This window comes from Dermochelys coriacea, chromosome 24 (assembly GCF_009764565.3).
Source record: "Dermochelys coriacea isolate rDerCor1 chromosome 24, rDerCor1.pri.v4, whole genome shotgun sequence".
In the NCBI taxonomy this organism is placed as follows: domain Eukaryota; kingdom Metazoa; phylum Chordata; order Testudines; family Dermochelyidae; genus Dermochelys; species Dermochelys coriacea.
In genome coordinates this window covers 9,292,474-9,351,245 of record NC_050091.1, presented here as the reverse complement: position 1 = coordinate 9,351,245, position 58,772 = coordinate 9,292,474, and the positions used below count along the sequence as shown (strand labels likewise).

The window sequence follows — 58,772 nt, the reverse complement described above, 5'->3', positions numbered from 1 at the left end:
CCCTAAGCCTGTAGACACGGCCTCGTTCAGCACTGGGGGTTATTACGGGGAGGGGGATCTCCCAGCATTGCTCCAGCACCTGCGGCTTTGTCTCGACAAGGGGAAAAGGTTTAAAAAAAAAAAAAAAGTATGGTGGTAGCTTAGCTCATTTGAAACCCCACCCAGTGTGGATGCAGCTTACCACCTCCACAGTCACATCAGCAGGTCGTGCTGTAGTGTAGACCTTGTCCAGCCAAGGGGCTCTGTCTACACACACAAGTTGTCCCAGTTTAACGATGTCAGTCCAGGAAAGGGAATAAGTCACCCCAGTATGAGGCACCCTCACACCAGTATAACTGTACCCACAACTGGGATTGTGCCAGTATGACTATCTGTAAAAATAAAAATCACACCCCCACTCCCGCACCACCTTACAGCAATTATATCAGGATGTACACAGCATAGATAGGGGAAAAAACCACAGTTTTCCCTATTGAGTTTAACCCAACAGAAAACCCCATTTAGCACCAATGCAGACACAGTCTAAAGCCTTCAGCTCAGTTTGAATAGGTCAAGTTACAGAGCGTTACGCTGAGGCTGTATCTCGGGGGGACATCCTATACCCCCATGTTCATCTTTATAAAATGATTGTGTGGTATCCAATGCAAAGTTTGTCACATTGAGTGTCTTTGAAAGGCTCATGATGCACTGAGCATGGTTGTTATAGTGATGTTATAGTAATTGTTACAGCAATGTTATAGTGATGTTATAGGTTATGATTTCATGTATATAGTTATGAGGCTGAAAATGTATCCTCATGGCTTAAAGCAAGCAAAAAGGCAAAAACTTTCCACGAACAGAAAGGCAGTTCACACCTCATCAGGGCATGTATCGGACAAACCCAGCCCAGCCTCACAGGAACAAAGGACGCTGGCCTAAGCAACAACAAAAGAATCTATTAGACTCTCCAGTGAGTCACCCCTTCTTCCTTTGGTCAGTTTGGGACTGCAATGAAGTAATGCTCACCTGACTCTGGGGCGGGGGGGAAGCAAAGCCAAGAGAGAAGAAAGAACATGATAAAAGGGAGACACATTTGCTATGCTCTCGCTCTTCCACCTACGGACATCACACCAAGCAACTGAAGCACTGATCAAAGGGGAGAGCCTGGCTGAAGAGCAACCAGCCAGCCTGTGGTGAGAAGCATCCAAGTTTGTAAGGGCACTGAAAGTGTTCAGATCAGCTTAGAATGCATTTTGCTTTTATTTAATGTGACCAAATCTGAGTTGTTATTCTTTGATTTATAATCACTTAAATTTTATCTTTGTAGTTAATAAATCTGTTTGTTTATTTTATCTGAAGCAGTGCGTTTGGTTTGCAGCATGTCAGAGACTCCCCTTGGGATAACAAGCCTGGTACATATCAATTTCTTTATTAAATTGACAAACTCATATAAGCTTGCAGCATAAGTGGGCATAACTGGACACTGCAAAATGGAGGTTTCTGGGGTTGTGTCTGGGACCACAGATATTGTCTAGTGTCATTCAGCTGCACAATCCAAGGAGCAGCTTGCATGCCAGAGGCCATGTGTGAACAGTGCAGGAGTGGGGGTTCTCACAGCAGAGCAGGATAAGGCTGGCTCCCAGAGTCAAGAATTGGAGCGACCTAGCAGATCACCAGTCCACATAACACCAGAGGGGATCGTCACACTCAGCTTTAACCCAACCAGTTCAGCATGTGCTACAGGTCAATTGCTTTGGCCTGACTAGACTGTTAGATGAGTTAGTTCAACTGAGCCAGGTAACTCTATCCAACATCCCACCTTTAAATGCTGATCTGGACACGGCCATAGGGGGATATGCCACCGAAAGCAGCCCTGCAGTCACACCCTACGCACGGTTGTGATAAGCTTTGTACAAAATGCCGTGCAAGGTCTCATTTGAAAACTGATAATTTGCTGGTTAATGACATGATGAAATGTGTGTGGCAACATTGTCATGAAATCCCCACAAGGAGATTATTAGCACACCTTCAAAACTATCCCGCCCTGCCTAGGCAATAGTTATTGAACAGATCTGTCCTCAAAGGAATGAGTGTTTACATAGAAATAATAAACAGGGTCCTTGAGACAGAAGTGTGGGAAAGGGCAGGAGGCAAAGCAAATTTAAATCTCAGCAGATGAGTAGAAAGGGCACAGAGCTTCCTTCGCCCCCAAGCTCCCGGTTGCCACCTTTACTGTTTGAATAAACTTTGCTTGGAGGAGTAATCATCAGAAGATTGATGGGACTATAAAAGAAAGGGGCAGAGAACCCCAAGTTCTCTCTCTCTCTTTCCACTAAGACAAAGGCACCAGCACCTTCTGGCCTGGGGGAGAGATCCTGACCAAGGAAAGGACCATCTGGCTGGAAGACTGGGGGTGAGAAAGGCCACCTTAACAAAGCCTTGAACCAAAACTTAATGTAGTAAGCTTTAGAGGGACAAGGTGAGTGTGGTATTGGACCAACAAGACCTGAAGAAGAGCCCTGTGTAAGCTCGGAAGCTTGCCTCTCTCACCAATAGAAGTTGGTTCAATAAAAGCTGTTAACTCCCCCACCTTTTCTTTCTAATATCCAGGGACCGACCCATCTCCAACACTGCTGCATACACCAATGGAAGATGAAGTTTTAGACTCGGATGTGCGTTTTCACTTTTATTTGCTTGTAGCCACCTCCAGCTTTATCGCTTGTCCTTGAATTCACTTAAAATCCCATCTTCTTTTGTGACCAAACTGGTTTTATTTTTTAATCTCAACCAGCCCAGTTGGTTTAGTTTAAATTGAACTGTTCGGCACGTGCGGTGAAAGTAGCAAACTGTTGAATATCGACTATACAGGAACAACGCAGCATCAATATCTGAACTGTCCAGGAGAGGGCTTTGCAGTGCAGAAGACAGGCTTTTGGGGAAAATTCAGGACTAGGAGTATGCTGGCGTACTAAACCAAGGCTGATGGAAGCCAGTGTGATGGGCGTGTTGCTGGCAGGCTGTTGGATCAGGGCTGCAACTATAAACACACTCAAGGTGTGACTTGTAGGCTGATCGGGAGCAGCCCAGGCAGGGAGCTGTAACAGCAAAATATTGTGAGGCAACCCCAGCTTGCACAGAAGGTGGGTGACACAACCCCTGACTGGTCTGGATTGGATCCTGGGATCATAGGGACATTAGGGGCAAAACTGCATCTACACTGGTGTTGGATGGTGTTTCAGATTGAGCTTGTTACCCAAGGCAGCCAGCCCCATTTATAAAAGTGCCTTTTCCCCTAGTCTGGACAGGTGCAGGTATACCCTCACAGGTATTTTACAAATGGGTTATGAAGCCTGGCTTTGCAAAGGATTAGATAAGGTGTCCGTCTACACTCGTGCCACCCCTCCCACTCCCCAATGCCCATGGCAACTTCTCCTTATCCCTGGAAAGCACCCAAGGAATGTTATTGTTTCATTTAAAAAAGCCAAATAATTCAGAGCTAATTACTAGTTACAGCAGAAAACAGCAATTCCTAGCCATGGGTGACGCAAGCGACCGCTCAGTGCCTCTGATTCTCCACGGTCATTACTTACTGGCAGGATCTCCCAGCTGGAACATACAGCACACTTGTGTGTGTTTGGGTCCCAAGTTAACGAGCCCGCTCCAGCCACATGCCTGCCATGAGTGCACTCACCAGCAGAGCCTTGCAACTGGACCCAAACCTGACGGAACCTGACTACCAGTGTCAGGGTTGGGTCTGAAAACAATCTGACCCCCTGGGGCTCAGATCAGGCAGTCTATGATCATCTCCTCCCACCTGTGGGGTCGGCACGGTGGTGCCTGCATGCCCACTCCTGCCAGCCTCTGCCACTTGGCTGTGCTACGTGTGTGCCGACAAGTCACAGAGTCTCACTCCGTCACACCCACAGTGCAGCAAGGCAAGGTGGCCAGCAGCAGCAAGGGACACAGCCACATTTGTGCTAAAGCCACAGGCAGGAGACCGGAGACAGATCACAGACATGGGAAGCAGGAAGCCCCCACCAGACCAACCTGCAAGGACGAGGTGGTCATGGTGCTGGCAGAGGTTTGGGGAGAAGCATCAGGTTCAGGTTAGGTGGAGTCTGAAAATGACTCAAGATAGGTTCAGGTCAGCTGAGCTTTGAAGCTATACCCTTACCGGAGCTAGGATCTGAAGGGGTGATGTTAGCACATTAACTATCAAGTTCTAGAAGTCTAGTCTAGACCAGGCAATGTACTGGCTTTAACACATGTTAGGCTGATTGCATTAAAGTTTAGGAGGGAGGCTAGGGTTAACCTCAACCAGCTAACACATGTTGAAACTACAGTTTGCATTGTCTACACTAACATGCGTTAGCTGGCCAATATGTCTTAACACACTTTCTTTCCTAGTGAAGACAAGGCCTAACTCGGCCAGTTTCACACACACACACTGCTCTGTCTAGAAAAGACATTTTAAATGTGTTAGTGAATATCATGCCTGTCGACTCTAGTCTAGACAACACCAGTGTTGCATTAAAAAAAGAGCAGGAAGTTTACACTCAAAATGTAATTAAATTGTTTACAAAGCTTCATTTTAACAGAAGAGTTTAAAAAAAAATGTTTGTCTATGAAAGTGGGGAGGAAAGTGTGTGTTTGGAGAGAGCAGAGAATACGAACAAAGGACTAGCTTCTGAGTGAGCCCCACGTCAGAGAGTTCCAGGGTTCAGGCACCCACCTAAGAAGTTTAAATCCCTTCTCCCCCTCAGGTGGAGGGGGGACTTGAACCACGGGTCTCCCACATCCCAGGTGGGTACTCTAACCGCCAGGTCAAAAGTCACGAGGGAAGTCATTCTCCTCCTTCTCCAGCCCTTCTGCCTGAGCTCACCTAGAGGGGCCTGATCCGGCACACAAGGTCTCAGCACATTTATGGGATTGGGCCCTGCAGATGAGTTAGGTGGAAGAACCCCCTTGTGCATCACTGGGGGGTGGAGGCATCCTGACACCTAGCATGGGGCTGCAGCACACGTGCCTAAAGGCAGAAATTTAGGCACCTAGGGAACATTTACTGCACAAATTTCTGTGCTAAGGAAGTCTAGGCAGAGACCTCTGAGTGGGGGTTTTGTGACCCAGCCTGGCCTGACTGAGAATTAGGCCCCTGAAATGGCAGTTTGGTGCCTAAGTACTTCGGTTAATCTAGCCCCACCGCTATAAGGAATGAAAAAGGCCCTGAGCTCAGGGGGGGTGAAACGGATGGAAATTTACAGATTCTCCTCCCCCACAAAGCCTCGGGCTGGCCCCCCTGCAAATAACACAACCGACCCCGAGTGAGCGGCTGAGCAGGAGTCTGCAAGGTCGTTACAGACTGTCCTATCCACCCCATCCGGGGGGGCCGGGGTGAATCAAGGGACCGGGGTCCCAGCCAGCCAGGATCGTGCACACGCTACCATGGGGCAGCTGCCCCCAGGGCTCTGCCCCGCTCCGGGCCCAGCTCCGGGAGGCCCCCTCTGGCAGTCAATGGGGGGGGGTCCATTACCTCTGTCCATGCCGCCCAGCGCCGGGGTGCTGCTGACTCGCGCCAGTCCCAGGGATCTGCCCGCCTGTCCCAGGAGCGTCTGCAGCGGAAACGCCGGGCTGCTCCGCTTCATTGCTCCATTCACCGGGCGGGCAGGCGGGGCGGGGCGGGGGCGGGGGCGCGGGGCGGCAGGCACCGTCCACAAACTCATCTGCCACCCCGGCAGCGTTGGTGACTGGCCAGGTTCGGTGCCCCGCCAGGGACAAACCACCCCCCCAGAGGGGACCCGATCCTGCTCCCCCCACGGGACGGGAGGCCGTGGTCATTTTGCTGTTGGTTTGGCTGGCAGCCAGGCTGGGCCCCTCTGGGAGGCTCTCGGTGCCTTGGGCCAGGAAGAGACCAGAGCGTCATGGGGCAGAGCCTAATAATGAGACAACAGGGACTGATTCCTTCCCCCCCCACCCACCCACCCACATACATACACACACACACGCTGCCCGCCCCCCGGGTTCTCCCCCAACCATGCAAGGCAGAATGATGGGCACCATCATTTACACGAGCATAAACCCAGTGTAACCTGCTGCAGTCCTGCTTCCGATGTGCTGAGCCAGGGAATGGGGACTCTGGCCCTGAGTCAAGGTGGAAATCCTGACTGGGATTTTCAACCGACACAAAGGGAGTTAGGCACTTAAGCCCCTTTGAATCGGGGATCTTTACTGTCCAGGGGATGGTTCGTTGTTTAGATTGTAAACTTTTTGGTGCAGAGATTGTCTGCTGTCCTCTGGTAAGATGGTGATTGGCACAATGGGGGCCCGGTTCTCAGTCGGGATCTTCATGGAGTCCGGGACAGCGGGGGCCCAGTTCTCGGTCGGGGTCTGCATGGCCACCGGCACTATGGGGGCCCAGTTCTCGGTCGGGGTCTGCATGGCCACCGGCACTATGGGGGCCCAGTTCTCGGTCGGGGTCTGCATGGCCACCGGCACTATGGGGGCCCAGTTCTCGGTCGGGGTCTGCATGGCCACCGGCACTATGGGGGCCCAGTTCTCGGTCGGGGTCTGCATGGCCACCGGCACTATGGGGGCCCAGTTCTCGGTCGGGGTCTATGTGGCGACCGGCACAGCGGGGGCCCGATCTCCCCATGGCTCCGCTGGAGTAATATTAATGAATGCTGAACAATTAGACTTTAGAAAATCCCAATTTAGACCCACCCCTCGGCACCGTTACCGGGGGTGTAAAGTGCGTGACCCGGGCCGGGTGACTACCGGCCGCCCAGCCCTGCAGGGGAGGGGGAAGCCGTGTCAACCCCTCCCCGCGGGGGCTGGATCGTCCAAAGTCGCCTTCGCCGTCTACGTTTGCAGAAGGGGTTTGGAATTTTACCCCTGTCCCTGAGGGATCCTCCCCCTGGCCCTCCCGGGCGGCCCCAGCTGCGCGAGGCGGGAGAAAGCCGAGCGGCTGGTTCCTCCCGGGCGCAGCCGGGCCGCTCGGCCCCTAGCTCTGGCGGCCCGCGGGCTGCTCTGCCCACCCGCCCTGGGGTCTGCCCAAGTCTAACGCAGCAGGGGCCTGGTATTACCCGAGCCGCGGGGAGCTTCGCACGGAAGAGCTTGTCGCGGGATACGAGCCAGCTCCTGCTAACCGCTTCCTGCATCGTTTTAACTGAGCCGCTGCCAGCAATAGCTAGATAAGGAGCGTGGGCTGGTCCTCGGCTGTCCTGGGTTCTAGTCCCAGCTCTGCTGCGTAACCGGGATAAGGCCATTATCCTCTTTGTGCCTCAGTTTACCGTCTCACCCTTCATCTATTTCGATTGACTTCTTTAGGGGCAGGGACTGTCTCTGTGCAGCGCCAAGTACCAGGGGTCCCCCTCTCTGCTGGAGCCCAGACCTGCTCATGTTATACAAATAATAATCCCTGGCTCTTATCAGTAGATCTCAAAGTGCTTTACAAAGGCTGTAAGTGGCCTTGTCCCCATTTCCCAGATGGGGAAACGGAGGCACAGAGCAGCGCAGCAACTCACTGAAGGTCACCCAGGCAGGCAGTGGCAGGGTGGGGAATAGAACTCAGGTGTCCTGCTTCCCTGTGCTTTAGTTATGGTCAGTGCAGGGAAATATGAAAACCCCAGCTGAGCCCTAACTCCCTTGTAGAAACTGAGAGAGCCAGGTAAAAAAATGAACATATTAGCCTTCGCATCAAAGCCAGGCATGTTAGGGAAGGGCTGGCCCTTTAAACGGGCAACAAGAAGGTTGGCAAGTGGTAGAATAGAGGACTGGATGGCTAATGGGTTCCAAATACACATCTATCTATCTATCCCTGTGCACCCTGTCTATCTATCTATCTATCCATCCATCTCTCTCCATACACCCCCTCTATCTATCTATCTATCTATCCCTCCCCTTACCCCCATCTCTCTCTCTCTCGCTCCCTCTCTCAGTGGTTTTCAACCAGGGGTACACGTAGCCTTGGGGTATGCAGAGATCTTCCAGGGGGTATATCAACTCATTGAGATATTTGCATAGTTTTACAACACACTACATAAAGAGCACCAGCAAAGTCGGTACAAACTACGATTTCATAGACAATGACTTGTTTATACTGCTCGATATACACTGAAATGGAAGTTAATATTTATATTCCAATTGATTTATAATTATATGGTAAAAATGAGAAAGTCAGCAATATTTCAGTAATAGTGGCTGTGACACTTTTGTATTTCTGAGTGGTAACTATGTTAGTCTGTATCAGCAAAAAGAACGAGGAGTACTTGTGGCACCTTAGAGATTAAATAATAATAATAAATAAATTTGTTAGTTTCTAAGGTGCCACAAGTACTCCTCGTTCTTTTGGTATTTCTATGTCTGATTTTGTAAGCAAGTAGTTTTTAAGTGAGGTGAAACTTGGGAGTATGCGAGACAAATCAGACTCCTGAAAGGGGTACAGTAGTCTGGAAAGATTGAGAGGCACTTATTAATCAATCAATCTATCTATCTATCTATCTATCTATCTATCTATTTACCTTCCTATGTAAAGCATTCATAAGGGCTGAGGTTTTCTAATTGGTCTTTCATTACAATTACTGTGTAATTACCTACCATGCACAACAGAGCAGGGTAAATGAGACTCGGGCTCCAATGTTACCAGCTTTGCCCATTACTTTGGGGTATGCTCATTTATTAGGGTTACTCTTCTGGCGGGGGCGGGGGGTTTCTGTAATTCTATCAGTGTACTGCTTGTGTCACTTGTGTTCTCATATGGAGCTCTACTTCTCCCTATTGTAAGTCTCTCCCAATGGAGCCTGCAGGACCTAGGTTCCGCAGGGCTGGGTTCTTCCAGCCCCAGAATCTCTCTCTCACACACACACACACACACACACACACACCCCTTTCTGAGAGGACCGGGTTAATCAGCACTCCCAAGCTGATCCCTTATGTCCCTGGATTCAGCAGGCTGTGTCGAGCAGCATTTCCAAGCTGTTACCCTCATATGTCCCAGGTTCAGCACGTCCCAATCCCCACTTTCACATTACAATTGTTCTGGTAGTAACCCACTTGATGAGCAAACCCCACAGGATTTTTGGTCGCTGCAGGGATCTTTTCGCTTAGGTACGAGGAGCGTTGCTGCAGAGTGAATGAGGAAACCAAAAAACACCCATGAGAGGGAGAGAGAGAAGCAACCAGCTTAATAATGAAAGTTGTTTATTGCCAGGTAATAACCATAGAAGGTGAGCCAAACAAAACAAAACAGTTATAATATTAAATCTAACTTACATTTGATTATAAAAGTCAGGTTTAGAAAACTATAACTGATCACACACGTCAGGGTCAGAAGGCTACACCTAGAGAGAGAGAGTGAGAGAGAGCTGGGTTCTGACCACTCCATGAAGCTTGAATCGATTGGGGGTCCCAGATGGTGGTGGTAGCTGAGGGTCCGGAGTGCTGGAGACAGGCAGAGCCCCCAGCACGATCAGTCAGGAGAGGATGAAGTCCCAGTGTAACTGATGCAGATTTTGGATCCAGGCATCAGAACACTTACTTGAGCATGGGTCGGGGTTTTTGTAGGGAAAGAACAATGGTTCAAGGGAGAACACTAGATTTGTTTATGGGTAAACTGATGGCTCAAGAGAGTATGCCAAAGTTGTTTTATTCAGGGTAGACAATAGGAACTGCTCATTCCTGGTTATGGGCAGTATTCCTTCCAGGGTGCTCACAATGCAATTAGGGAGCTTCAGTATTTTGGATACTAATAAAGGATTCATTACTAGAATTGGTCTGATAAACGCTGAGCTGGATGTGTGGGTTCATTAACACCTGGAGCAGAGATTCCCCATCATGCAGTGCTTCCCTTCTTTTCTGGTCCCAGAGTTCAGTGTGGTTCTTGCCTTGGAATTTCTGTTCTCCATTCTGTATGCTAATAGGGATGCCTCCCTGTCCCATCTTCAATGCAAAGGGAGTAGCCTTAATCCTGTCACCCTTGTCCCAGGGGTTTAGATGTGTCTCCCACGGCCTTTTCAGTCTTTCTTCTGATTGGTTTTGGTTCAAGCAGAGGCTGGGCATGGGGGTGTCCTTCATGAGTCAGACAGGCTGGATACTGCACCCTGGTTCTCCAAGAGCACAGAGCTGACAGGTAACACTAAAGTTAGGAAAAAGAAAAGGAGGACTTGTGGCACCTACAGCTCACTATAGCTCACGAAAGCTTATGCTCAAATAAATTTGTTAGTCTCTAAGGTGCAACAAGTACTCCTTTTCTTTTTGCGAATACAGACTAACACGGTTGCTACTCTGAAACTAAAGTTAGGTATACACTAGAATTTTTACTCCAGTGTTCACTAAATGCTAATCCAGACACTGATAAATGTTGGGCCAAGTCACAGTTAGGGCTTGTCTGTACCCAAACATTGAACTGCTTTAACTGTAGCAGGCATAGGCGCCGACTCCATGGGTGCTCCGGGGCTGGAGCACTCATGGGGAAAAAATGGGGCAGCCCCCCATCAAAACCTCCCCCTTCCCCCAGCTCCTCCTTCCCACCAGTGGGCCCTGCCAATCAGCACTTCACCGAGCCTCCCACCCACCACAATCATTGGTTTTGTGGTGTGCAGGAGGCTCTGAGGGGGGATGGGGAGGAGTGAGGACACAGTATGCTCAGGGGAGGGATGGAACAGGGTGGGAAGAGGCGGGGGCAGGGCAGGGGTGGGAAGAGGTGGGTGGGGTCTGGGGGGAAGACATTGAGTGGGGGCAGGGCGTGGGGCAGAGCCAGGGGTCCAATACTTCCCAGAACATTGGAAAGTCGGTACCTATGGTAGCAGGGTAGTTAAAGCGCTTCTCTGCTGTGGGTGGTGGAACGCACACCTATGAAGCATGTGTCATGTCCCCCTCTAGTGGCTGTTCCATATGCAGGATAACAACTTACTACTGCTGCCAGCAAAAAACTCAAGTGGGAGAGGCTGAAGGGTGCAGGGGTTCAAACGCTGCTGCTGACCCTTCCTCTTCCTCAGCAAGTTTACAGGTGACACTAAACTGGGAGAAGAGGTAGATACGCTGTAGAGTAGGGATAGGATACAGAGGGACCAAGACAAATTAGAGGATTGGGCTAAAAGAAATCTGATGAGGTTCAACAAGGACAAGTGCAGAGTCCTGCACTTAGGATGGAAGAATCCCACGCACCGCTACAGACTAGGGCCTGAGTGGCTAGGCAGCAGTTCTGCAGAAAAGGACCTAGGGGTTACAGTGGACGAGAAGCTGGATATGAGTCAATGGTGTGCCCTTGTTGCCAAGAAGGCCAATGGCATTTTGGGCTGTATAAGTAGGGGCATGCCAGCAGATGGAGGGTTGTGATCGTTTCCCTCTATTTGACATTGGTGTGGCCTCATCTGGAGTACTGTGTCCAGTTTTGGGCCCCACACTACAAGAAGGAAGTGGAAAAATTGGAAAGCATCCAGCGGAGGGCAACAAAAATTATTAGGAGTCTGGAACACATGACTTATGAGGAGAGGCTGGGGGAACTGGGGTTGTTTAGTGTGCGGAAGAGAAGAATGAGGGGGGCTTTGATAGCTACTTTCAACTACCTGAAAGGGGGTTTCAAAGAGGATGGATCTAGACTGTTCTCAGTGGTAGCAGATGACAGAACAAGGAGCAATGGTTTCAAGTTGCAGTGGGGGAGGTTTTGGTTGGATATTAGGAAAATCTTTTTCACTAGGAGGGTGGTGAAGCACTGGAATGGGTTACCTAGGGAGGTGGTGGAATCTCCTTCCTTAGAAGTTTTTAAGGTCAGGCTTGACAAAGCCCTGGCTGGGATGATTTAGTTGGGGTTGGTCCTGCTTTGAGCAGGGGGTTGGACTAGATGACCTCCTGAGGTCCCTTCCAACCCTGATATTCTATGATTCTATGGCCCCTGGCAAGTTATCGAACACATACGCCAGGGTGCGGCCTGGAGAATTGGGAATGGGATGCCGAGCATTTCACCTCCATGTCTGAGGAGCTCCCCTGACAAAAACCACTCTTGCAGCTGGCACTGAGTGTCCCCCACACTGGCAACCTCAGCGGGGAGGTCAGGAATGGCCTGATTGAAGGAAAGTCATCCCTAGGGGGGTTCCCTGGGGTCCAGGGGGACGGTGGGATGCCCTGAAGCACCCTGGTGCTGGCACCTTAAATCCACATTGACAGGGCCCTGGGTCCTATAGGGAGGGACTCGTGAGATGGCTGTTACAGGGGCGGGTCAGGAGGAAACTTCCCTTGTGGTCTATCCTGGGGTCTCTTCAATGCTGGCGCTGGCCTGGAGGCAGGATACCGGGCTAGATGGGCCCCTGCTGTGCTCCACTCTGGCAGTAATTGTCCCTGTTCTCTTTCTGCAAGGTGTTAGTGACTCCCATTAAAATGCAGGGGAGGGGGAACTGGGCCTTGGCAGCTTGCCTGAGAAGTGGGGGGGGGCACCGTCGCCTGTGCTCATTTCCATTGAGCTATGCCTTGGATTCGGGAGAGGGAGGGGACTAAAGGCGAGTTCAGAAGGGAACGGACAGAACGAGGCAGCTGGCAGGGAACCGAGCGCAGCATGGGATGGACTCGCTGAGCTAAATACCACAGCCATGGCCCCGAGGGAGAGGATCAGACCCTGCAGCCACCCCATCGCCCCCGCCAGCCTGTGGGTTCTCCACTGCTACCTGTCAGGTACCCTGGGGGGGCCAGGCTGGGGGCACAAGGGGAGTCACCCAGAGGGAGTGAGAGAACATGGAAAAGAACAAAAGGGGAACCAGATGGGACAAGGGAGAGGGGACAATTCCTCCCCTGGCCTGGATGGTGACTCCACACATTCACCTCCTGCCCCTTCTGGGCCCAATCACTACTCAGGTCAAAGCCCCTGCAGACTGCGATCAGCGGGGTGAGCAGGGCAACCGGGGGGGCTGGACAGAAGAGGTTTTGCCCAGCGGTTGGCGGTGGGGGGGGTCCGTCTCGGGGGCTGGGCGCCGGGAAAAGAAATGGAATGGAAGTCCTAGAGCTAGGTGCCAATCCCAGATCTTTCAAACCCCCTCCCCCTTGCCCACAGCCAGGGATCCCTGCAGCACCATGCAAAGAGCTCTGTCTCTTCCCCTCGGCCCCCTGGTGCGAGAGAGCTCTGGGTTAATGCTTTCAAGGGGCATGAGCAAAGGTGTTGCAGGTGAGCAGTGGGTGGCACAGGGTGCCCCGGTGAGGGCAGAGAGGTGAGACCTCTGGGAACTGCTGCCTGACACGCAATGGCATCCTGGATGCCAGTGCCAAGTGGAAATAATACATGGTGAGGGGTTGGTTATGCCCAGCTGGCCCAGAGATTAGGGCACCAGGCTAGAGCCTAGGAGACCTGGGTGCTAGTCCCTGCTTTGCCACAGACTCTTTGTGTGACCTGGGGTAAGTTGCTTAGCTTCCCTTGCCTCAGTTTTCCCTGTGTGCAATGGGGATAGTAGCCCTGCCACATGGAGGCATGGGAAGATAAATACATTACAGAAGGTGCGGTGCTCAGACATTGCGGTGATAGGGGCCAGATAAGGTCCATAGATAAAAGTGCCACTGGGTGCGTCTACACTGCTAAGAAACCCCCTGTCGCTGCGTTTCAGAGCCAGGGTCAATGGACTCGGGCTTGCAGGGCTCCGGCTGTGGGGATGAAAACAGCAGTGGGGACAGACATTCCCACTCGGCCTGGAGCCGAGGCTTCCAGACTCTCCCCACTCACTGGGTTCCAAAGCCCAGGATGCAGCCCGAAGGGGATTGTCTGTGCTGCTGATTTTCACCCTGCAAGCCCAAGTCCATTGACCCAGCCTCGGAGGCTCGGCACCATGGGATTTTCTTTGCAGCGTAGACGAACTCCCAGTGTCTGATTTTCTGGGGAATCATTCTCTGGGGGAGCAAAGATCTCGATTGTCCTCAGTTTTCCTGCCTCATTCTCATAATCTGGGCAGTGTGGCACTGTGTCATTTGCACTGTCATTGCACATCCAGGGCCCTCTAATACTTCTCAGAGAGTGCAGCATGTCTATTGATTAGAGCAGCCGCGGGGGAGGGGCTGGGAGTCAGGATTCCTGTGTTCTATTCCCAGATCTGGGAGGGGAGTTACCTAGTGGTTAGAGCTGAGGGGGGGGCTCAGCACCTGGACTCCTGGGTTCTATTTCCAGCACTAGGAGGGGAGTGGATGCTGAGAGCAGGGCAGACTACAAATCTGGACTCCTGGGTTGTATTCTCACCTCTTTCTTACCCCCTTGTGTTAGCGTGGGCAATTCACGTAATCACCATGTGCCTCAGTTTCCCACATATCAGTTACCCCTTCAGCCCTCCAAGTGGCAGATCTGCCATCACTGCCTTGTGTTACCAGGCTAAATCACGGTCCGTCCATCATGCCTGCCTGGCACCTTAGAGCTTCCGCCGTGCAATGGCCTTTTCTAGGCTGAGAGGCTTCTTTGTTCAGGGTTGCTGGCATGGGGAGGGAGAGGGGGTGTTGATGACACCCCCACGGGTGTGTGGCCAGCCACAAACCCATCTCCCAGCAACACGCCAAGGAGCACCAGGGGGCTGGAGACGACCAATGGGCTGGGGAGGGGCGGGAGCCCAGCTGACTGGAAGCCCAGCGGAGTGGTCTTTATGGACACTGGTGGGGAGGGAAGTGTGGACTAGCGGTTAAGGCACAGCCGGGTCACTCAGGATGCCTGGGTTCTAGTTCTGGCTTGTGGGCGAGTCGCTTTCCCTTCTCTGAGTTTCCCCGTCTGTCACATGGGGCCAGCAAGCCTCCCCCTGTGTGCAGCTGTCTGGGAAGCGCTTGGAGATCCTTGGGGCTAAGGGCTCTGGGGCAGCACGGTCTTTCACATGGAGGCCTCTATTGCCCCCACCTGGAATGGACAGGAACCTCTCATGGCGGGAGGGGGCGATCTTTCCAGGCCACCTTTGTGGGCCCAGTGCTGGTGTTTGCTGCACTGTGCTGGGGAGCGGCTGTCTTAGCCAGTGGGCACCTTAGTGAACAGGCCAAGGCCCCTCAGACATGGCATCGCTGCGGCTGCCTGTCCCATGGCCCCTCACACAGCGCTTCCTAATTAGTGCCAATTACCCTGAAGAGTTGTCATCTCCCCCCACCCCTCCATGCCTCCCTTAATTATCTGGCATGGGAATAGAGCAGGCAGATGGTTCCCACTTTGTGCAGTTCCCTGGAGCAAGTGACCACAACAATCCCCTCCCCCCACTGCAGGACAGTGCCCCATTGTTCAGCCCCCCCCATCTCCTGCATCCAGCTGAGATTCCCAGCCTGGAAAGGGTTAAGCGGGCCGGAGCTGGTGTGTGACTGGGCTCCGAATCGCGCCTCCGGCCCCGAAGAGATTAACCCAGCCAAGCTGGGAGGGAGGCAGGACAGGAGATAAATCCATGTTAATTACCGAGTGGGGCTAATTACTATTGATGGTTCATTGGCAAAATGAATTGGCAAAACGTAGTTGCCTGGTGCAAGCCAGACAGACACACGGGCTGCTGCTCCAGACGTATTCCAACTCCTCAGTCCCGAAATCACACCCCAACTCTCTTGTGCGCTGGCTGCCCCTTGTGTGTGGCTTCGGGACAGCCTGGTCGCTCTGGCTTGGGAATCCCCCAGCCAGCCTTGGGCTATTTCGGTTTCCCTGCAATTGGCCCAGCCTCAGCCCTGACTTTCTCTTCCTCATGGTTTCTTCAGCCGCTCCTGGGTTCCCAAGGTTGGAGCAAAGATTCAGCCAGGGTGAAATTCCCCTCGGCAACCAGGGATGGGCCCCATGTGCCGCTAGGCCCCATGTAATGCCCAGCTCTGCCCAGGGGGACCCTGCGCGGGTGCGAGCTGCGTCTCTGGGAAGCTGGGTGGCTAATGTAGGCAAATGGGGAATGGAGCTTTACATGGACCCTTTGTTCCTGGATCGCTTTGACAGTCCTCATGGTAACAAGCACTGGGCTGGCGCAGGCTGGATGCTAGAATTGTTCTGGCCCAGCATGTCCAGGAACCGTTCCCGTGCCCAGCTCTAGACTGTGCCAGCCTCACCCACTGCTTGGGGGTGTCGGGTGCCCTCACGCTGGAGGGTGGAGGCTGTTCCAGCCCCTTTCTGTGGGACCTGGCTGTTTCAGCCACATAGGTCATTAGCCCTGGCGGCCATCATTAGCTGGCGGCCATCTCGGCTCGGGGAGCTTGTCCGGTTTTCACTTCTCTGGCTCTGAATCTTGGACAGCCTCCCAGCTTTCATTGCCAGGATCCTGCCTGCTCATTCCACCCGTTGTGCCTTTTCCAGTGGTGGGCGCAGTGAAGGTGTCGGTGGGCGCTGCCAGCATCCAGGTGACAAGGGGTGGGAACACACTTCTGCCTTGCAACTTCCACACCACGGCCTCTCTGAGTCGCCTTAACATCATCTGGACAGTCACTCCGCTGGTGGAGCCAAACCGCCCCCAGCAGGTTCGTGGAGCGTGGCCCTTTTCCTTCCATTGTTGAAGGGCGGTTAGCTTTGGTATAGTCAGGGATCAAGGCCCCAGTCAGGGATCGGGGCCCTAGGATGTTGAGCACTGACCCTGCCCAGAAAGCTCACAGCCTAGGATGGTGGCCAGACAAAACTAGTGGGAGAAAGCAATGGAAGAGAGGGGGCGTGAAAGCCATGGGTGGGGGGGAAGCAGGGGAGATCAACATACAAGGTCAAATGAACTTGAGATGCCCAGTAAACAGCAACCCCGTTCACTAGCTGCCGTCAAATGGCAGAGTTTTGCAGGCATCGCAGGAGAGAGGAGCTGTTGTGAGTGCACTGTGCAATTTCTCAAAACTCGGACACCATTAACCTGTGCAACTCCTTGCTGCAGGATACTAGTGAGGCTAACAGTTTCACAAGGTGTCAACACACAGGAAGAATAGGAGCAGCTGCAGTCATACTGTCTGGATAGAACAACAAGAGGCAGATTTTGCGGTGGAGCTCGCTAAGGAGTCATGGGGAAGTTCTGCTTCCCTCCCCTGCTCTGCCCTGCCCCCATGGGATACTGCTGTATAGCTGCTTAGGAGCATTGTATGGAGAGGGCAATGAGCCACCTGCCCCTCTCTTACACTGCAGATCACAGCCTGGCCTTGCCTTTCAGGCCACTAACCTAAAGAGTGACTTTAAAAGCAGCCCCCTCTCCCCGTCACGAGGGGGAAGGCAATGCTAGGGCAAAGGTGCTGCCTGGCAGCACCACCCTAGGATGCATCCTTGAACAGACCTCAGTTGGGCTTCCTCCCCAAGGACCATGCCTGTTCCTTTGAGGTAGGCCCAGCCCTGCTCCTGCTGACACTGGGCTTGTCACTAGCCCCTCCGGGTATAAGAACATACAAACGGCCCCTCTGGGTCAGACCAATGGTCCGGCTAGCCCGTATCCTATGTTCTGACAGTGTCTACTGCCAGGTGCTTCAGAGGGAATGAACAGAACAGGGCACTTATCGAGTGAGCCCCAGATCATGGGGTTGTGTCCCTGACCATCTTGGCTAATAGCCATCGATTGGCCTAGCCCTTGGTGGCAGAAGTAGGATTTGACATAGGCACTCCTAGCTCCCAGCCCAATGCTTTGTCCACTGGCCCACACTGCCTCTGTGAGTGCAATGGAAGTGCCCTGTGCTCAATGAGGGAGCAAGGGGAGATGTCTCTGGCTCATGGCTGGGTTCTTTCCTCCCTTCCCCTCTACCCCAGGTCCTGGCCTATGAACAGGGAGAGGTGGTGGAGAGTCTGTCCCACTACACAGGCCGCGTGGGCTTCGCCTTCCCGCCCGCCCAGAGTGCCACCATCTTCCTCAACGAGACTCGCAGCTCGGACAGTGGGACGTACCAGTGCAGCGTCATGAACCCACCCGACAGGGACACGCCCAACATCGGGGTCATCCAGCTCACTGTGCTTGGTACGTCCCATCCTCATGGGGAAGACGCCTCGCCCCCCCAGCATCCCTGCCTTTACACTGTCTATTGGGTGCTTGTCTCAATATGTCGGGGTGTGTGTGTGTGTGTGTGTGTGTCCAAGTGCATTCAGGTCTTGGGGTGTATCCGTCTGTCTCTGTGTGTAGCTCTTGGTGTGTGTGTCTGAGTGTGTATGTGTGTGAGTCTTGGGGGCGCGGTTGTGTGAGTGGGTCTGCCTGAGTGTGTGCAGATCTTGGTATGTGTGTATCTGTATGTCTGTGCAGGAGGGGTGGCCCTAGACTAGCTGCCAGCAAATGGTGCCCCCAAACCCCAAGGGCAGATCTAGGCTGAGGTTTTTGGTAAACTGGGAAACATTTTGCTCCTTTTTTCCTTTTAATGTTTTTTAAGCATTTTTTTTTTAAACAGAGGCTTAATTATTCAGTTTGTCCATCCATCCCTCTGTCCAACTAATGTTTCTGAGATCAGATAAAATAGAGACAAGAACTTTTCGGAATAGATTTCTACACAGCAGCTAGAAGATATTTCAGTCCGATTTCAAATAAAAATGCATTAAAAATGTTAATTTATTATTACAAATCCAAAATCATCCATTACGCTATCCTGCTTTAACTGCCATTACCACCACATCCATTATAGAAAGAAATAAGAAAATATTTACAAAACACTCCAAATAAAAAACACTCTATGCTCTTAAAACATGACTTTTCTTGCTTTAAGTTTTGAAAATTCAGTCACTAGTTCTTTTAGATCCAGTTTTCCCGCTATTTCATGCTCTATTGACATGGTGGCAAGTCCAACAAGTCTCTCTCGCACCATTGTTGAACGCAGAGATGGTTTTATCAATTTTAACTTTGAGAAACTATGTTCCCCACTAGCTATGGAAACTGGCAAAGTTAAAAGAATGTGCAGAGCTATAAAAATAGTTGGAAAACTATCTGTGAGTTTATTTTCATAAACAAACTTCAGGAGTGGAATGTTTCTTAAGTCGTCTTGAAAAAGCCTGAAGCTGATTACACAAATCTGTAGCATCAATGTCTTTTGAATTTTCCTGAGTCAATGCCGACACCAGTTTTATACAAAATTCTCTTATCGGTTTTGCTGTTTTCTTTTGCAAGCTGTGGATATCATATAGAAAGCCAAATAGTAACTCTAGCTGCAGCATCTGTTGAAATCTTTCATTAACTGATTTCAGAGAAGCAGCCGTGTTAGTCTGTATTCGCAAAAAGAAAAGGAGTACTTGTGGCACCTTAGAGACTAACAAATTTATTAGCGCATAAGCTTTCGGGCATCCGATGAAGTGAGCTGTAGCTCACGAAAGCTTATGCTCTAATAAATTTGTTAATCTCTAAGGTGCCACAAGTACTCCTTTTCTTTTCATTAACTGAGTGAATAGCAGTATCAAGGACTGCGAAGTAGAAACTCACTTTGAATCTTTGTTTCGGGTTCTGAATGGGTGTGTCTCGTCTTTCATACCGAAACTGCTGTTTCTTTTGCCGAATGCAAACTGGCTCTGGTTCAAATTCTGTCAGAAAGTCTATTTCTTCAGCAAGCTCGAGAGAATCTACCAGTGTTCTTTTGAACCCTTCATCACTTCTGAATTCCTCCAGAATATTTTTAGTTTGCTGCAGTTTTTGAATAGCAGAATGTATGTTCAAGTTCTTTTCCTGAAGCTGCTTACTAGTGAGGTTAATCTTGAAAAGGATATTATACCACAAAATGAGTGAAGTCACAAATTTGAACTTGAAAAGGCCATTTGCAAGAGCTTCTGCATCTGAATGTGCCGTATTGCCAGATGATCTGGTAAAGGTAGTATCATCAGAAATTTCAACTGGGGCATCATAAATGTTTCCAAGTTCATAGCAAAGAGGCTTCAAAGCATCAATGTGTCTCTCCAATCTTGTCTGACTAAGTGGTTTCACAGTTAGAGAATTCATGTGGCAAGTCAGAATCTCCCAACAACATGCTGAGCCTGAGAAAAACACATAAACACGTTGCATCAGATGAAAGAAACTGCTTGCCTGCAAACAGCATCTAGCAGCATCATTGACAACGAAATTCAGAGAGTGTGTGCTGCAAGGAACGAAAAAGGCCCTAGGATTGATTTCCATCATTCTCCTTTGCACACCTTTGTCTTTACCCTTCACATTACTCCCATTATCATAGCCTTGGCCACGTAAGTTTTCAACAGATAATGACATTTTTTCAAGCTCTTGTAGAATAGTTTGTCATAAATGCTCCAGTCGTCTCCTTCAGTGGTACGAAACCCCAAAAATGTTCCTTTATGAGCACTTCAACATTATCTTCATCTGCAGACTTTTCCATATCCACAGAACAAATGATCATCATCATTTGTTCAACATGACTCACATCTGGTGTACAGTCCAGTATTATTGAAAAGTATTTTGCAGAATGGTCAGCTTCTACAATTTTCTTTTTAATGACATTTGCTAGGATTTGAATCAGTTCATTCTGCTTATTTTTTCCGAAGTAATGAACCTGTGTTTCATGATCAGTTATTTTACGTAGATGCTCCTTCATGACTGGATCAAACAAAGCTAGGTATTCAACAAATTTTAAAATGTTTCCATTACCTGAAGTGTATAATTTTTAATTTCTACTGTGGCCACAAAATGCTAAATTTTGCCCACCGAGAACTCTCACTAAAGCAATCAGACGAGCTAATATTAGTTGCCAATAATCTACTTTTTCCTTGATCACATGTAAATTTTCTTCATCGATGGTTTTTCCTTTTTTCAATCGCCATTCAAGTTCTTTCCAATTTTGAAAACATCCCAAATGTTCTGTACTTCTTTCATGTGAAGAGAGAATTGAAGATATGTTTTCCAGTCCTTCGAACCATTTTCAGTAAATGATGTACCAATTACTTGATTTCTAAACAACTTGCAGCAAAAGCAAAACACAGAGTCCTTCAAAATTGATGAATTTCTTCCCCATTAATGAGTTTCCTCTTGTAATGTTGAGCACAGAGTTTTCTTTTATTTCCATCCTTAGGGAAGGGAAATTCATGAACTTGTTCAGATCCATGTTCCACGAGAATTTGTCGCACACTGTCATCACCTCTGGGCCATGAAGCTGGGTCCCTATACTGTAACTTGTTTGTAACTTTCTCATCCTTTCTTCCTTCTACTTCATTTACTTCAATTTCTGCATGTGTCTCTGAAGGTGAATGAATTTTCTCCACTTCCATATCAGTCTGATCTGTGAGCTGCCTTCATCTAGAAGTAAGTTTCCATCATCTTGAGTTACTAAACTGCTTTTTTGTGGATGTGAGCTACCTTCATCTTGAAGTAATATACCTGCATCTTGATGTTCCAAACTGCTTCCATGCGGATGTGAGCTAACCTCCTCTCCAAGTAAAATTCCTTCATCTGGATGCCATGAACTGCTTCCATCTTTATTTGGATTACAGAGAAGATATTTCAGGAAGGATCCCTGCTGTTTTGTTTGGTCCTTTTCCTTCTCAGCCTTTCGTTTCTGATACTCAGCTCCTGAGGGTTTTCTTTTTCCTCTTTCTGCCATGGGGCATTTGAATATTGTTATGTACTGTGCTCCCGACTGCAAGCATTGTAGGGTTAAGGATGGCTGACATACCACTTGGCTGACGATTTAAACCACATTGCAGCCATCCCAACACGTCTTTTCACTGCTTAAAGGGTCACTGATTAGTAACACACACTCACTTACCTATTAAACCAGTTAGTTACAACGTTTATATGGAAACAAAATGACCTTTTTCGACGTTATAAATGCAAAAATGACCTTATTCGACACCGGTTGTTTGGAAAGTAATCCCCTTCCTCACGGTTACCCGCTTGGAGTATCACTTTCGTAGTCTATTAAGCTTTAACGCTGTTACTTTTCTTTTATGGACCTTATTTATTACGTGTGAACCAGTTATAACAAAGAAAAGTTCATAATTGTACAGCCCGATAATAACGCTAAGATTTAATAATGCTTAAAGATACTCACATTTTGGATTTATAATGCTGAAAGACGTTATTATTTATTCTTTGGGACCAAGAAACACAATTTTCCACAGTATTTGCTCGATTCTTAACCATCTACCTGTGACGTGTTAAAATGACCGTTTGACATGTATCAACTTGCGAGATCTCTGCTCTACATGAATTTCTGACTATGCAACCTTGATGTATATTCGAGTTAGGTATCACTAGCATTGCAGCTCTTGCCACTGGTGGATATGTCTAATTATGCCTGAATTAATGCTTATCAAAATTGTGGAGTGGGTCATCTTGAAAAAAAATTCACTAAAATATTATTTATTTTTGCAGTAAATAAAAGATTTGACATACTAATAAATGATCAGAAATGTAGAGAAATAAATTATCATTCCTATTCCCTCCATACATGCACAGGAATAGAAATAATGACGTCTTCATTATTTTATTTTTTTTTCATCTTTTTCATTTTGTTTTCTTTTTTTTTTTTTACTTTTTTCCTCGAACTTGGTGCCCCATTTAACCTGGCACCCTAGGCGACTGCCTAGTTCACCTATATGGATGGGCCACCCCTGCTGTGTAGGTTGGAGGTGTGTATCTGTCTGAGTCTTGTGGTGTGTGTGTCTGAGTGGTGTGTGTGGGGGGGGGAGTTGGAGTGTGTGTGTGTCCCAGTGTGGCTGGGAGTGAGTGCTAGTGTGTGTGTGTGTGTGTGTGCACCTATCTCAGTGGGTGCATGTGCCTGTGTTTGTGCCTCAGCGTGTGTGCACACATCTGAGCAGCTGTCTGGGTGTGTGTTGTGTGCACACTTTGTTGGTGCCTCTGTGTTACTATCTGTGTTAGCATGAGATTTAGTGTGAAGTGTACACATGGGAGTAAGGTCTGTGTGTGAGCATGTAGCGGTGTGTGTAGTGCCTTGGTCTAACTGCTGTGTGTGTATCTGTACCATGAGGGTGTTGTCTAGGTATTGAGTATATATATATGCATGTGTGTGGGAGTGTATGCACATTGTGTGTGTTCATTTGCACTGAGTGTGTGCCCCGTGCAGTGTGTGTGTGTGTAAGAGAGAGAGTGTATGTGCACTGTGTGCCCTGTGCAGTATGTGTGTAAGAGAGTGCATGTGCACTGAGTGTGTGCCCTGTGTTGTGTGTGTGTGTTAGAGAGTGCATATGCAGTTTGTGTGTGTGTGTGAGAGAGAGAGAGTGTGCATGTGCACTGACTGTGTTCACTGTGCAGTGTGTGTGTGTTAGAGTGCATGTGCACTGAGCTGTGTGCGTGTGCGTGTGGCTCTTGGTCTCTAGTGGCTCTTGGTTTCTAGCTGGGCCAACCCATCCCGCAGCTCTCTAACTGAGTGCTAACAACCCCCAGTGCCTGGGCTCTCAGCAGGACCGGCTCTAGGCACCGGCAAAGCAAGCACGGCACATTTCCAGGGGCGGCATTCCGGCCACCCTTTTTGGGGGGGGCAGTTGCACTCTTGGAGCTGCGCCATTTAGACGGGGCGAGGGCACTGCACCCCCGGCCGCAGCGGGAAGCCCCAGCCCCAGGATGCTGAGCTGCCAGGGCCCAGCCACTACCTGGGGAGGAGAGGGCAAGTCCTGCCGGGGAGCCGGGGCTACACTGCCTTGTGCCACCCCTTATATCGGGGCTTCTCTATGCGGCCGGGCAAGGGAGGGGGGAAAGCCCCTGCTGGCGCTGGGAGAAGGTGACATCACTCCCTCTGCTTCCAGTGCCACCTGCAAGCCCCAGCCCCACCTGAGCTTGGGGCGGCAAAAACCTAGAGCCGGCCCTGGCTCTCAGTAGCTGCTGTGGGCACTGGGCAGCCTAAGGGCCCTGGAGGGATGGGGGTGGGGGGAGAGACTGTCCTGTCCACAGCAGGTTCCCGTGACTGGATGCTGGTCTGTGTCCTCACAGTGCCCCCCTCCAGCCCTGAGTGCTCCAGCGAGGGGAGTGGGGAGGAAGGGGGGGACATCCGTCTGTCCTGTGCTGTGCGGGAAGGCGTGCCTGCCCCCACCTTCAGCTGGGAGAAGATCCCCCCCGACAAGCAGCCCCTGGTGATGAGCTACACAGGTACTGGGAACAGTGTGGTTGGGGGGATGGGGTGGGGGAGGGGTGCAGCATGGAGTGGGGCCTGGGTCTTAATATCAGGGACCCACCCCTGAGCGTGTGAGCCCCACATGTACCTGTACCATGGGTCGCATGCCACAGTGCCTACGTCGTGCACACAGGGCAATGTGGCATGCACCGTGTAGCACCTGCCACATGACATGCAGAGTGTGCCAGATGCCATGTGACGGGCATCTTATGGCAGAAGAAGCCAGTGGGGAGTGGGAGGGGGGTGTCTAGTGCCTGGACCCACAGAGAGGAGAAGAGTTTTGTCCCACCACCAGCTGGGCAGCTGTCCCCTTTAGCCCATGTCCTTGGCCCCCAAGGAGCTGGGTTCTATCCCCGGCTCCCCAGCTGACGCTCTCTCGTTTGTCCCTCGCTCTCCGGCTGGTGGGGCAGAGGCGCGCCGGGCCCTGCTGACCCTGCAGAACCTGACGGCTGCCACCTCGGGCCTGTACCGCTGCACGGCCGCCAACGCGCTGGGCTCCAGCTCCTGCGCCCTCCAGCTGCGCGTGCGCCTGGGTGAGTCAAGGCCGGCGGAGAGGGGAGTGGATCCCACTCATCAAACGCTGGGCACAGATTGGACACTCAGCAGTGCCGGTGCCCAGTTGGAGAGCTTGACCCAAATGAGCCCTCTGATTGGCTACCCGGACACCAGACTGGTCCCAGCTGTGAAGCCAGCCCAAATGCTCCGGCCATGGCTTGAGGCAGAGCATGTCCCGCTGGAGACAGCTGCCCACAGTACCCCACCCCGTCCCTGGCATAGGGCCCTTCTCTGGTTCACTAAACCTGGGTCGTATCGGAGCAGCTTGCATTTGGGGCTGAAGCTCCAAAAGGGGAGATGCTCACACCCAAAGCCAGCATCTCTGTGCCTCTAAATCCCTGTGGCTAACGGCCAGGCCTGGTGGGAAAGGATCCGTGGGAAGGTTTCTCTGTTAGAAAGGGCTGATTTGTTGACAGCGAAATGCGTCAATTTTGATTCTATTTCGTTCAGGGATATGAAACGATGCAATGTGGAGATGGCCAAGGCTCTCCAGGTTGGCCCTTTCTGGATGGGAATGTCTCAACTTTTCATTTCGAAACCACATTCCGTTTCAGGATTTCTTTCCTTGTACAGTAGTAGGGGGAAAAGGAAACCTTTTTAAATAACAAAATTGGAAGGAAACATTTTGATCAACCCAACGGCGTCTTTGTTCCGTAATTTTATTGCCTGGGAAATGTTGAAATTTTCGTTCTGCACTGGAAATTTTTTTCCAAACTTGCGGAAAATCCGATTCCCGCCCATCTCTGCTGACAAATCCAGCACTGGGGCCGTCTGCTTTGGCCGGTCCAGCTCCTCTGCACCCCCTGCTACCGCGATCCGCCTTCCCTGCCACCCGATCATCTGGGCAGCAATTGGCCACCGAGCCACTGGTAACCTCCTGTTGGTGTATTTCAGCCCCACAGGGCACGCTGGGCATCGTGGCAGGCATCACCGTCACCCTGACCATGGGGCTGGTGCTGCTGGCTCTCCTAGCCCTGGTGCTCTGGTTGCACCACCAGAGTGTGCGGAAGTGGCCGGAGGAGGAAGTGGGGGATTCGTACAATGAGATCAGGTGAGCTCAAAGGGTGGGTGGGGGGAATGAGGATGAGAGGAGGGGTGAAAAGAAGGAAAGAGGAAAGCAGATCAAAGCAGGGGGGAGGGGGAGGCGTGAGCTCCACTCCAACCGGGGCACGTAGCTGCTTGAACTCCAGGGGTTCAGAGGTCTTGGAAAAGGGCGGGGGCAATACGGATGCTCTTCAAGAGACAAGGGATTAGACTGAGCCCCGCTACGGCTCCTCTTCAGTGCCAGCCGGGTTGGGGGTGCTTCCCCTTGCACCTCATCTATTACGATGGCAGCTGTGCACTGCTCCAGATATGGCTGCGTTTCAGTGCTGGGTAAAGTGATTCTTGATGTAGGGCCTAAGTCACATTTACACAAGGGCCCCTACACCCCACTCTAGCATCATAAAAAGGCCCCCGTTACCCTGAGTAAATGAGAATTGGGCCCCTAGGGGGACAGTCTCAGAAGAGCTCAGAAACGCTGGGGGCTGAGCTCTTGAAAGTCTGGCTCCACTGTGGTTGTAACATCCTTTAGCTCCGTGCAGGAGGCAGTAGCAATAGGTTCAGAGTGCTGGAGCCGTATCAGCTACCTGGAGGGATTGAAAATCACACGTCAGGCTCCAAAAATCCCGAGATTGTCTGAAAAAAACCATGCGATTTTATAACAAATGTGTGGTTCTTTTCCTCCTGATTCCTGAGCCGTTAAAGGGCACATTTCCCGGCTTTTCCTTGAAACCAGCCCTTTTTGTAAAACAAAAGGCCAGAGTGTCCCGACCACAGGACTTCCAGGGAAACACCAAAGAGCTGAGAGTCCTTTCCACGCTCAGTCTGTGTATTACCATGGACAGCGAAAAAGAAATAGCATCAGAGCCTCTGTTCTGTCCTTCCCTGCTGGGAGTGCCTGGGAGAGTCGGTCATTTGGATTTTCATTTAAACAACAGCCTGGCAGCTAGGCAGTAGTCCAGGAAGGAGCCTGCTCTGGGAAGCCAGGACTTCTGGGTTCCCACCGGCTAGTGCAGGGGTTCTCACAACACACTTCTTGGTGGCTTCAGAGTGTGGCCACCAACCCTTGCTGGTGGCTGCTCTGACAAACCGTCTCTCTGTCCCTGCCTCCCACGGCCCTTCAGCGAGAGCTGGCCCCAGGGAAGATGAGCCCCAGGGTTTCCATGCCCCGGCCAGACGGGAGCGGGGAAGCTTCCCAGGGGAACGCCCTGGCGACCGAACACCGCAGCCACCTCCACTGCCAAGTGCTGCCTCCAGCACCGTGCACACTGGTCCCACATGTCTCCAGAGGTGCTGCCTGGAGCCCCCCCCAGGAGTTGTGTGGTGCACGGTGCCAGTCCCTGCCACCTGCCCTTGGTAACAGCTCTTCCGGAGCAACCGCTGGGGGCTGCAGGGAAGGGCTTTGCTCCCCGTCAATCTCCACCCATGCTTTGGAGGCTGTCGTGGCTGCAAAAATCTCCACTGGTGGCCGCATTTGAGAAACGCTGAGCTAGTGACTCTGGGCAAGTCAGTTTCCCCACCTTTTGCCTCAGTTTCCCCTTCAGTACAACGGGTGTGATAATCCTGTCCCAGTGGCCTGTCCTGCTATGGAGTGTGTCTGTGAAGGGCTGTTGGTTGGCCAGTGTGCATACTTGTGAATACACGCACACACAAACACACTGTGATTACACCTCAAGGTGGGAGAGCTCCCCAGGTGGAATCTCTGGGGCAAAACCAGCTTTTATCCAGTGTTTAAAGTTTTTTGCTGCCTCTCCCCCCTTCTGTGGAAGGCTGGACAGGATCAGCCTGGCTCTGGGATTTCAGTGTGTTGCCTGACTTGGTGCTGAACTGTTTGCAAAGTGGCCTGGATGAGAAATGCATTAGGGACAGGAATAACAAATAGCAAACGGGGGTAAAGCAAACGATACGGGCTGGATGCAGGATTCCGGGAGGCGGGGGGAGCGTGTCTCCGGCCTGTACCATGCAGGAGGTCAGACGAGATGGTCAGAATTGGGCCTTTTCTGGCCTTAACATCTATGGCTCAGTTACCTCCCTGCTGCTGTTTGCAGCCTCTGCCCTGTGGCGCCAAGTGAACCTCATGACATGTTTTTCTTAAAGCCCCAGCAGCCGGAGTCCTATGATTTTAGGGGACACTGCTCAGCTTTCATTGGGGCAAAAAAGTAAATTTCTGGCCTTTACAATTGTGGAGAAAAGCTGGAAAATGTGACCCTGAATGGCTGAAAATCTACAAACAAAACCTGATACAGATGATTTTAAAAAAATATTTTATTATTATCGTTACTTATTAGGTGTATTCTGGTAGCACTTGGGATCCCCAGTCCTGGACCAGGCCCCCTTGATGTCAGGTGCTGTACAAACACAAAACAAAAATACGGCCCTCTTCCCCAAGGAGCTTCTAATCTGCAGGGGGCAGGGTGGGGTGTTAATTAGGGGTGCTCTCCCCTTGCAAGCAGTGATGACCCCAGTACTGTGCTAGGGGAGTGAGGTTGGGGGGTTCAAGGAGTGTGGGGTACAAAGTATAAGCCAAGAGCTAAAAGCTAGCGCCCACCAGACCGATGGGGGCATATGACACCGGTCAGCACACCAGATCGTCCTTTCCACCCAGCAGCAGGCCAGCTGGGGACAAGTGTTTTGTGGAGGGCTTTGGAGGTGACCGATGAGGGTGCTTCTTGGGTGTTTAAAGGGAGCGTCCCCCATGTGAACTGGGCAGGAGGGGAGTGAGCACAAAGGGGCTTGCTTGAGAAATCTCACTGTTTTGAAGGAGCTGTGACTTTTTTGGGGGGAGGGGGATGTGATTTTGGCACACGTGGGGGGTGCCAACACTGCTGATTCAGGGATCGCTGCGGGAGGTGCTCTGGCTGCTGTGAGCCAGGACTCGGATGGCGTCACGCTGGGGCTGTCTAGCCTTGGCAGCATGACTCTGAAGCGAAGGAGGGGCAAGGTGCTGCACAGGGCGCTGCCCGGCGGCGAGCGATTCTCATCCATGCGCCTCCAGGAGCTTACCCCCAGCAAATCCCTGACTTACTCCTTGAAAGACATGCCCCCATAATAGAGCTGGGGGAGGGACGTCCAGTGATGACAGCCTATCCAGGGCAGGGGGTGATGGTCAGTCCAGGTTTGATTAGCAGGGCAGATGGCGTTTAACAGGCCACAACACTGCACAGCTGTTTAGGCCAGGAAGTGAGGCAGATGTGTCCAGGACGCTGAAAAGCAGCAGGAATTCGGGCACAGCGCCCGCACTGAACCCCATACAGCACAGCACCTGCACCCTCAGGACAGTGCCCCCTACTGAGCCCCACCTGCCCCAGAACAGCACCCCTCACCCTGCCCCTTACAGCACAGCGCCTGCCCCCCGCCCCCCACTAGCCCTTGTTTTCCCTTCCCAATCACTGGGCCCCGCTGGTTATACGCTGCCGTCATGCCCCGGGCAGAGGCTGATGCTGCTGTGCACAATGTCTCCCCAGAGTCGACAGCCTCTCACCGGGGCATCTGCTTGTGGCCAAGACCCTCTCCAGTGGGATCCCCATGGCCAACCAGGCTGCAAAGCCCCTCTGGATCTTCACCAGCTCCACCCCCAACACCACCTACGCGAACCGCCAGCGCAAGCTGGGCGAGGGGAATCAGGCAGCGCCGCCCGGGGGCCTGCGACAGCCAGCATGGGCAGTGCCCCGCGGCAGGAGGAGGAGCAGCAGCAGCCACTCCGAGGAGGAGTCCCTGCCAGGCAGCCAGTCGGAGGAGCCAGCCTGGCACCCTTCGTGCCACCGAGAGCCAGCCCCAGCCAAGGCGCTTCCCCCCAAGCACCCTGGATTCCTGGTCTAGGGGTAGCAGGTCCAATGGGCACAGAACTTGCGGGGGGGGGAAGCGATGCCTGCAGCCAGATCTCCCTGGGCAGGCACATGCCTCTGTGCACATGCAGCAGACTTGGGCCAAGCTGCTCCCACCTGCCTGGCTCCAGTGGGCGCTCTGGACAGCCCCACCCTGCCATCAACCCTCCCCCCCCCCCCGCAAGCCAGCCCTGTGCCTCTCGGCACTCAGCCCCCCAGGCCCTTTCCCTTGGGCAAAGTTCCCAAGCTGCATAGCCCCACTCTGGGGAGACAGCTGGCCAGCCCAGGGGCCAGTCAGGTGGCAGCCCTGGAGGTCTCTGCCTAGCACCCAGGTCACATACAGGCTGGGCAGAGGCAGGATTAGCTTCCCTGTGCTACCCCCCGCACGGCTTCAGGAGTCCCCCGCATCTGGCCAGGCTAGTGCCCCTCCGCAAAGCCTGCTGCCGATGCCAGATCGGATGGAAACAGTGACCTCGCCTGGCCTGCACCGTGGCATCCTTGCCTGGCCCCTGGGTCAGTGCCCTGGCCACAGTTCAGCCCCCCAGTTTGCCAAGCAGCACCCCCTACTGCTGAGGGGTCCTGTGGACAGGCTTGAATGCCCCAAGGCCTGACGGGCTAGGGAAGGGGTCGAGCTGTTTGGGTTCGGAGCATCCCCTGCCTCGGGCTCGCAGTTATTCATGGGTAAAGGCTGGAGATGCTCAGGTGATTCAGGGCTGAACTAAGCCCCTTAGAGGGGACAGATTCTGCCAGGGCCAGGGTCAGCGCCACCTGGAAACCTGCCCCTTTGAGGGGGCTCAAGTTGGGCCCCTTACATCACAGGTCATTTCTGACCTGATCTTACCCTGAGCACCCCCACTTCCAGTGCAGCCCCCATGCCTGGGCCCTAGGCAGGGGGCAGGAAGCATGAAACCACAGAGGAAGGAAAAGAGAGACATCTGCCCATGGGGCAAGGGAGAGAACAGATGCAGCTGGGGAAAGGGCAGGGGATCCCCAACATGCAGGGGGGTTGAGGGTCTGAAGGATGTTTTTTATTCCCCCCCCACCCACACAGGGATGAGCCAGGACTGGCTCACTGGCTACTGTTGCATCCTTGGCTGCTGCCTGGCTCCCATGCAGGGGCTGGGGAGATCTGTCCCCACTAAGAGCCCGAGTTTACCCCTAGTTAAAGGGCCCAGCCCACTTCTCGTACCCGAAGTCAGCAACACACAGAGCCTGCCTAGAGCCAGCACGGCAACTACACCCCCGTTGGGGTTGGGTGGCAGAGACAGGCGCCTCACCGTGCGCTGACGCCATCACTCCCCCCGCCCCGCCCACTCCCCCGGCGGGTCAGGCGCGGGTAAGGTCCCATCTAACCATAAACCAGAACTGGGCATTAACCCCACTGCAGGACAGCGCATGGCCCCCAAGGCAGATTCAACAAGCAACTCTGAGCCCACTCCTCCCCCTCAGAAAGTCACACCTCCAGAACCCCAGTGTAAATGGGCCACTCTGCGCCTTCCCCTTGGACACTCAGGGGGTCAACTCCAGCCCAGCCCAGCCCCCTGGTGTTTTTCATTCTAGCCCCCGCAACCCAAATGTCACCCTCCAAAAGAGGGGCTCTTCCCCCTCCCCTCGCACTGCATAGCTCATATCCAGCACCCCCTCTTCAGGAGTTATGGGACATCCTCTTGTGAGCCTTTAGGTGGCAGGAGGGAATCAGGTCCTATAGGGGGACCCTCGTGGGGAAAGTTCTGGGGCCTGTGCACTGCAGATTAGTGATCGCAGTGACCCTTCTGCCCCCCCTCTCCTCTACAGGTGAGCTAGCCCTGTGTTTCAGTAGTCCAGCCCTGGGTGCTGGAAGGGGTAGCAACAGGGTTCCCTGCCCCCTCTCCCACTCACCCCTTCCAGAGAAATAAAAGCAGCATCACATGGAAAAACAAATCACTATTTTTATTTATTCTGCTTTTTAAATTCAGAGAATTAAAAAAAGTCAGAGGCCAGCAGAGCCAGGCAGTGCCAGCCATGGAAGGAGGGTGGAGGGGCAGGGCAGAGCCATCTGCCTCCCCCACAGCGAAAGGGTCAGTGGCTTGGCTGACAGTGCCCGCAGGGAAGGCCAGCTGGAGACAGGCTACCACGCTCCAGGCAGGAGGGCCCAGGCACGCCAGGGGAAGAGCAGCGTTTCCCCAGTGCTGGTAGCTGCCCTGCATGGCACATGCTCAGACAGGCCAGGCTGGGGGTGGTGAGGGGGCCAGGGAGCAGCAGACGGATGCGGGCGGGGCTCCGGGAGAAGTGGCCATCTCCCTGTAGGAGCAGGTGGGGGAGCTGAGCTGGGCTGGGGAGAGGAAAGGGGTGAAATTGGACAAAGAGCATATGTCAGTGCCAGCTCCAGCGGTGACGAGGACGTGACAGCACACGGGAGAGGGGATGCGCGGGGCTGATGGGTGGACGTGCTACTGTGCAAGCCTGAGATTGTGTGCACATGCGCGGGAGAGCTACCAAGGGGAGAGTAGCAGGGGGCGAACACAAGCATGCGTGGCATCGTGACTGGGCGCAAGCCCTGCCTGGCTGCCCACAAGCAGGGGCCACGCCGAGAGCAGAACACCAGTTCGTTCCACTACAGCAATGAAAATACTTTTAAAGAGACAGCGTCAGCTTCTTTATTCAAACCAGCTCCGCCGGGGAGGGAGGCAGCAGGCCGAGTCTCTGGCCCAGGCTGGGTGGGAGCTCTAGGGGGAGGCAGGGCAGGCCGAGGCCCTGGGCCAGGCTCAGGGGGAGCTCTGAGGGGAGGCACGAGCGCTGGTTTCAGCCCCAGGACGCTGGCGCTGCTGCTTTCGGGTCTGTACGGCAAGAGTGAGGCGCTGCAGGTCAGGAGCATCAGCAGGCGAGAGCTGCCTCCTGCGGGCAGTCGCGCCTGGGGGGGTCCCTCCTCGCCTTGTGCCTTGGCAGACCCCGAGGCCTGGGGTTCAGCCGCCTCCCCCACGCCCCTCGCCAGTCAGTGGGTGTCGTTCTTGATGATGATCTCCACCCCGTGCTGACGCAGCTGCGCCCGCAGGATCAGGTTCTTGTTCTTGAGATCTTCCACCTGGAAGGGGAGAGGACGTCAGGCTGGGGCCCAGCCCTGGGGTGGGCGCTGCCTCCTCAGACAGGGCTGGAAGTGCCTTCCCCGACCCATCCCCTACAGCTGTCCCGGGCGCACGGGGTACAGGAACAGTGCTGGGCTGGCTAGCCTGGCACAGCCTCTTCCTCTGCTGTCCTGGGTCTCAGGCCGAACATACCCTGCCGCTGGGCAGTCTGAGCTGCAGGTGGAGTCCAGTCCCTGTGGCCCGTTCAAGTCCTTGGAGCTGCCAGGCAAGGAGGCCAACGACCAGCAGATTCAACAGGATCAGGGCAAAGTCACCTGACCCTTGGCCATGACACACCAGGCCGGTGGCCGCTGCTCCCCACCCCCCTCCAGCTGGGCTGGATTGGATCTGTGGCTGAAAGAGGATGGCTGCCCACAGCACCGGCGGGGCAGCGAGTGACCAGCAGTGCCCCGTGCTCACCTGCTGCCGCAGGACGTCATTGTCCATCTGCAGCTGGTCGAGGCCCTGCAGCTCCTCGGAAAGGCGGTGGTTGCTCTGCCGCAGCTCCTGGATGTAGTCACAGGCTTTGGAGAGGATCCCTCCCTTACTCTGCAGAACAGAGAGACAGCTGGGAAGGGATGTGGGCCAGAGCAGCAGGACACCGCCAACGGGGCTGGCCTCGGCCCCTGCTAAGCTGGGGTTTCCTTACCCCTTTAACCAGTGCAACCCTGTGTGGACGCTCCCATTCTCCCCTTGCAGCTTTGCTTAATCCAATCAGCAAGGGGTTTAAACTAAACTGAAATAAGCATTTACACTGGAGCATGCACCGGTTCAGCTAAAGCGGCGCAATCTGTTTGCGCGTGGCCTCAGAAAGCTCCTCGCTGCATCTGCCCCTTGCCAGCCCCACTGGCCAGGAGCCCAGCTCTCAGTGACAATCACCTCACGCAGGGATTTGCTTCGGCCCAAACTCGGGAGCAGACGGGAGGGTTTCCACACAATTCACCCTTTGGAGGAGGCTTCTCCACAAGTTCTAAGCACGCAGGAAGGGGGCTGCACTCAAGCAGGACCATGGCCATGCTAGGCTGTGGGCTGGCAGGGGACGGGGCTGCACAGAAACGTTTGCCTCCCAGCTAAAGTTACGTTGTAAATTGTTTTCATCACAGCAACGCAGCCCCATGTGGATGCAATGAATACGATTTACCCCGAACCCCGAGTGAACTAGTGCTGCTAGGAATCAAGTGACACTAAACGGACATGAGCCAGGCTGGACTGAATCCAGAGTGTCCAGGCAGGGATCTGCACCTGTTGAAGTCAATTAGCTTCCCAGCCCTTAGTTAATCTGCTACAGCGGGTGCGTAGGCCAGGCTGGATTCATTGATCCCGATTCCCTGCCACCTGGTCCCTTGTGCAGTCATTTACAACAGCGCAAAGTGAGTGTTGCACACAAGGGGCAAGGGCCTGTCCCTATGGGGGAGGCACTGAGGGCAGAGCTACACACCAGTCTTTGGCGCACTTCGTGAGCACAAAGGAGCACCTTGAGCACACAAACCACCACCTGGGAATGGGGAGTGGTGGAGGTGGGACGACGCTGTGGGAGGGGCATGAAACGGTCTTGCTAGGTAGCCCTGAGTCCAGCACTGCGGGTGGGGGAGGGGAGTTACTTCCATACACTAGGACCCAGAATCCTTCTCCCTCCATCACTCCAGAGCCACCTGGGGCTTAGAGCAATTCTCCTTGCTCTTCAGCTGGGCATCTCTCCCCCGCTCGCCCTTTCCACCCCGCCACATGCTCGGCATGAACATCGCCCTCTGCAAAGCGCTGCCCAGCCGCCAGCGAACACCACTGGGCATGGACCTTCCTGCCCTTGTGCAGGGAGAGCGAGGCAGAGACGTTGCATTTCCTTGCCGACTTCAGGGACAAAAGTCAGTTGCTGCTTCTTACCCTCTTGCTAATGCCACACAGCCAGCCTGGCGAAGGGCGAGGGAGCGGGAGGAGTTGGAGGGGGAGGTGACCCCTTCCTGTCAGCCCAGCAGGGGCCAACCTGGCCATGGGGGAGGGAGCTGGAAGGGCAATCCCCTCCCTATCAGCCCAGCAGAGGCAGCCTGGTGAAGGGGAAGGGAGTTGGAGGGGTTTCTGCTGACAGCAGTGAAACAGTGACTGTGACCTTCACAGTCAATATCATTAGGGTTCAGTGTTAACATCCCATAAGGATGAACAGGGCAGTTGACGGCCCTGGCACCAGCAGTTCCCTCTAAGAAAAGTTTCTTTGCAAGCTTGAGGACTAGAGATTTCAGGGATGTTTTTCAATGAATCAGGCTCCAGAGCACAGTTCTGCGCCATCAGCACAGAAATCTGGAGGTACATGAGCATCCGCATAACATCTGAGAGCACTGGGGCTTGTCAGTCTGAGGCAGATTTCAGCCAATGACCTACCGGTAAAAGGCCTCTTCACAGCATCCCCCAACCACCTGCTCAGGTCAGGGAAGCTATTGGAAGCACCTGGTTCTAAAGAGAGGGGCTGAATTCAACACTGGCATAGGGAAATGCAGGCAATGTAGTTTGGCCCCCTTATGCCAGCCCCTGGACTGTGACCAGTTCTTCTGGGGGGGGCTCCCTTACCTGCCCTGACTTGGTGTTCTCCATGGAGCAGTCTGGGATGATCTTGGAGAGCTGCACAATCCAGTTGTTGATCTTGTCCCTGCGTCGGCGCTCCACTGGGGTGGGGAAAGAGGGGATGGAATTTCAGGAAGGTTCCCGGCCTCTGGAACTGCAGATAGCTACCCTAATCCAAGCCCAGGTTTCCCTAGAGAGAGCTGTGCCCTGAGGGCTGAACACAGCCCTCCTTGACAGATATCTCTACACCCACCCTTGCCATGGCTGGAGGTGGGATCCTGGGAGGAGAGAGAAAATGGAAATGGGAGTACGGGGGAGAAGAGGGTCTGGTGGGGGTTGGATTGCAGAGGGGAAGGGTGGAGAAGATAGGATGGGGGCTGGAGATGGGACCCCAGGCTCGTTGGGGTGACACTGCTCATTAGGCTCATTGGGATAAAGAGCCCAGTGAGTGGGGCAGGAACTCTTTCCTTTGCTGGGATGTTTCCATGTCTGGTGCAATGGGAACAAAGCCCCCTGCTTGGAGAGCAGGCACAGCTGCTTTGTGGTGCTGGGAGAACACTGTCATTGAAAACCCGGAGCTGAGGTTAAGCTTAAGGACCCAACCCTTTGACAAACGCGCAACGCACAGGCCAGGCACCCAAATCACCTTAACTCTGCTCCTGATGCCCTAAGGCTGGGGGACGAACCTGAGGCACTTCATCTGTCTAGAAGAGTGGTTCTCAACCTATTTACCATGTGTTATGTGGGCCGCACCCAATACTACCTGCGTGGCCCTGAGGATGTCACGTGGGCCGCAGCTGTGTGCTGATGGGCCACAAGTGGCCTATGGGCCGCACGTTGAGAACCACCTGTCTAGAACATGCTGCACCACGTCCCTGAACGCAGACGCTGGAGTCCTTTACCTGGGATCGCAAGCGCTGCCCTTCGTACAGCCTTACGCTGTGTGCGGAGAGCCGAGGGAGAGGCTGATGAAACCTGAAGGGCCCCAGCCCCCGCTCCTCACTAGAACGCCCTGCGCTGCCAGTTACACTGGGAGCTGGGCACATACACTTACAAGCCCCCAGCGCCCACCTCGGGGCAGGAAGGCACTGCCTTCGGAAGGGAAGCCGGCACGACAGCAGAGAGCCTTCTTTATTGCTGTAGTACCCACAAGGGCAGCGGCTCATCCAGACGTCCTCTGAAAGGCCGTACGCTGAAAGATGCTAGGGATGGGACGAGGACAGAAGCGTGGCCACATGTAAGATGCCCACAGCTGTAGCCTGAGCATCTTCAAACCCTTGCTCCCAAAGTACCATCTTACAGGGAGCCTGCAGAGGTGGAGAACATACAGGGTTTTCAGGGTCAGTCCTAGGTCGGAGGGGAACTACGAAGGGATGGCTGGAGGCAGAGTTAAGGCCTGTTTGGGTGCCCTACCTGTGCACTTCCAGATTTCCTGGGCTGATAACTACAGCGCTCCCACTGATAGGTGCTTTCCATCTTAACAGAGCTTTTCCATCTGGGTGGGAACAGATAAAGAGTTAACCAAGGGAAACCGCTCCTTACATCTACTTCTAAAGGCAAGGTTCCCCTCAGATCTAAAGCTGCCGTCAATGGAGGATGCCCCAAACCTTCCCACGCCCCAGGGCCCCTTTCCCTACCTTCATTGTGTTGTGCTCGGCGTTTCTCATCCCGGGTCGTCCGAGGAGCTTCGGACTTCCTGAAAAGCAAGCAACCCCACCAGACAGTGTAACGCAGACACTCAGCACTGAACAACAAGCCCCATGTCACATCTCAAAGCGCTTTACTCAGGGCAGAGGCAACATCAGCCCTGTTTTACAGAGTGGGAAACTGAGCCAGGGAGTGGTGTAATGATACACAGACAGTAAGTCAGCAGGACAACCAGGAACAGAACTAGAAAATCCCGATTCCCAGCCCCGTGGATCAGCCCACAGCTGCTCCCCATAGCTGTGGATCAGAACAAAAAGACTCCCACTCTCCCCACAAATGGGAGCCATAAGAAAGAAGGCTACTAGGGAAGGGGGAGGAAAGCAGGTTTAGAAGCCACGCATGGGGCTGGACAAACACTCACGGAGAGTAAGGGTGATTCCTGGGTGCAATAGATCTCTGAGCTCCGCCCTGCAGAACTTCCTGGGGTGACATCATCACGAAGAACTGCCCTGAACAATTGGAAACACAAGAGATGGGATCACAAGGGGAACGTTCCCACAAGACAAGAGAAAAATCCACATGCATGGGGCGAGGGAGCGCCGCTGACCCATCTCTGTGGTGACCACACTAGCTTCATGCGCTGCCAGCATATCTGGACACAGGAGGGAAACGCTCTGCAGCAAACAGGGCTTGAACCTCTGGGTTTAGGGGACGCTCAATTTGTGGCCTGGTTTTGGGAAGTACCAAGCAGCCACAGCTCCCAGAAGTCAGTGGGAGCCAGCAATCCTCAGTACCTCTGAGGCTACAGATTTGTAAGGGGCAGGATTTAGGTCTAGGAATAACAGGGGACGAACGGAGCCAAATCAAATCAGCGTTGAGGTGTCTTCTCTGAATTTAAACAGCCCCATTGCTGGGAACAGCTTTGGGGAGAAGCAGACAGTGAAACCGAGAAGAAGCAAAAGGCAAACTGACCAGTTTAGAATCAACATCCCAGAACAAAGCAAGCGAAGCCCTACTGGGGCAGAGTGACCCCGCTCTGGTGTTCTCTGTGCTGGTGTTAAGGGGAGGAGGTCCCAGCTCTCCAAGGCAGCCCCCAGGCTGAGCAGCCCTGCAAGTTGGGGAGTCAAAGTTCACGCCACGCCAAGGAAGCCCATCGACGTGGTAAGGGCAAAAGGCCGCACCGCCAGCATCAAGAACCCCACAGCTAACCCACGCTGGAGCAGGCTGCACAAGTCACAGTAGACAGGCCCCGAGAACGCAGGCTGGGTGTCCCAGCCCCGAAGTCATCCAACCTGTACCAGTGGGGGTGGCCTGTCCCAGGAGAGCCTCTGAGTTCTGGGTGGTCACCACCGCGGTGGCTGTGGTCCCCGCACCAGCGGAGGTGCTGGTGTCTGCCACGGCTGTCGTGGGGAAGTACGTGTAGTGGGTTTCCGTGGCTGTAGCTTCTGTCTCAACAGCATCTTCGCTGGTAAACGCGCCCTGGATAACAGCCTGCAGCAGAGAGGGGCAAAGGAGAGCGAGATCTAGAGCAAAGGTTCCCAAACTGTAGGGAGTCGGTCCCCGGGAGGCATGACGGGGTTATCAGGTAGGCGCAGGACCCAATGGGATCCATACTACAGGGCTGGTGTAAGGAGGGGGCTCTGTCTGGCCGGGTAAGCAGGCTTGGCTCTGTGTGGCCGATCTGAGCTCTCCAGACAGGCTCCCTGCCCGTCTCACTGCCACAGCCCCCAACAGGCAGTTCCCTTCCTCTGCTGGGGAGGCCGGTGGGGACTCTGAGTGGGGAGCAGAAGTCTGCACCCCAGGAGTACTGACCCCCAAGCCATACACAACCTCCTCCCGACCCCAGCCCTTCAGCACAGCCCCAGGTACAGAGCCCTGCGTGCTGCCCCTGCCGACAGAGCCCCCCCATCCCTCCTTCACTGTGGCCCCAGAGCACAGAGCCCCATGCACTGCCCCTGCTGACAGATCCTCTCCCCTGCCAGTCCCAGGGCTTCCTGCGCCCCCCACTCCTCACACTGGATGCAAACAGGGTCGTGATGAAGGACTGGGGTCTGGAGGGGAGCAGTTCCCGCTGTGTGCAGCCGTCAACTTCTCCTCCTGAGAGCACAACCCTTCCTCTTCCCCTGCGTAGTGGGGGAGCAAGATGGGCAGGAAGCTGGGTCCTGGCAGCTGAGACCCCCCTGACCACTGCAAGGAGTGGGCAGCTGTGAGGGCGGCGCACATGGGACATGAATTTCCAAAAAGGGAAATTCAGAAACAAACCATTGGGAACCTCTGATGTAGAGCGACCCCTCCTCCAGAACCTGTTTCGCACAGCTCAGTGGAGGGACACCCCTGCGGACTGTAGTCATCTATACGCTCACAGAAGGGATAGGGCTGGGGCAGGGCCAGGGCTGGTGTCCTGGCCCCCAAGGGCTCCTCCTGCCCTGGAGGGATTCCTGCTGGAAGGAAGAGTTTGGGCTACATGGCCCAATCGGTGCAACAAAGAGTTGGGCTGAGAGCCACAAACGGGATTCTGACCACTCCCTGGGAGAATGACTTGGGGTAACACTGACCTGGGCCAGACTGGAGCTGGGAGCTGAGTGGTGAAAGGCTCCATGTCCCATGCCCTGCCCCCCAAACCACCCCAGCCCCCAACACTGGTTAGCCATCTGCTACCAGGGTCTCTGGCCTGAACAGAGGAGTTATCAAGGCCTGGGATAGACGTGATGAGCCCCGAGTGAGCTGCAGTACAGGCCTCGGTGCATTGGCACCTCCCCAGCCTGCCAGGCACCTGCAACTCTACCTCCTCCTGTCGCCACAGCGGCTCCTTCCCAGTGCCACTCACCTGGGTCATGGACTGTGCTGCAGGATAGCCGCTGATGGCACCGGTGCCCTCCGTCTGCCCATCCAGCTGCCCCTCAGCCACCTGTATCACCCTATACATCACCTAGGGGAGAAAGCCAAGAGGCTGTTTGCGGCCTGGGTCTCGTTGTCCGGGATGGAGAAAAGGCAGCCCTAGGACCTCCCCCATCTCCCCTCTGCCCTGCAGCGACACGGACAAGAGAGCAGGACAAAGGGAAAGCCCTGATTACCACACATGCGGGCACACTGGCCAGAACGTGCCCGCGCCCCGATCACCCTGGCTTCGCTATGAACACGCAAGCAGCCACCTACTGCTGAACCCGTCCGCTGGCCTCACAAGCCCTCCTGCCCCGGGTCCCTTTGTAAGGCAATGGGAACGGAGAGCAAGGATGGCAGGCTGGGGCCAACAGCCAAAGCCCCAGAGCCCTGCAGCGGCATTACAGCACTTAACCAGAATACACCCCCTGCCCATAGGGATGGTCCCTACTCAATCCCACTGCTGCCCAGCCCAAGTCCCTGCCAATACACTCCATGCCCAGTGCCAAGCCGGCCATCAGTCTATCCCGGTGCTCGATCCAGCAACTCCAGTGCCATGCGAGGCTGTTCACAGCCCAATGTTGCAGGTGGTGGTAGAAACCTAGATGCCACTAAGCCAGCATGGGCAGCTGTCCCCATCCTCAGCTTGGGACGGGGTTTGTTTCTATGCCTGGCCACGACCAGTTGGTGGCTGCCTTGTTTGCACAATCATTAACCAGGTCACCCCGGTCCCATAGTAGGTGCCTGTAGACTGCAGCCAGACTCCCTAGTGACCTCAGGCAGGGCCTCAGACTTCCTTACAGTGCCAACCAGGTCTGGCCAGGGAGACGGTCTCATGCACACCTGCCCTCCCATTCATGGCCATGCAGAGCCCCTCCCTGATTCTAACACCTGGGGCAATGCACAACATGGCAGGGTGTATCATGCTCTTTTATCTGCCTTTCATGCAGAGGTGGGGAGCGCTCACAGCTCTTGACAACGTCCAGAGGAACGGCAGAGGCTCAGCACAGAGCATCAGGCCAGGGACATTTAGCTTTTCTGGAACTCTGCATTGTAGCCCTCACTGCTCCTCTCTTTCCCCTGCCCATGCGTCTATTGCCTGGTCCCCTCTTCCCACCCCCTAATTGCACTGGTGGTTACCCAGGCACCTTGGACATCCCAGAATCAAGAGGCACAATTCCCCCCACTTGGTGCACTGTCCCTCCTAGAGGTGCAGCAATCTGGCCCAGAGCAGATGCAAACGAGAGGCCTAGCCTGGCCTAGCTAGACTGGAGACTAGGTTCTTGTGCACTTGGGTTTGCTCACAGAGCTGCAAGCTTTCCATGCTGGCTGGCATATACCAGCATACGGCCAAGGAGTAAACATGAGGATCACAGGGTCTGTATTTCATTTCTTCATCCTGCACCCGCCCCAGCAGGGCATTTCCAGGTCTAGGAAGAGTCACCCCCACCCAGCCTGAGCATGTCTCCCCCCAGGAGATAAAGGAGGGGGAGCTATTCGCAAGAAGGCGGCTGGAGACAGCTGCTGCTGCAGGGAGACCGTGCAGGCGTACCTGAGTCCCGCCATTCTCTGTGCGAAAGACATACTTGATGTTGGGGTCAGAGAAAGTGGCCGCCGACTGGATGCTGGCAATGGCAACGCTGGTGGGGTCTTCGCCTGTCGCCACTGCACCTTCAGGAAAGAAAACAGAGGTGCACATGCCAGGGAAGAAATCATCAGGCAGCAGCCATGGAAGGTTCCCCACCCCCAATGCCCTGTCCTCGCCAGACAGTTCCCAGCTTCTATGACAGGTCCGGATTTGCTGAGGCCAACAGCTTAGTAAAATGCAAGCAGGACCAGCCATTTCTCTGGAGATCAAGAGTGAGCAGCATTTATGCTAACAACAGTTCTGGAAGGATATTAAACCTCATGCTTCAGGGCTTAAGCCAGTCTCTATTAGAGACCTAATGTGGGGGGCAGATTATCCCACCTCTGCTATAGCCAGGTTCTTACATCTGAAGCAGCTGGTACTGGTCTCTGTCACAGACCAGGCGGGCACTCCTAGGGGACCGATGTGTTCCAGTTGTGATAGCAATTCCACCAGGATCTGCAACCTCCCCTCCCCAACCATCTGAAATCACTTCACCCAGCCCGCCAGAGAGTCGTCAGATGGCAGTGAGATCCCGGCACCTCCAACCTCAGCTGCACTGGAAACGGTGACACAGCATCACCAGTTCCCTGGGAACCCCACCCTGGGCCCCGGCAGTGAGAACAACAGTGCCGAATCGTGGCATTTTCCTGGGCAGAGCTTTGGCTGCAGAATGCCATGGGGAAAATCTCCCAAGGCGGGGGATGGAGGTCGCCCCTCACCTTCCTGGATCTGCACAGTGCCCTCTTCAGTCTCAGCCGCTTTCTGCTGTCTGCAAAGGGAACAAGCCACCAGTGAGGACAGAACACAACAAGTAGCACAACAAGGCTTCCATGGTGGCAGCTGGTGACATGGGGTCAGTAACACAGGTGCTCTGAAAAGCGGAGCCCCAAGTGGAACATGGTTAGCCGGAGGGGGAATCGACTTGGGGAAGAAGTCAATGACCATCTTTTCTGTTCCACACCTGGGTCGGCTACAGTGAAAGTTACTTCTTTTTACTGCTTGTGTTTTTACATCAAAAATTCAGATCTCGTCTGCCCGGAAGACTTTCTTGGGTATGTCTACACTGCAATCAGGAGGCGTGACTGCAGCATGCATAGGCATAACCACGCTAGCACCGGAGCTGCGCGGCTAGCGGCTACGCTGTTGTCCGTAGCCAGTTTGCTGGATCCAAGCTACTTCAGGTATGTCTACACATGCTGTCCCGATTGCAATGCAGACATACCCTCACAGAGAGCTCATCAACTGAGTCAAAAGACAGGTTTCAGAGTAGCAGCCGTGTTAGTCTGTATTTGCAAAAAGAAAAGGAGTACTTGTGGCACCTTAGAGACTAACAAATTTATTAGAGCATAAGCTTTCGTGAGCTACAGCTCACTTGAGCTGTAGCTCACGAAAGCTTATGCTCTAATAAATTTGTTAGTCTCTAAGATGCCACAAGTACTCCTTTTCTTTTTGAGTCAAAAGAGTGAAAGTTGAGCCACTGAGAGGGGAAGGGATCTGGAGACCACCTGTTCACAGCTCTGTAGTTGTTATTGCTTATTTCAGGTCCGTGGCAGAGTAATATCTGGATAAAGACATCTTGGTTAAAGACACATCTGTCTCTCCGGTACTTACCCCTTCATCTCTTTGCTCTGTTATGCATCAGAAGAGCAGGTCTTGGAGTCTCCCCGTGCCTCTCACTTCACAGCCTCGTTTTCCAAACCCTGGGGGAAGGAGGAACACAGATTCTCAAAGGCAGGGGCCTCACAGTGAGGACTGACAGAACTCCCTCTCTACCCCACACTCCTCCTCCAGCCAAGAGCCTCTAACTGCCTGGCAATCTCTCCTCTTGGGTGCCCCACACAGAACTGCTCGCCTTTCCTTTTTAGCCTTCTCGCTGCCTCCTCTGAGTGGAGATTTCGAACAATCCTTCGACCTCTCAGCCTCACAAGCTGGCACCATTTTAGACTCTTATCTCCTTCTCCCCGGGTTTGTCTACACTGCAAAGTAGTCAACAAAACTTTTGTCTTTCAGGGGTACTTAAAAAAGCCCCCTCGTGAAGGACAAAAGACGCAAGTGGCAGTGTCAACGGGACTTTGTCAGCAGGAGCACTCTCCTGCCGACACAGCTAATGCCTCTCGAGGGGCTGGAAGTATTCTGTCAGCAAAAGTTCTGATAAAGAGCGTTTACACATGCTGACTTTTAGCAACAAGGCTGTGTTGACACAGCCTCGTTGCCAAAAGCTGCGTGGTGTAGACAAGCCTCCCACCCATATCCAGCTTCTTACTACACCCAGTCACTTCTCCCTTGACACTCCCGCAGTCTCTCCCAGCCTGGCTTAGAGTAACCTTCTCCTCTCCTTCGCCAGCCCAGTATCTTGGCTTTGCTTAGAAAGACATCCAGTCTTGACTTTCAGATGATGGAAAACCCATCACATCCCCAGGACGTTGTTCCAAAGGTTAATTCCCCTCACTGGTAAAAACATGCACCTTTTTTCTAGTCTGAATGGGTCTAGCTTCAACTTCCAGCCATTGGCACCTGGTTCTGCCTTTGCCTGCTAGATCCAAGAGCTCTCTACTCTCAGATCTCTTCTCCCTGCATAGTTATATATAGACCAGTGGTTCCCAAACATTTTCATGCCACAACCCTCTTTGGGATCACCTCTGGCAATGCAATCTCCAGGCTGGGCTCAGGGGTTGATAGCGAGCCTACCAGGGGTGGCCCCAGAAGTTTCTCTCATAATACACTGATGTGGGAGGCAGGAAGAAGGCCAAGTCTTAACCCCAAGAGGGGGAGACCCTAAGGGGGGTTGGGTGCTGGAGTGACTAGCTGAGCTGAAAGAGGCATTAGGGATGTTTGGGAGTGTAGGAAAAAGGACTTGTTGGGGTCAGGGAGAAGGCAGTAGTTGCCTGTATTGGCCAGGCTCGGAGAGAGGCACTGATACCAGGTGCAGGTGGCGCTGAGGTGGACAGAGGGTGCATACTCACACCGCAGGCGGCTGCTCGGCCTGTCCCAGTACCAGAGGTGCCTGCCTGGCCCAGACAGTGCCAGGTACCAGTAGCTGCTGGGGGAGAAGGCACAGGGGATCTATGCATTGTCCCTATCACATGGTGCTGATTCTCCTGGCCTGGCCCTCTACTCCTGCCCCGGCCCTCTACTCCTGCCCCATGCAGGAACACTGGGATGGGTTCCCCCTGCCAGTGGATCTCACCAAAATGACCGCTGAGCCTCCCCAAGGGTATTGGTGCCTCTCCCAAGCCCGGCTGACAAAATGGTATCCACCACGCGTGATGTGTGTACGGATGTGGGCACCACACAATGCCATGAAGCTCTGCCACACCCACCCTTCCGTAGATTTTCAGCGTCTCACCACCACCCCTTGGTATCCTTTGGGTCACAATCCACAGTTTGGGAACCCCTGAGAGACTAATCAAGTAGCCACTCAACCCTCTCTTTGATAATCTGAACAGATGGAGCTGCTTAACTCTCACTGTAAAGCAGGTTTGCCAGGCCTTGGATCATTCTTGTAACTCATTTCCGACCCCCCATCAATTTTCAACCTCCAGGTCTGGTGTCCACTCTTTAAAAAGAACCCACTATTCCTGAAATAGTCTCAATAATGCCACAGACAAAGTTACCACCACCTGCCCAATCTTTCCCAACATTCCCCTGCTTATACAACCAAGGGGCACATTAGCACTCTTTGCCACAGCATCATGCTGGAAGCTCATTTTCCTTGGTTTCCACCAGGGTCCATAGGCCCTTTTCAGCGCCTCTGCTTTCCAGAATACATCCCCCCAAATGTAGGTAAGCGTGACCTGTGTTCTTTGTTCCTAGATGTAGTACCTTCCATTGGGCTGTGTTAAAATACATGATCTTTGCACTCAGTTTACCGAGCAATCCACATGGCTCTGTGTACGTGACATGTCATTGATTGCCACTCCATCAACGTGTATGCCATCTGCAAACTTGATCAGCGATGATTTTATATTTCCTTCTAGAGTGCTGACAAAAATAAGAAGCTGTGCTGGGCTAAGACCCAATCCTGCAGGGTGCCACTAGGAACCAGCCTCATCTGATAATTCCCCATTAACAAGTACATTTTGAGATCTATCGGTTACAAGCTTTCACCCCCTTTACCACGCGCTACTTTTATCTTGTAAGGAGCTCAGTACCAAATGATGTATGTGTCCAGTGCTCCATGGTAAAACCATCTTCTCTTCCTGCCTTCTCGAATCCCCTTGAATGGCTTTTACTGTGTCAGCCTTCTCCTCCAGTTGGTGGCCCTCCACCCTCTCACCCTTCTCCTCCAGTTGGTGGCCCTGCATCCTCTCATCCTCCACACACCTCCACTCATTTCCTCTGCTCTGCCTCCTTCTCCTCCTCTTGGTTTTGCACCTTCTGTGCTGCCCCTTTGCTTAGGGCAGCTTTCCCTCTGCCATGACTCCTTCCTGCTCACATTATCTCAGACCCAAAGTGTTCTTCCTGCCAGAGACAGGACCATGTTGTGTGCTCTGAACAGCACCACAGACAATTAGAGCTATCTAGTAATAAGGTTCCTGTTACACCCGAAGGAGACACCTTTGGGGGCCTAGATCATTAGCAGTAACCCCATCACCTGTCTTACTTCTATCTTATCCCCATCACTCACAGTTCAGCCAAGGATCTTCAAGTGCCTTATAGACAAAAGTCTCCCGGCACCGCACAAAAGAAGCAGTTCCACTCTCTGCTACAGCTCCCTTCTGTTTTCACACCTGCCACCAGCCCCACAAGCAATCCAGGATCCTCCTCCTTGTTTTTAACACCTTCTGTGGACTTGCTCCATCTCACTTCCTGGACCATGTCTCTCCGCTGCCACTCCACTGCTGATCTGACTCAGGCCACCTCTGCCACCAGGAGCGAGAGTGCCTTCCCCTCTGCAGCACCTGTCTCTCTCCACCTCACTGACTCCTCAGCTTATTTCAAATCTCAGCTGAAACCATCTCAGCAGAGGCTTCCAAAGCTGCCTCAGGGATTTGGATGGCCCTTAGTCCCCACCAAAATTAACAGCACAACTTTGTCCCCTCTATGCCCCCCCCCCCCCCCCCCGGTATCTTTTTGTGAGACTATAATTATTCAGCAGAACCTGCTTCCACTGCACTCAGGGTAGAGGCCCTCTGGGGGATCAGGCACCCGAATAAAAGCCCCCGTTTGTTTCAGCACATACTGATTCTGGGATAGCCAAATCTCAGCTTGAAGGGAACTGAAGTAACACCATAAGGAGATCTCACTGCATCTAGCTGTGAGAAAGCCCTTGGAATACAGATAAATACACCTCGCCTCCCCACAGCCTTCACCTCGCCATGCTAACACATGCAGAAGCTACAAACTGCCTTGGCTTCATTAGGAAGCTACCACAAATTAGGAACACACCTCATTTCCAAGTGAAGACATGCCCCAAATGCCCTGCTCTGAGCACCAGAGAATACTGCCTCCTTTTACAGTCTGCTCTCAACTCTGCAGGCTCCCCGTCTCCACAGAGAAACTGGAGCAGTAACTCAAGCGTCCCCTCTGCTCCTCATCCACCCGGCTCCCTGGCGCGTCTCTTTAGAGCTCTGTTTCTCCTCTCCTCCGATTCAAGTGTTTTAGTTGGCAGCTGCCTGGGCCGCTGTTTATTTTAGGCTTCTTGCTTCCATGTTGCATAACAGGGATCACCCTTGCTCAGTGTACTCTGCACATGAATCATTCATTAACATGCCACTAACCAGGGAAATGATTGATTTTACCCTCCAGCTGGCCGACTCTGGAGTCTCACAGTTTGTTGTAAGGGCTGTTGGGTTCCCAGCCCCAGTCTTGGAGAGAGGATTTTAATATGGGGCGGGGGGGAAGAAAACCAGCTTTTGGACAGTGCTGGGGAAGGGAGAAGAACTGACTCTCTACATGCCGAACCCCTCTGGTTTAGCAGTAGGAAGGTGACAGCATGGAAGGCAGTTGTTCCAGCTTCCTCTCCAAGGCCCTGGAAGAAGCAGCTCTAGTTGATTAAAGAGGGGCCATCTCCATGACCCCATTCATTGCTTGGCCCTTCAGCAGAGATAGCCAACAGGGGGACAATAACATCAAATGGGGAAACGACTGCGACGAGGACATGAATCCCACTAGAAAACAGGCTGAAACTCAGCATCCCCGTCAGCAGAGGCGCAAGGTTGACTGGTATCTAGAGCACCAGCCTAGGACGTGGGAGAACTGGGTTTAAGTCCCTGCTCTGCCACAGACTTGCTGTGACACCTTAGGAAAATCATTTAACTGATCTGTGCCTCCGTTTCCCACTGATACAACAAGGATAATAGCACTGCCCTGCCTCACTGGGGGATTGTGAGGATAAATTGTGAAATGCCCAGATACTAGAGTATTGGGGGCCAGATATGTCCCTTAGACAAAAGATGTGTCACACAGTCATGAGATGGAAAGAACTCAAGAGGGTAAAGATTGATTTAGCTTAAGTTGGCAAGGGGTTGATGCAAGCTAAAAATCAATCAAATCAAATTGAGAGCGTCCCCCCAGAGTTCTGTACCAGTTCATCAATTCAAAACCAAGTACTAAGTGAAACCACGACGCTTTGTGTTTAATCCCTATCGTTGTGAGGTCAGAGTTTATCCCAACACCCTGAGCCAGCTTAGTGTCTTGAAGACAAGGATCAATTTGGCCCCTTATGTTACTGTTGCCCCTACCGCAAGCAGCAAATGCCGGTTCCAGGGTTGTAACAGAAACCAGACAAAGAAATGTCCCTAAATCTCTCAAATAAGATCACTACAATGGGGAATGCTTACCCCAGCATGCAGATGCTCACTCTGGGCTTACACTGTTCAACTGTCAGGGGACAGGGACAGGCTATATTTTTTCACCAAACTGAGGTACTGTAAAAAAAACTGTGAAGGATTTGGAGCTGCCCTGTGATAATTGATGAATACTGTATGTTGGTCCGGTTATTGGGGTGTTTACATGACTTTGGGCTGGTCTACACGGGGAACTTACATCGGCATAGCTACGTCTCTCAGGAGTGTGAAAAATCCACGGACCCTGATAGATGTAGGCCTGGTCTACACTACCTGGTTAGGTCGACGTAAGCTGCCTTGCGTCATTCTAGCTATGGAAGTGCCTTCACTTCAATTTGGCTTCTGCCGATGTAAATGCCTCTCTATGCTGATTTAGTAACACTACATCCCCAAGCAGCGTAGAGTCACGGTGGATGTGTCAACACAGTGTCAGTGTAGACATTGGATTGCTTCCAATCGACTGGTACTAGCTTTCAGGAGCCATTTCACAATGCCCTACACTGACAGTATAATCAATACAAGCGCGCTCAGTTAGGACACACACTGCTGACACAAGAAGCGAAGTGTGCACACACACAAGCGATCTAAAAACAGCGGTGGCTCGATGCTGATGTAAATTAGGTGGACAAAATTTTGTAGTGTAGACATATCTGTACTATGATGACCTAACCACTGGTGTATAGTCCACTAGGTTGATGGAAGAATTCTTTTGTTGACCTAGCTACCGCCTCTTGGAGAGGTGGATTAACTAGAGCGATGTGATGAGAGAATGCCTCTTGTCATTGTTATGAGCACTGAAGTGCTGCAGCTGTGTCACCGTAGCGTTTTAAATGTAGACATAGCCTTTCTTGCTGGCCTTAAAGAAAAAACACCAAATATCCAGAGACGTGATCAAGAGATGGCAACGTTAGGAGGTCAGAGTAGATGACCTAGTGGTTCCTTATGACCTTAAATGACGTGAAATGTTTCCAGGAAACATTTATAATAATCCCCTGAAAACATTTCATCCCACAACATCAATATGCCCCTGGAATGCTGGCAAGCCAAACCTTGAAAATGCAGTTAACTAGAATCAGAAATTAAACTACAAGCAAAAGTTTCAGAGTAGCAGCCGTGTTAGTCTGTATTCGCAAAAAGAAAAGGAGTACTTGTGGCACCTTAGAGACTAACAAATTTATTAGAGCATAAGCTTTCGATGAAGTGAGCTGTAGCTCACGAAAGCTTATGCTCTAATAAATTTGTTAGTCTCTAAGGTGCCACAAGTACTACTTTTCTTTCTACAAGCAAAAGGGAATGGAAAGGCAATACTGCATTTTAAAAATTCCACTTTAATAATCTAAGGTGTCATCAGTGAGAAGTTTGCAGATAGAGGCAAAAGGCAGGATCCCTTTAAGGAAGGGATCTAACAAAACCATTGGCTTGTCCTATTTCTACGTTTTCTCTCTGGTGATATTTTGGAATGATCTTCCACAGCTGGAAGAAGGAAGTATGAGCAAGCGAACTAAAGTATCTGACCAGTGAGTTGGCTAAAGAAAAAAATTTCTTAACAGGAAATAAATGACCATTAAAGTGAAAAGCTGGAGCATATTTTGTAAATTGACATTTTACTGAAGAAGAGGACGCTCCTGTAGTGTTAAGCCTTATTTCTCTAATGCTATCGTGACTATTTAAGGGATAGACCCAGAAAAGAGACTGATGTGGCACTTTGTTTTAACTCTCAAAGATCCCTGATGAAAGGAGCCTCCTGGATCTCTAGCTACAAGACATCCATGCTGTATATGGATTCCTTCCGAACACGGATTCCTTCCAGCTCTTACACCCATAAGACAGACAAGGCTTGAAAAAGGTACCAGTCATCTAGTAGTCCGAGAAAACCTACTAGCCCAGAGGCCAACATAAGAGAGGGGATGGCACTGGCAAGATCCACAGGTGATACCTGTGGAAGGGTCCAGCACTTCTACCTACCACAGGCAATATATAGGCCTGGGGGTGGGGCTGAACTCCGTGTTAGGCGTTATAGGCCCAGCTTTCGTTCAGAGAACGTTCCCAGCTCTCTCAGACACTGGAAAAGATTGAAAACCTGACCAAAGCATAAGTGATGCCTGCCTGAGTCCGCAGACTCCTTGGAATAAGAGCCAAGAGGGGTGAACTGTCCCATTCATCTTAAATGCAAAACCTTTGACATCACAGAGAAAGACAGAGCCCCATGTGAAGTGTGCCTAGGGTCCCAGACTGGGCAACAGACAAAGTCAGGACCCAAGAGTTCTAGTGCCAGCTCTGCTATTCACTGGCTGTGTGACCTTGGGACAGTTATTACATAAGAACAGCTACACTGAGTCAGACCAAAGGTCCACCTACCCCAGTACCCTGTCTTCCAACAGTGACCAATGCCAGGTGCCTCAGAGGGAATGAGCAGAACAGGTAATCATCAAGTGAGCCATCCCGTCACCCATTCCCAGCTTCTGGCAAACAGAGGCTGCTAGGAACACCTGGCTAATTGCCACTGATGGACCTATTCTCTAGGAACGTATCTAGTTCTTTTTATAACCCTGTTATAGTCTTGACCTTCACAATATCCTCTGGCCTCAGTTTTCCCATCTGTAAAATGGGGATGATTGCACTCACAGCTGTAAAGCCCCTTGGGATTTATGAATGAAAAGCTTGGTATAAATTAAATGCTACGTGTGCTGGCATTGCTACCAACTTTGTGTGCCACCTCCAGCTAGGACCAGAACGTGTGATATATTTGCAGTCCTGCTTTCCAGGAGAAACAGAAGGAAGGCGCTCTCTTCTCTCCTCCTCCTGACCCCAAGATTCATGACTATGTGGGGTAGCAGGAGGAGAAGGTAGCTCTAGCCCTACCCCAGTCACTGCAAGAGGATGGAGGTCTCTACTACAGTACCCCTTACCCAGCATCTTTTCGGAGTCCCCCTTTCCTGTACGCCAGCTCTAGTGCTACTTCTGCTCATAACTTTTCCAAGCGGCAGATGTGATAACACATCTTGTCTGCGGCTACCACAGGGCTTGGCCAACTGTGTGAAGAGCGACCAGTCTCATTAATTTCGCTCCAATACTGCTTGGGCAAGATACAAGCTGCGACATGGACAAGCTGCTAACCCAGGCCAACACGACTGCCGAGGGTTTCCTCTGCAGCCAGGACCAAAATCATTCAATAAATTAAACATAACAAAATCATGAGCTCAAGAATTCTACAGAAGTCAATGTCTTTAGCTTCTCTCACCACCCTGCTCTCCAGGGAAAGCTGCTAACTCACCACCAGCAAGCAGATTGTGCCAAGCCCCAGACACAGATTTTGAAATACCCACTGTATCATTATTAATTATTCTTTGTATTATTGTAGCACCACATTTTAATATGCCAAGGTGTTATGAGTAGGAAGTTTGCTGTTAGAGGTTAATAAATGGTTTGGTAACTAGACACTATAATTGAAGGAAGAGACCAATCTATCAAACAATTGATAGCTCCTCAAATAAAGACTGCAGAAGATCCAACTCTCACAACCATATTCGATCTGCAGCCTAACAGGAGTGAAAACTCATTGTTACCAAGCCAGTGTACACGGCTCAGAGATGCAGAGTGGTAGAGAAAGAGTGTGATCTTCTTTGGATTCACTTTTCCATCTTCCCTTCCCCATCTCCCTCTCCCCACCACAAAAAAATCCCCCAACATTTAAAAAATAATCTTTACCTTCCAAGGGTATTTTGTTATTTACATTTTTTTAAACAAAGCTGAAGTTACAGAGTCAACTTCAAGGATCACACAGAAACGTGAGTTTGTCACCAAAACCATTTCAGAAGTGAAAACAAAATCTTAAACTTAAACTTCTGACCCCTCACCTTCTGTTTCCTTCAATCATCTCTCCCCACTTGGACACGGGATGACAGCTTCACTTTCACATTCTGGATAGCGCAAGGCTTGGGGTTCAAACAGGACAGGGGAACATCTATTTACGTTTGAACAAATGTTTGCACTAGAACTTTTTTCAAAACACTTGAAGGCATTTCTATTGGGCACAGGCTTTTTTTTTTTTTTTTTAAGTTATGGGCCAAGTTTAACATAGCAGCTGATTTTGTTTCAACAGCAACAACTTAAATGCATGCAGATGCTAATCTTACCACAATATCTATACAAAAAGAAAAGGAGTACTTGTAGCACCTTAGAGACTAAAATTTATTTGAGCATAAGCTTTCGTGAGCTACAGCTCACTCACGAAAGCTTATGCTCAAATAAATTTGTTGGTCTCTAAGGTGCCACAAGTCCTCCTTTTCTTTTTGCGAATACAGACTAACATGACTGCTACTCTGAAACCTGTCAATATCTATGCACTAACAGTAGAAAGTTCCTCTGCAGAAGTCTGTGAATACTCTTGCTAAATAAAAACAACACAGCCAGTTGGGCACTCACTTTTGTGCACCTTGCGCGCGTGTGCACACACACGACCGATTTATTTTTAATGTATCAACAAGCAGCGCATGATTAGTTTAATAAATTAGGTCCTGATACTGCAAAGAGGCCCCTTACACCCAGGAGGAGCTGCAATGCCCACTGTAAGAGTCCACCCACTCAGGGCAGATTGCAGGATCAGGGCTTAGATATTTGGAAGACTTTCCACTGGTGCTAGTACAAGGATATTTTAAAAGAGCCTCTTGTTGTTCAGGGAAAGCCCATAGAGAGATTTGTTTGTAAAGCTCTCAAGTTTAGGAGTGTGCTTAGAAGGGTTAAGTATTATTCATCTCTCCCTTCTCCAGTCTAGAGCTACTGCTAAAATAATCACTAGCAATCTGCTGCTGTCAACACCTACCCCCACTTCACTGGATTCTCTCACCTGAGTCAAGTTCCACATCCTCACATTTAACAGGAGTGTGACGCTGGCTACATCTCTGCTCTTCCCCTGCCTCTGCATTTTCTCTCACCTGCTCCCTTTGTCACCTTCTCCCACTCCTGGCTTCACGTATTTTCCATACCATTCCCTGTGTTCAGACCAGTTATACATGCAAAGCACCTCACCTCTCCGCTTTCAAACCCAATTCCTGTGCAAAGCCTTCCAGTGCTGGTATCTTCACCACAACAACACTGCACAACATGGCCTAAAACTGTCAACTTGTGCATTATATTGGCCTAAGACCTGATCTACTAACAAAATTGCAATAAAGATATTTTTTAAAAAACTGATTTAGTTAAACAGGAGCAAAACTCCACACAGACATTTTACATTTGTTTTAAACCTGGTTTATGCTGCTTTAGCTTGTGTCAGTAAGTTTATATGCACAAACTACATAGATATATTGGTTTAACGCTGGTTAAAAGCATTACATGAGGGATTTACATCAGTTTAGCTTAAATCATTTTTGAAGTGAAGATTGATTAAACCAGTGCAACTTCTGCAAAAGATTATAAGGCCTTGTTTACACACAGAACCCACATCAGTTTAGAGGCCAATTTCAGTTAAACCAGTGTAAATCCTTTTGTGGACACTTCTATCACTTTAAAACTGGCTGCATGGTTTAGCTTACATCTGGCTGTTTCCTAAGGAAAGCTAAACCAATATAAACCAGGTTTAAATCACTTTAAGAGCACCTACACAGGGTTTTGCATCAAATTTAAATCACAACTTTAGTTAAACCAGTGTTACTTTGTGTTTAGAGCCGCTGTAAGCTCTTTGTCTGTTTTGTGTTTGCAGCAAACTAAACATTAGAACAGAAAAGTAAACTGTATGGGAGGCCCACATAAAAGGGAAAAATAAATGAAGCACAATCATAACAGATCGCCCCTGTGCAAACCTGGATGTCATGGCTGCAAGAGAGTGCAAGCAGCACCCTGTGTATTCCCTGCAGGCACACACACCATCTCACCACAAAGACTCGGCACAGAAACGCAAACAGTTCTATTCCCCCAGCGGGGGTGGTGTTGAACGATATGAGATAACAACAAAAGCCTTTATTATTGTGCATGGAGGAAACAGGCAGCTAAGCAGCTCCTGATAAGATGTGGCTGATGAATGACTGAGGATTACAGAGAAAGGAGGGTTCAGGTTCATCAGGTTAGTGTTAACAGGGGCACTCAGAGGAGGGGATGGACCAATCACACCTGGCAGGGGAGGAGAGAAGAGGTTTGCTGTCTGACATGCACCAACCAGACTCCCCAATAAAAGCTTCCCTCCAACACACGTAGGAATTTAGCCAGGGGACAGAGACCAGGGAGGAGGAAAGGAGGACTTGTGGCACCTTAGAGACTAACAAATTTATTAGAGCATAAGCTTTCGTGGGCTACAGCTCACTTCATCGAGGAGGCGGCCAGGCCAGGAGCACTAAGGCAACAAGCTCTGTCTATTGCTGGCGATGATACGCTGGTTGTACTGGTACCTCCCCTGCTTCTCGCATTCAGATGTTCGGTCCTAGTCTATGCAGGGTCTTACACCCTGCTCATCACCGCGGCATCTGTTGTTGCGATGCCCAGAGCTCTCCAGAGCAGGGAATGGGCTTGCAGAGCACCTAGCACTGAGGGGGCAGGGGACCACCCCCATAGTACCAGAAGGGAACTGAGGGGGCCGTCAGGGGGGGCTACAGCACACTTGGGGCAAAGGGGGCAACATGCCCCCAGCCAGGTGACAGGGGGCTGCAGGAGGAAGGAGGGACTGCACCCCTCAGCCCCAAGAGGTCCCCAACCCGCCCCAGTCCCGGGTGCAGCCAGCACCCCCCCGAGACCCTAAGATGGGAGGGAGTAAAGCCAGGCCACCCCCTCCCCCAACCTAAGGCCACCCCCGGCCCGGCCTGTACCCCCCACCCTAGGGCCACCCCCAGTCTGGGCATTTCCCAGCCAGCCGCCCCCGGCCCATTCCGAGCTGCGCCAGCGGAGCCCCGCTCCCCACGGGCCCATTACCTGTTTTTCCCCTTTATCCCTCTTGCTCTCTCACCCCCTTTTCTCTCCATGGAGCTTTGCACATGCGCACTCGCCCAACGCCCCCTCCCCCTCCATCGCCGCGGCTGCCGCCATTACCGTGCGGGGCGGAAACAGGGCGGTAACCCGGCCCCGCCCCTCGCTGAGCCGCCGCTCGCCGCCATCTTAGTAAGGGGCGCTCTGCGCCGCTCATTTCCCCCACCCGCCGCCATCTTAGTGCCGGGCACCTTGCGTCAGGGCTCCCGAGCGGACGCCATCTTAGTATGTGGCGTTGTCTTCCGTTGCTTCCGGCGGGCGCCATCTTAGTTCAGTGCGCTCTCCAAGCCAACTTCCGGCGGGGGCTCGCTTAATGCCCCCCGACTTCCGGTGGCGGGGAATGCCTGGGGCCAAGAGGCGTCTGGCAGGCGCCATTTTGGTTGAGGGCAGAACACAGTGCCGGTCATCTTTGCTAGGGGCAAAGGGCATTCCGGCCCCCAGGCTGCCCCTTGGCTCTCGTGGGCCCCTGGGAGTGGGGTGAGGTTACTGCCCCCATATAAATGCCATAGATCGGTGGGGGCTTGGGGCTGTTTTACTCTCCTCTTATATAGAGTTGGGAGGGTTTAACCCTCCCCCTATTAGGGTTTTACTCCTCTTTAGATTTGGGGGGTTAACCCTTCACCCCCCATTAGGGTTCCCCCTGCACTCGGTAGTGAGTTTTTTTTTAAACCTTCTCCCCCGTATTAGGGATTTTACCCCCTAGGGGGTTTTTTAAGCCTCCTCCCCCATTTTACGTGGCTTCTCCATTTCTGGAGATTTGCACCCACGGCAGCCCGTTCTGTGCTCCTCTGCCAATCCCGTTGGGGGGGAACCCCCCGGGTACTACATCATGCACCCAGGAGCGTTTTCTGCCTCGTGTCCTGCCATCAGCTTTCCCTTCCCGTGCCCGTAGGCAGGTGGCAGGCGTCGCGCACCCAGCCTTTTAATAGGGTTGCCAGGTGCCTGGTTTCCGACCGGAACAGCCGCTCGAAAAGGGACCCTGGCGGCTCCGGTCAGCAGTGCTGACCGGGCTGTTAAAAGTCCGGTCGGTGGCGCAGCGGGGCTAAAGCAGGCTCCCTGCCTGTCGTGGCTCTGCGCGGCTCCAAGAAGCAGCAGCATGTCCCTCCTCCAGCTCCTAGGCGCAGGAGTAGCTCCGTGCGCTGCCCCCATCCCAAGCGCCAGCTCCGCAGCTCCCATTGGCCGGGAACTGCAGCCAATGGAGGCTGTGCGGGCGGCCCCTGTGGATGGGACAGCAGCACCCAGAGCTGCCTGGTTGCGCCTCCAAGTAGGAGCCGGAGTGGGGGTCGTGCTTCCAGGAGCTGCCTGAGATAAGCGCCGCCCGGAGCCCTTGCCTGAGTCCTGATCCCTCTCCGACCCTCCAAACCCCTCGGTCCCAGCCCTGAGCATTCTCCTGCACCCCAAACCCTTCATCCCTAGTGCCCCCCAGAGCCCGCATCCCCAACCAGAGCCCCCCCTATGCCTCAACCCTCTGCCCCAGCCTGGAGCCCCCTACCACAGTCCGAACCCCTCAGCCCCAGCCTGGAGCCCCTTCCTGCACCCCAAATCCCTCATCTTCAGTCCCACACCAGAGTCATAGAATCATAGAATCATAGAATATCAGGGTTGGAAGGGACCCCAGAAGGTCATCTAGTCCAACCCCCTGCTCAAAGCAGGACCAAGTCCCAGTTAAATCATCCTAGCCAGGGCTTTGTCAAGCCTGACCTTAAAAACCTCTAAGGAAGGAGATTCTACCACCTCCCTAGGTAACGCATTCCAGTGTTTCACCACCCTCTTAGTGAAAAAGTTTTTCCTAATATCCAATCTAAACCTCCCCCATTGCAACTTGAGACCATTACTCCTTGTTCTGTCATCTGCTACCATTGAGAACAGTCTAGAGCCATCCTCTTTGAAACCCCCTTTCAGGTAGTTGAAAGCAGCTATCAAATCCCCCCTCATTCTTCTCTTCTGCAGACTAAACAATCCCAGCTCCCTCAGCCTCTCCTCATAAGTCATGTGCTCTAGACCCCTAATCATTTTTGTTGCCCTTCGCTGTACTCTTTCCAATTTATCCACATCCTTCTTGTAGTGTGGGGCCCAAAACTGGACACAGTACTCCAGATGAGGCCTCACCAGTGTCGAATAGAGGGGAACGATCACGTCCCTCGATCTGCTCGCTATGCCCCTACTTATACATCCCAAAATGCCATTGGCCTTCTTGGCAACAAGGGCACACTGCTGACTCATATCCAGCTTCTCGTCCACTGTCACCCCTAGGTCCTTTTCCGCAGAACTGCTGCCGAGCCATTCGGTCCCTAGTCTGTAGCGGTGCATTGGATTCTTCCATCCTAAGTGCAGGACCCTGCACTTATCCTTATTGAACCTCATTAGATTTCTTTTGGCCCAATCTTCCAATTTGTCTAGGTCCTTCTGTATCCTATCCCTCCCCTCCAGCGTATCTACCACTCCTCCCAGTTTAGTATCATCCGCAAATTTGCTGAGAGTGCAATCCACACCATCCTCCAGATCATTTATGAAGATATTGAACAAAACGGGCCCCAGGACCGACCCCTGGGGCACTCCACTTGACACCGGCTGCCAACTAGACATGGAGCCATTGATCACTACCCGTTGAGCCCGACAATCTAGCCAGCTTTCTACCCACCTTATAGTGCATTCATCCAGCCCATACTTCCTTAACTTGCTGACAAGAATGCTGTGGGAGACCGTGTCAAAAGCTTTGCTAAAGTCAAGAAACAATACATCCACTGCTTTCCCTTCATCCACAGAACCAGTAATCTCATCATAAAAGGCGATTAGATTAGTCAGGCATGACCTTCCCTTGGTGAATCCATGCTGACTGTTCCTGATCACTTTCCTCTCCTCTAAGTGCTTCAGGATTGATTCTTTGAGGACCTGCTCCATGATTTTTCCAGGGACTGAGGTGAGGCTGACCGGCCTGTAGTTCCCAGGATCCTCCTTCTTCCCTTTTTTAAAGATGGGCACTACATTAGCCTTTTTCCAGTCATCCGGGACTTCCCCCGTTCGCCACGAGTTTTCAAAGATAATGGCCAAGGGCTCTGCAATCACAGCCGCCAATTCCCTCAGCACTCTCGGATGCAATTCGTCCGGCCCCATGGACTTGTGCACGTCCAGCTTTTCTAAATAGTCCCTAACCACCTCTATCTCTACAGAGGGCTGGCCATCTCTTCCCCATTTTGTGATGCCCAGCACAGCAGTCTGGGAGCTGACCTTGTTAGTGAAAACAGAGGCAAAAAAAGCATTGAGTACATTAGCTTTTTCCACATCCTCTGTCACTAGCTTGCCTCCCTCATTCAGTAAGGGGCCCACACTTTCCTTGGCTTTCTTCTTGTTGCCAACATACCTGAAGAAACCCTTCTTGTTACTCTTGACATCTCTTGCTAGCTGCAGCTCCAGGTGCGATTTGGCCCTCCTGATATCTTTCCTACATGCCCGAGCAATATTTTTATACTCTTCTTTTATACTAGTCCACACCTCCAGCTGGAGCCTGATAGTTTTAACACTCCTTGCCCATAGTAAAAGTTTGTTTTTTACTCCCCGCAACATATAGGAGAGGGGGGTTACGAACCCCTGACAGGGGTAATTGTTTATTTCTCTGTGGATGTAGGGCATTTTTCACTCCCTCTATATATGGGGTTTTATTTACTCCTTGTCTATGTTGGAAGGTTTTACCCCCTGCCTGTAAAGCGGTGTTGGTATTTTTTTATATCCTCTACTAAAAGGATTTGCTTACTTCCCCTGCATATAGGCAATGTTACCTAGTGCTAGAGGATTGGACTGGGACTCAGAAGATCTGGGTTCAATTTCTGCCTCTGATGTGCTGGGTGACCATGGGCAGGTGACCATGCCTTCC

General features: G+C 52.3%; 2 protein-coding genes, 1 long non-coding RNA gene and 1 pseudogene across 18 annotated transcripts in view; 1 reads left to right on the top strand and 3 right to left on the bottom strand.

The window, feature by feature from the left end:
- The window catches only part of TSTD1 (thiosulfate sulfurtransferase like domain containing 1), a 10,279-nt gene extending 4,580 nt beyond the window's left edge, over positions 1-5,699 (bottom strand). The window contains exon 1 of the mRNA XM_038382812.2: positions 5,510-5,699. Within this exon, the coding sequence (XP_038238740.2) occupies positions 5,510-5,699 (190 nt within the window). The remainder of the gene's footprint in view (positions 1-5,509) is intronic.
- Positions 5,700-12,557: 6,858 nt separating this feature from the next.
- LOC119848054 lies at positions 12,558-29,712 on the top strand (annotated as a pseudogene).
- Positions 29,713-31,256: 1,544 nt separating this feature from the next.
- USF1 (upstream transcription factor 1) lies at positions 31,257-55,116 on the bottom strand. Of its 16 annotated transcripts, none has more exons than XM_043502381.1 (11): positions 55,093-55,116; positions 42,771-42,859; positions 41,879-41,928; positions 41,082-41,200; positions 39,477-39,578; positions 37,942-38,140; positions 37,071-37,158; positions 36,640-36,698; positions 35,009-35,103; positions 32,870-32,998; positions 31,257-32,409 (listed from the first exon to the last, which is right to left on the bottom strand). In XM_043502381.1, exons 2-11 carry the CDS (start codon positions 42,776-42,778, stop codon positions 32,320-32,322), a joined length of 939 nt encoding a protein of 312 aa, XP_043358316.1. In that variant the 5' UTR covers positions 42,779-42,859; positions 55,093-55,116; the 3' UTR covers positions 31,257-32,319. The 16 variants fall into 16 exon arrangements, with proteins under 16 accessions (XP_043358316.1, XP_038239138.1, XP_043358317.1 ...); XM_038383210.2 differs by lacking the exon at positions 55,093-55,116 and adding an exon at positions 54,965-55,089; XM_043502382.1 differs by lacking the exon at positions 55,093-55,116 and adding an exon at positions 54,965-55,089 and having other exon boundaries at positions 37,948-38,140.
- LOC122457443 lies at positions 33,383-35,002 on the bottom strand. The gene is made up of 2 exons (XR_006276960.1): positions 34,431-35,002; positions 33,383-34,356 (listed from the first exon to the last, which is right to left on the bottom strand). It is a non-coding gene; the product is annotated as an uncharacterized LOC122457443 (long non-coding RNA).
- Positions 55,117-58,772: the final 3,656 nt, after the last annotated feature.

Excerpts from the sequence above, each read along its gene's own strand:
- USF1 (XM_043502381.1), bottom strand. Across the intron at positions 39,579-41,081 it reads CAGAGAATGGCGGGACTCAG|GTGATGTATAGGGTGATACA; the intron begins GTACGCCTGCAC and ends TTTCTCCCCTAG. Across the intron at positions 37,159-37,941 it reads GGCCACCCCCACTGGTACAG|GGCAGTTCTTCGTGATGATG; the intron begins GTTGGATGACTT and ends CCAATTGTTCAG.